General features: G+C 47.8%; 2 long non-coding RNA genes across 7 annotated transcripts; one reads left to right on the top strand and one right to left on the bottom strand.

The window, feature by feature from the left end:
* Nucleotides 1-30,940: 30,940 nt before the first annotated feature.
* Nucleotides 30,941-35,603, bottom strand: LOC125523851 (uncharacterized). 5 transcript variants are annotated; one of them, XR_015601325.1, is made up of 7 exons: nt 35,354-35,603; nt 34,758-35,261; nt 34,155-34,300; nt 33,685-33,836; nt 32,703-32,916; nt 31,531-31,819; nt 30,941-31,421 (listed from the first exon to the last, which is right to left on the bottom strand). It is a non-coding gene; the product is annotated as an uncharacterized LOC125523851 (long non-coding RNA). The 5 variants fall into 5 exon arrangements; XR_015601326.1 differs by lacking the exon at nt 35,354-35,603 and having other exon boundaries at nt 32,703-33,108; nt 34,758-35,309; XR_015601327.1 differs by lacking the exon at nt 35,354-35,603 and having other exon boundaries at nt 34,816-35,307.
* A 700-nt stretch (nt 35,604-36,303) lies between these two features.
* Nucleotides 36,304-41,585, top strand: LOC125555294 (uncharacterized). 2 transcript variants are annotated; one of them, XR_015601321.1, is made up of 7 exons: nt 36,304-36,454; nt 37,264-37,516; nt 37,623-37,843; nt 37,923-38,043; nt 38,381-38,568; nt 39,047-39,726; nt 41,571-41,585. It is a non-coding gene; the product is annotated as an uncharacterized LOC125555294 (long non-coding RNA). The 2 variants fall into 2 exon arrangements; XR_007304674.2 differs by having other exon boundaries at nt 37,968-38,043.
* Nucleotides 41,586-72,089: the final 30,504 nt, after the last annotated feature.

Raw genomic sequence — 72,089 nt, forward strand, 5'->3', positions numbered from 1 at the left:
AAAATTCCGAAATAAGTTTTCACGGGCTTCTAAAATCAAGCCGCACAAGGTGAACATTTATTTGGGGCCTAAATGCAATTTTGAAAAACGCACATTTTTCCTAAATTCAAATAAAATAACGAAAAACTCCGAAATAAAATCTTATTTGATTTTATTATTAAATCCTTAATATTTCTTTATTTTGGGAAAGTCATTTTATTCCCTCTCTCATATTTTGTAATAGAAATAATTGATGATAAAATAAATAAAATCAAATGATCCTATTCTCAAAATTTGAGAAAACTCAAATATGAAAATAATGAATTCCCCAACTCTCTCTGTGGGTCCTTGAGTTGCGTAGAAATTCTAGGATCAAAACCAAACGCAAATAAAATATGATATGCAATGATGATCTAATGTATAACATTCCAAATTGAAAATTTGGGATGTTACAAACCTACCCCCCTTAAGATGAATCTCGCACTCGAGATTCGGGTTGGCTAGAAAATAGGTGAGGGTGGTCCTTGAGCAAATCTTCCTCTCGCTCCCAGGTGGCTTCATCCTCCGTGTGGTTGCTCCACTGAACTTTGCAAAACTTGATAACCTTGCTGCGAGTGACTCGGCTGGCCAACTCAAGAATCTTAATTGGTTTCTCCTCATAGGTCAAATCATTATCCAACTGAATAGTTTCCAATGGCACTGTATCTCTCAAGGGTATGTTAGCCATCTCCGCGTGACACTTCTTCAACTGGGAAACGTGGAAGACATCATGAACTCCTGACAATCCTTCAGGCAATCCCAACCTGTAGGCCACTTCTCCCATACGCTCCAAAACTCGATATGGTCCTACAAATCGTGGTGCTAATTTTCCCTTAACTCCAAAACGCTTTGTTCCCCGAAGTGGAGATACTCGAAGATAAGCTCTATCTCCAACTTCGTAAACTGTCTCCTTCCGTTTAGAATCTGCATAACTCTTCTGTCTGGACTGGGCTATCTTGAGCCTATCGCGAATCAATTTCACCTTCTATTCAGACTCCTTAATCAAGTCAGGTCCAAAAAACTGGCGGTCTCCAACTTCGTCCCATGACAACGGTTTCCTGCACCTCCTTCCGTACAAAGCTTCGAAAGGGGCCATCTTCAAACTGGTTTGGTAACTGTTGTTGTAAGAGAACTCTACATATGGCAAATTATCGTCCCAACTAGATCTGTAATCTAGCGCACAAGCTCTCAGCATATCTTCCAAAATCTGATTGACTCTCTCGGTCTGTCCATCTGTCTGTGGATGAAAAGTTGTACTGAATTCTAGCCTGGTACCCAAAGTTTCATGCAATTGCTTCCAAAACTTTGAGGTAAACTGGGTTCCTCTATCTGATACGATACTCCTCGGAACTCCATGCAAACATACGATCCTGGTCATGTATATCTTTGCCAACTTAGTACTGGTGTAAGTGGTCTTTACCGGGATGAAATGAGCTACCTTCATCAACCGATCAACTATAACCCAAATCGAGTCATAGCCTGAACGAGTCCTGGGTAATCCCGTGATAAAATCCATGCCTAACTTATCCCACTTCCATTCGGGTATCGGCAATGGTTGTAACAATCCTGCTGGCTTCTGATGCTCTGCCTTTACTCTCTGACACACATCACAGACTGCTACATACTCCGCAATATCCTTCTTCATTCCGGTCCACCAGAAAATATCTTTCAAATCCAAATACATCTTGGTATTTCCTGGGTGAATCGAATATGGTGAATCGTGTGCCTCTTGCAGAATCAACTTCCTAATCTCCGGGTCATTGGGCACATAAACACGGTCTTCAAACCATAGGGTGTCGTGCTCATCCTCACGAACTCCTTTAGCCTTTCCTTTGCTCAATCTCTCCTTAATAGAGGCAATCTCCTTGTCAGTCTTCTGAGCTTCTCTGATTCTATCCATCAAGGTTGACTAAATCTCCAATGCTGCTACATAGCCTCTAGGAACTATTTCCACACATAGTTCACGAAGATTTTTTGCTAACTCCCTTGGTATTTCTCCCGTCATTATTGTATTGACATGGCTCTTACGGCTTAATGCGTCAGCTACTACATTAGCCTTTCCGGGATGATAATGCAATCTCATATCATAATCCTTGATGAGCTCCAACCATCTCCTTTGTCTGAGGTTTAACTCCTTCTGCGTGAAAATGTATTTCAAACTCTTATGATCCGTGTACACCTCACAATGATTTCCAATGAGGAAATGTCTCCATGTTTTCAATGCATGCACTACGGCTGCTAACTCTAAATCATGCATAGCATAATTCAACTCATGAGGTTTCAGTTGTCTTGAGGCATATGAAACAACTCTCCCTTCCTACATAAGCACTTCTCCAAGTCCTCGACGTGAAGCGTCGCAATACACCTCATAGTCCTTGGTTTGGTCTGGCAAAATCAACACTGGTGAGGTAACTAAACGTTTCTTCAACTCTTGGAAACTAGCCTCACATTCCTCCGTCCATATGAACTTGGTATCTTTCTTCAACAACTCCGTCATAGGCTTCGCAATCTTTGAGAAATTCTCAATAAATCTTCGGTAGTATCCTGCGAGTCCCAGAAAACTCCGTATCTCTCCAATCGTGGTCGGTGCTTCCCATTTGGTCACGGTATCAACTTTAGTGGGATCTACTGCTATTCCTTCTCCAGATATAACATGTCCGAGAAATCCTACTTCCTTCAACCAAAATTCACATTTGCTGAACTTGGCATATCATTTATGTTCTCTGAGCTTTCCAAGTACCAAACGCAAATGCTCCTTATGCTCCTCTTCATTCTTCGAGTAAACCAGGATATCATCAATGAACACTATGACAAACTTATCCAAGAACTCCATAAACACTTTGTTCATCATGTTCATAAAATAGGCAGGTGCGTTAGTCAGACCAAATGACATAACGGTATACTCGTACAGCCCATACCTGGTGGTAAAAGTTGTCTTAGGTATATCCTGTTCTCAAACCTTCAATTGATGGTACCCTGATCGCAGATCGATCTTGGAAAATACCTTAGCTCCTTGCAATCGATCAAACAGATCATTGATCATTGGTAGTGGGTACTTGTTCTTGATCGTAACTTCATTCAATCCTCGATAATCAACAACCATCCTTAACGATCCATCCTTCTTCTCCACTAGAAGTACTGGCGATCCCCAAGGCGAAGAACTTGGGCAAATATATCCTTTATCCAGTAACTCCTTAATCTACTTCTTAATTACCACCAAATCCTTTGTTGGCATCCTATATGGTCTCTTTGATATTGGCCCTATGCCTGGCAATAGCTCAATCAAAAACTCCATATCTCTATCCGGTGGCATGCCTGGCAACTCTTCTGGAAATACTTCAGGGAAATCCCTTACCACTGGTACTTCCTCCTGCACAACTCCTGTTAAGCAATTTACTTGTGTCCTCTTTGGCACATGTCGGGATACATACTTGATCCTTCTCCCTTCTGGGGTGGTAAGCAAAATTGACTTACTAGCACATTCAATATTCCCTTCATACTTTGATAACCAATCCATGCCTAATATCACATCCAATCCTTGGGATTCCAATACTATTAGGTCTGAGGGGAAAACATAGTTACCAATCCTTAATGGTAACCGATCACACCATCGACTAGCCATATACTCTGCTCCAGGCGAGGTTACTAACATGGGTGACCTAAGGGCTTGGGTTGACAGGTTATACTTATCCACAAATCCCCTTGAGATGTATGAATGCGACGCGCCAGTATCAAAAAGAACGAGTGCAGTAAATGACTTAACCAAAAACTTACCCATTACTGCATCAGGCTGAGCTTCAACCTCCTCCACGCTAACATGGTTCACCTGTCCCCTGTTGAAAGGGTTCGGCTTCTTCCCAGAGCTTCCATTGCTATTTCCATTTTGTAATTCAGGACATTCATTGGCATAATGTCCGGTCTTCGAACACTTAAAGCAAGTGACTTGGCTCAGGTCTTTCTTGGCTGGGGTTGATGGGGTGGTGTGATTCTGGCTGTTGCTTCCTCCATTACCATTACCATTCCTGGTGCCATTGTGATTGTGCGAGCTACCTCCTCCATGGGTATGCTAAAAATGTCCTCCCGGTCTAGGGGTAAAATGTGGCTTCTGCTGAGCTCCTGAATTGTACTTTCCTTGTGCATACTTCCTCTTGCAACTTTCAATTTGCTGCTGCTTCCCTTCAATCATAAGAGCACGATCTACCAACTCCTAGTAGTTGTTGAAGGTTTCTACCATCAACTCCATGCTCAACTCATCATTCAGTCCTTCCAGAAACTTCTCCTGCTTAGCTGCATCTGTAGTAACATCATCTGGGGCATAACATGCTAATTTACTAAAGTCCTCCACGTACTGGCCAACTGTCCGTCCTCCTTGGCGCAAGTTGCGAAACTCACGCTTCTTCATGGCCATAGCTCCTGCTGAAACATGGGCAGTATGAAAAGCCTGCTGAAACTGGTCCCATGTGACAGTGTCGACAGGGAAAGTGGCTGTGAAATTCTCCCACCATGATGCTGCGGGTCCTTCAAGCTGATGTGCGGCAAACTTCACCTTCTCCGCATCCGTGCATCCTGCTATGGTCAACTCTCTAGCTGTCTTGCGGAGCCAATCATCTGCTACTATCGGCTCGGTGCTACTGGAAAACACCGGCGGATTCAGCCTAAGAAAACGCACTAAGTGATCAACAGGTGGTGGTGGTGGTGGGTTGTTGTTGCTCCCCTAATTCTGATTCTGGACTAGCAACTGCATCAATGTATTCTGCTGCTGGATCAACTGGGTGAGCTCCGGTGGAAAGGCAAATCCAGGGTCACGTCTCGGAGGCATCTGAGGGTTTAGAAAAGATGAGATGTAAGAATAGAGGGGGTCTAAAGAGAAAACACTACCCATATGCACATGAGGAAAAGCAAACAATTCACTTCATTCAACCAAACAAGGGCATACAATCGATCTAACTATCGCAAAAGTGCTCGGACTACTATATTTACATGGTGGACTACTACTACTTATGAGGTGGTCTACTAGAAATATTCTTCGGTTGTAGACTCCATGATATCTGCTCCAGCTTCATCAACATAATCATCATCGCTATTGTCTGGATCCGAATCGGTGTCGTCGATGATGATGTAGTCTTCCGGGCGAATCTCCTTGGGTTCTTCGTCTTCATCTACTGGTGTAGGGCCTCCCATAAATATCCCGATCTTCTTTGTTAGGTCGCCGGTCTTATCCACCAGTACTTCAATTTCTTCTTCATAATCCTCACGTGTAGCCTTGAGTTCTTCCTCCAGTTCCTTGATTCTTGTCTTAGCCTTCTTCAGATCTATCATGTCGGCGCACATCTGGTTTTCCTGTCGTCGAATGTGCTGGTTTAATTCCTGGATAAAAGCTGCAATCGATCTATCCTTCCTGGTGCTGATCATTTCCCAATGCTCATCTCGGCGCCCACAAATCTGGTAGATAGTATCCTTGAGATCATTGCGGTAGACTTCTCCAATACGTCCCATGGCGATGTGAGCTGCCATGCTCTTTCCTAGACTCCAAGTTGGTGCATCAAAAGAAAACTCTATGGGCTTAGTGACTGGCATGAACGTTCTTCCTGGAACTTGAACTTGAATCATCCAGCGCTCTTCTTCAGGTAAAGTGGCGTTGTAGGTTCCGGTGAAGCTTGGTACTCCTATGTTCAGGTATCTAGTAACTTCCTTCAAGTGTCGTCCAAAGGGTGTATCTTCATCCGGTTGCGTGAACTTGTTCCTTGCATCTGCCATCCTAAAAGAGTCGAAAAGGTGAGGAGTCAGAAGAGAAGAGGGTGAATAGTGTTCTAGGTCTTTAGCTTAGTGGTCGTGTTCTATAGTCAGCGTGTGCTCTGATACCATCTCTGTAGCGACCAGACCTCAAACAGTCTGATCTCTGTGCTCCGGTTTCATCCCTGGATCAGTAATGCTGACACCACACAGTACTCGGAGGATTTATAACAGAGTAGCAATCACACACTTATTACATTGAGTGTCTCCATAGAGAACTTATTACAATAAATATGGCTTAAGGCCATCTAATAACGATAACAGCGGAAGGCTTGGAAGATAAGTGAGTCCATCAACTCCAACGGCATCACTTAGTATAGAACCACGACCTAAAAACTCCTTAATCATCGTCTGAAAAGTCTGCAACATTAACGTTGCAGCACGAAACGGGTCAGCACATGGAATATGCTGGCAAGGTAACACATAGAGAGTAATGGAATGAAACAGCTATACTATATGCATATTTGGCTGGTGGAAAGCTCTATGGTTACTGTTTTGCGAAAAGCCAATTTTTCCCTACTACAAAGGAATAAATTTAATTACTATCATGGTGGTTGTTAAACATTGAGAATGGTTGACAGCATTCTCAATCCCAATTAAGCATCATCATTAAACAAAGCCCAACCAAAATTAATTTAGAGTAACATGTTGAGATTCACATGATAATCCAGGTACTAGATACTCAAGATGTCCATAACCGGGGACACGGCTAACCATGATTAGTTTATTACACTCTGCAGAGGTTTGCGCACTTTTCCCCACAATACTCGATCGCCTCCGTTTGGTTTCTCGCACTACATGGTGTTTGAGAAGACGGATGACCAAGACATAGTCTTTCAGAAGCACTAGCACCTTACGATCGGGTAGACCGTACCGCCTACATCCCCTACATCTGCTAGTCTACCACTGTAAGAGTTCGCACGACTTAGTCAACTATGCTAGAGCCCATAATAGCTTGTGGCTAAACACAGAAGTTTCTAGTATGAATAGTCTCATGATCCCTTTGAGCCTGGGTGGCAGTCCAAAAGAAAACAGGCAAGTCCTGGAATACCCAGGTGCCTCAATCCACCCAGATGTGTGTTTAAGTTGCCACCTTAGATAAACCATTAATTAACAATCTCACATCTGTCATGGATATCACTCACCCAATCCACGTCTACTAGCATAGCATGGCACACTAAGCAAACGTAGAAGTAACTCCCAAAGGTTTGAAAATAAACAGGTAATAGGTACTACCTCAACTACTTCCCATCCCACAATTTAATTAGATCTTAATCATGCAATGTGTGAGGATTAATCTAATGCAATAAAAACTGGGTAGTAAAAAAGGTATGATCAAAGTGTTACTTGCCTTGCTGATGATCCGGGAAACCTAGCGATTCAAAGTAACAAGCGGCGCACTCCGGGTATTCTATCATATACAAACAAACAAGCACACAATAAGTACTCATCTAATGCACAGGTAAAACTCAAAAAAGAGATCTAACCAGAAGGTTTAACTTAAGAACTCCGGTTTGCAAAAAGAATCAAATCGAACGAAGCAATGAAAGTCAAACGGCGAAAGAAAACAACTTCGTTCTACTAATCTGGATCTAGGGCAAATTTTACAGTAGCAAAAACTTGTTTAAGTTGATTAAAAGGATAGAGGGTTTCGAGACGAAACTCTAGGCGCTTGAATCGCCTGATTCTGACAAACGAGCGAAAAGTTATACTAAAAAGAAAATCGGATCAGGAATCGCGATCAGAAAAATCACGGATTAAATCCGAGAAAAAGAAAAACGACGAACGCTCGTTAGAACGAACGAACGGACGAACGCTCGCTATTTAAATAAACCGGAAAAACCGATATATTTAAAAAAACCGACGAAAAACCAACGGAAAAACCGAACGGTTTTTCGAAAAAAAACAGCGCGGAAAACGAGGCAGCGGCGGACCTCGGGCGGCGTGCGGCGGCGTCCGGCGGCGGCGGCGTGGCGCGGCGAGGCGGCGCGGTGGCGGCGCTGGGGGCGGCTTGGGGCGGGGCTAGGGTTTGGCTGGGCCTCTACCCCGGCTTATATAGCCTAACGGGCCGGGAGTCCTAGTCGGACACGGCCCTAGGTCGGTTCGTTGTTTTTTTTTAAATAATTACGCGCAGAAGAAAAATAAAAAGAAATACTAAACGGACTCCAAAAATTCCAAAATAAATTTTCACAGGCTTCTAAAATCAAGCCGCACAATGTGAACATTTATTTGGGGCCTAAATGCAATTTTGAAAAACGCACATTTTTCCTAAATTCAAAAAAAACGAAAAACTCTGAAATAAAATCTTATTTGATTTTATTATTAAATCCTCAATATTTCTTTATTTTGGGAAAGTCATTTTATTCCCTCTCTCATATTTTTGTAATAGAAATAATTGATGATAAAATAAATAAAATCAAATGATCCTATTCTCAAAATTTAAGAAAACTCAAATATGAAAATAATGAATTCCCCAACTCTCTCTGTGGGTCCTTGAGTTGCGTAGAAATTCTAGGATCAAAACCAAACGCAAATAAAATATGATATGCAATGATGATCTAATGTATAACATTCCAAATTGAAAATTTGGGATGTTACAACTCCCCGGCAACGGCGCCAGAAATCCTTCTTGCTGCCTCTTGAGCTTGCGTTGGATTTCCCCGAAGAGGAAGGGATGATGCAGCAGAGTAGCGTAAGTATTTCCCTCAGTTTTTGAGAATCAAGGTATCAATCCAGTAGGAGGCCACGCTCAAGTCCCTCATACCTGCACAAAATGATAGCTACTCGCAACCAACGCGATTAGGGGTTGTCAATACCTTCACGGTCACTTACGAGAGTGAGATCTCATAGATATAATATTTTGGATATTTTTGTAAAGATGCAAAGTAAAAAAGTAAAAGTCAAAGTAAAAACAAAGCAAGATTAAAGTGATGGAGATTGATATGATGAGAATAGACCCGGGGGCCATAGGTTTCACTAGTGGCTTCTCTCAAGAGCATAAGTATTCTACGGTGGGTGAACAAATTACTGTTGAGCAATTGACAGAATTGAGCATAGTTATGAGAATATCTAGGCATGATCATGTATATAGGCACCACGTCCGTGACAAGTAGACCGAAACAATTCTACATCTACTACTATTACTCCACTCATCGACCGCTATCCAGCATGCATCTAGAGTATTAAGTTAAAAACAGAGTAACACCTTAAGCAAGATGACATGATGTAGAGAGATAAATTCATGCAATATGAAATAAACCCCATCTTGTTATCCTCGATGGCAATGATGCAATACGTGCCTTGCTGCCCCTTCTGTCACTGGGAAAGGACACCGCAAGATTGAACCCAAAGCTAAGCACTTCTCCCATGGCAAGAACTACCAATCTAGTTGGCCAAACCAAACGGATAATTCGAAGAGACTTGCAAAGATAACCAATCATACATAAAAGAATTCAGAGAAGATTCAAATATTATTCATAGATAGACTTGATCATAAACCCACAATTCATCGGTCTCAACAAACACACCGCAAAAATAAGATTACATTGAATAGATCTCCACAAGAGAGGGGGAGAACTTTGTATTGAGATCCAAAAAGAGAGAAGAAGTCATCTAGCTACTAACTATGGACCCGAAGGTCTGAGGTAAACTACTCACACTTCATCGGAGAGGCTATGATGATGTAGAAGCCCTCCGTGATGACAGCCCTCTCCGGCGGAGCTCCGGAACAGGCCCCAAGATGGGATCTCGTGGATACAGAAAGTTGCGGCGGTGGAATTAGGTTTTTGGCTCCTGTTCCGATCGTTTGGGGGTACGTAGGTATATATACGAGGAAGGAGTACGTCGGTGGAGCTCCAAGGGGCCCACGAGGCAGGGGGCGCGCCCCCCACCCTCGTGACCGCCTCTTTGATGCCTTGGTGTAGGGTCCAAGTCTCCCGGATCACGTTCGGTGAGAAAATCACGTTCCCGAAGGTTTCATTCCGTTTGGACTCCATTTGATATTCCGTTTCTTCGAAACACTGAAATAGGCAAAAAAACAGCAATTCTGGGTTGGGCCTCCGGTTAATAGGTTAGTCCCAAAAATAATATAAAAGTGGAAAATAAAGCCCAATATAGTCTAAAACATTAGATAATATAGCATGGAGCAATCAAAAATTATAGATACGTTGGAGACGTATCAGGCAACGACCGAGGCGCCTATCGTGGATGGCCCTGAGCTCCTGGCAGTCGTTGGTGTTGTGGTTGTGCATGTTGTGGAAGATGCAGAATGGGCGGGTGCCCTTGGATGACTCCGGCTGGTCACAGTCGCGCTTCATTTCTGGTTAGACCGCAAGCACGACCGACCCCTTGCGCTTCACGTCCTTGGCCTTGGTCTTCTAGTCTTCTGGGTCAGCTTCCAGGAGCTCGAGTAGGGAGAGGCGTCCCTCCTCAGCTCTCATGCACTTGGTTGCCATATTGAACATCTCCAGAGCCGTGCACAGGTCCTCGTGGATGGAGATCTCCTCCTTCATCTTGACGTCACGGACGCCATCAGTGAACGCCGAGATGATGGCTTCATCTGACACCTTGGGGATCTTTGAGGCGAACACTGTTAAAGTGATGGATGTACTTCTGCAAGGTCTCTCCCGGCTGATGCTTGATGCGCCGCAGGTCACCCGCAGCCGGCGGGGGGTCGCGAGTGCCCTGGAAGTTGGCGACGAAACGCTCTCGCATCTCGTCCCAGGAGGAGATCGATCCCGTGGGGGAGGTTGAGTAGACATGAGCGTGTACCATCTTTGAGGGCCATGGGAAACCAGTTCGCCATAACCTTCTCGTCGTTGTGGGCCGCCTCGATCAGCTCGTAGAGCTGCAGGAACTCAGCAGGACTAGGGATGTCGTCGTAGCATGGAGGCAGGTCGGGCTTGAACTTCCCTGGCCAGACGACGCTGTGCAACTCCGGAGTGAACGCGCGGCATCCTGTCATGGTCACGGGAGCCCGCCGTAGAGGTGGAGCCTGATCTTGGTGCTCGCGCACCATCACCACAGGTGGCGCGCGATCTTGACGTGGCGGTGTTGGGGGCGCACGCGCATCTCCTTGCGCCCGCGGCACCACCTGGCATCTTGCTTCATCGCGAGCGGGCACCCTATGCCGCAGATCGCGCCGAGGGGCCTCCCGCCTTGGCTCGATGATGACGTCCTGCATGGGAGGTGGAGGAGGTGCTCCGTGATCTACGTCCCCCGCGGCAGGCGACGGGTGAGGCAGTGAGCAAGATGGTGCAGGAGACTCCCCGGCGGCGCTGACAAGCTCGGCGATGCGGTCCAGCCAGTCCTCGTAGAGGTCGTCGACCGGGCGGTAGCGTAGAAGCTCGTGTACCATGAGCAGCGCAACATCCACGTTCGCTGGGCCATGACGAGCATGGGAAGACGAGGCAGCCGGAGTCAGCGATGGGGTGGCGGTGCGGCCATCTCGCTGCACAGAAGGATGTAGCAATGAAGCCTGCTGCTCGTGGCCCACGGGGCCGGTGGCGGTGTTCACCACCGGGGACGGGGGATGGCGAGGGCAGCCATCGCCCGCTGATGCCTTCTGAGCAATGCAGGCGGCGAGGGCAACCCGGCGCTCAGCACGAGCTCGACGAGCATCAGCCATGGGAGCGGTGGAGTGGTGGCGAATCGTCCGGTGGAAGAGTGGCTCCGACGCCCCCCTATGTGGCACGCCAAATGATGGATTTAGGTGTTCCGCAGACCCTTGAGAGGTTCGAACTCTGGGGTGCGTGCGAAGAACTCAACCTCGTCTGCCTACTCGCTAATCTCACGTCCTAACTTGACGAACTGGAAGGAAACGGGACACAGCAGTTTACCTAGGTTCGGGCCACCTTGCGGTGTAAAACCCTACTCCTGCTTTGTGGTGGATTGGCCTCGACGGGCTAAGGATGAACTAGTATAGTGGAAGAACAACCTCAGGAGGAGGTGTGTTCTTGTGTTCGAGTGAGCTGGTGAGCTGGTGAGGATGGAATGGATCCGATCTCCTCTCTTCGTCCCTCGGTCCCCTCTTCCTCCCTCTTCTATGGTGGTGGCTAAGTCCTATTTATAGTGGCCTTGGTCCTCTTCCAAAAATGAAGGCGGGAAGGGTTCCCACAATGGCCAAATTTGAAGGGAGACAACTAGTACATGTTATCCTGACAAAAGTAGTCTTCGGCTGCAAAAGCCTCTGGTCGTGACGTTATGGTGGGCTCGGCGATGACCTCTGTCCTGCTGTCCTGGCGGTCTTGGTCTTGTTGCACCGGAATGGAAACCTTTAGCTGATTCCTCGGGACTCCGCGCCTGTGCTTGCCTTATTAGCACCAAAGAGGAAACTGCTGTCCTACGCCCGCTGGCGCCCGCCTGGCCTTGGTCGTCATGGCTCACATCATCCGAACCTCGTGAGGTGAGGCTTGCATAGATATCTCCGCTCCTCAAGAGCCAGCCTGAGGAGGCCGCTCCTTCTGGAGGTCTTGGTGTTATCCGCCTCCGCTGTGCTTGAACCTTAACATGTGAATTGGTTGCCACTATAATATGAGAAGTTGGGTTTCAAGATAATTCATTGTTTGAACCTTAACATGTGAATTGGTTGCCACTATAATATGAGAAGTTTCATAAGAAAGAATTGTTGTTATGATGATAGGAAAAAGTGATTGAAATTATCATTGCTCAAACTTGTGCACTTTGCTAGCATTCACACTTCATAAATTATTTCTTTTGTCATTTATCTACTCGACGACGAGTAGGAATTAAGCTTGGGGATGTTGATACGTCTCCAACGTTTCTATAATTTATGAAGCATTCATGCCAATATATTATCATTCTTGGATGTTTTACAATCATTTTATAGCAACTTTATATAATTTTTGGGACTAACCTATTGACCCAGTGCCCAGTGCCAGTTCCTGTTTTTTGCTTGTTTTTTACATCGTAGAAAATCAATATTAAACAGAGTCCAAACACTACGAAACTTTTTGTGGATTTTTTATGGACCAGAAGGAACCCAATGGGCCAGAGTTGCACCTGGGGGTGCCCCGAGGGGGCACAACCCACCAGGGCACGCCAGGGCCCCCTGGAGCGCCCAGGTGGGTTGTGCCCACCTCGGTGGCCTCCCGCACCCCCTCTTTGCACTATAAATTCCCAAATATTCCGAAACCCTTCGGGGTTAACCTAGATCAGAGGTTCCACCGCCGCAAGGCTCCATAGCCACCAAAAACCAATCTAGACCCGTTCCGGCACCCTGCCGAAGGGGGGAATCATCTCCGGTGGCTATCTTCATCATCCCGGCGGCCACCACGACGAGGAGGGAGTAGTCCACCCTTGGGGCTGAGGGTTTGTACCAGTAGCTATGTGTTTAATCTCTCTCTCTCGTGATCTGTATCATGGGCTTTGTTAGCATAGATGGATCATATGATGTTTCTCCCCTCTATACTCTTCTTGTGATGAATTGAATCTTTACCCTTTGAAGCTTTGTCATGTCAGATTGAATGTTCAGATTTGAGAACACATGATGTATGTCTTGCGGTATGAATACTTGAGGTGACATTGGGGTATCTTATTGATTCACTTGATATATGGTATGGTACTCAACTTGCGGATTCCCACGGTGATATTGGGGTAATCTTTGTATAGGGGTTGATGCACATTTTTATTATCTTTTCTCCGATAGAAACTTTGGGGTCTCCTTGTAGTTCTTTGTGTGGATTGAGTATTATGAATATGAATTTTCTTTGGTGTTATTCAAGTACGAACTCTAGGATAGATCGAACAGAAACAATAGCTTTGTGTTATTTTAGTACGAACTCTTGAATAGATCGAACGGAAAGAATAGCTTTGAGGTGGTTTCGTACCCTACAAACAATTTCTATCTTTTGTTCTCCTCTATTAGGAACTCGGGAGTGATTCTTTGTTGCACTTTGAGGGATAATCATATGATCCAACTATGTTAGCACTGTTGGGAGATTGCACTAGTGAAAGTATGGACCCTAGGCCTTGTTTTTAAGCATCGCAACACCGTTTTTGTGCCCTTTTACTATTTGCTACCTTGTTGTTTTTATTTATTCAGATTATAAAAATATATTTCTACCATCTGTATTACACTTTTATTACCATCTCTTTGCCGAACTAGTGCACATATACAATTTGCCATTGTATTGGGTGTGTTGGGGACACAAGAGTTTCATGTATTTGATTGCAGGGTCGTTTGAGAGAGACCATCTTCATCCTACACCTCTCACGGATTGATGAACCTTAGGTCATCCAGTTGAGGGGAAATTGCTACTGTCCTACAAAACTCTGCGCTTGGAGGCCCAACACGTGTCTACAAGAATAAAGTTGCGTAGTAGACATCATCCATCCACTAAAAAAATCACGTCTGATGTGCTTCTTCAATCGCGTCGCCGGCCCCCTCTTTAATCCAGTTCGCTCCATTCCCCAACCGGCAGCATGGTACAGAAGTTTAATTCCCCCTCGCACTACCGGTGGGTGAAGAAGCGCGGCATCGAATCCAACACTGGTGATGGCTGCTTGTCCAAGTGATTTTCAGATAAGAAACTGCATGTTTCAGAGGCAGAGCATTTAAATCAACAGGCACTTTTCAAACATGGATAACAGAATGTTGGAAATTTTATTCATGGTAAAAAGTGGAACTAACAACAAGTTAACATCATGCTGATCAACATTCATGTATAGCACATCATCATATGATGCAAAGTCAAAAAGATATGCTATTTTCAAATGGCAAAACAATGTTGAGTGTGCGAAAAACTGGGTAAACTAGGGACGAAATTTTGGAAAGTGTTAGATATTTTTCAACTGCACCAGTTGGAATCGAACCTGGGCAGTACATCTTTTGGGTGAGAGGGCTGCAGCTACCGGGCTAGTGCGGTATGTTCAAAAGAATGAAGGCGTCTTCCCCGGATCTGGTTCTTTCCCGTTCGTGTGTGCTCGCCGTGGCGCCGCCGTATGTCGTTGTCAACATGCTCAACAAACGAGAGGAATCCGAAGAGGATTGTACACCGAGAGACTGACAGTGGGGACCCACCAGGTCTAAGCCGTACTCAAGCTAGTGCCTCATTGGAAAAAAAATCTTCCTCCTAATTGTATACTCACGTTGGGGCCCACGGGTTTGTCAACCTAGTCAATAAACAAAATAAATTTCCAACGATGAATGTCATCGGGGAGCTTTTTTCCAGGGGTCTCAGGGATCTTCTTTTGTTGTTGTTGCAGGGAAGGGGTATCGGGGATCTAGCTGGTATCATTTTTTTTCTAGAGGGCGAACAAGTATCAGCTAGCCCTAGGTTTTGTTTTTTAACATGCATAGCCCATGATATACCGAGACAGTGGTTTCAACTTATTTTTTGAGGTCCATCATGTACCTACCGGCCTATGGGCCTCCCAGCGTAGATTATACTTTTTCTTAAAGATCGGCAGCCCAACGTATTTTTTAATAAAACGCATATATCTGTTCTATTTATCTATATATAAGAATAATAATGTTGTGTCCAATTTATGTTTTCCCTTCTAACTACATTATATATATTTATATTATTACTATTTCGTATATTTAATAGAGACTTATATATACATTATAAAAACATCCCACGTCTTATTAACTTACAAAAGTAAATGTTTAACAAAAGTTGTCAAGGAAAATCCTGGTTGTTTTTGACTCACACGCAAGGGAAATCCTGGTGATTGCATACAAAAGCTTGCAAAGATTTTAAGGACCAATGTAATAATAACGTGCTCATTTTTCTTTTGAGCAATGACTCGCTAATTTGTTAATTATATATATAAAAATATGTGTCGCTCTTGTTTATTTTTATATTAATTGCTCCTTCTAACCTAACACTATATATAGAACAAGCCTAGCTAATTCGTGTATTTCAAGAAAGTGCAAATGGGCCGGGATTTCCTAGAAAATATTAAATGGCCTGCATTGACACGAAATTATTTGTTCACCCAGCCTAGCAAATGGACTGTAAATTCTAGAAAACATGGGTTAAATATATGCCACATTTTTGTAGGCTGGCATGTGGGCCAATAGGTCAAAGGCTACGCAAGGCATTGTCAACTTAGTCAACAAATGATTCTGACATCCACAACCATTGGATTTATATCCAATGACCGGCATGCACCTTAAATATCTCGTCTTCTTCCCCCAGCATCACCGGGACCGCCTGCTCCGGCCTCTGGTAGCTAGCGGCTCTTCTTAGCACACATCGCTGCGAAGCACTACCCCACCTCCGGCCAGGCTATCCCTCCATCCCTACACACCTCCTGTTATTCTCCACCGACTGCAGTCCCACGCTGCACTAGAACCAGTTATAACCCTTGTACTCCTCTCAATCTGCGACTCCACTACCGCGGCTTCCCATCTCCGGGTCATTCCCGTCCGCGGCCTCGCCGTCATCCACCACCTTGCTGCACTCAGCGCGGCATGGTCAACAAACGAGAGTCGTCGGAAGAGGACTGTACGTGGAGAGCCTAACGGCTGGGACCCACGAGGTCCATGGTCGCATGCAAGGTACCTCCTTATTAAGCTAAAAAAATGTTTCCTCCCCCTGACAACTAGGACCCACCGGCTGTATCTTCGCACGGAAGGAAGTGCCACCTTGTTATGCGAAAAAACTATTCCTCCCGGCAGATTTGGTGGCTGACTTGTGGGCCTACTAAGCTGACGTGTACACAGGGCTTTGTCAACTTAATCAACAAATGTTTCTAGCAGCTCGACCATTGGATGTTAATGCAACAGCCGTGCTGCTTCTTCAACCTCTGTTCTTGCTCTTGTTTCCCGTAGGCGGTAGTGTTGCCGCGCACCCGAACCAGTCAAGTTTCCCACTCCTCTCCATATACAACTCCATTGCCGTGTCTTCCCCATCTCCGGGTCGTTCCAGTCTAGGGCCTCGCCGTCGTCCACCGGCCTTGGTGCACTCGGCACGGTGTGGTCAACGTGATCAACAAACAAGAGTCATCGAAAGATGACTATACGTGAGAGGCTGACAGTGGGGACACACCACGCCCATGGACGCATGCATGCAACTGCATCCTTCTTACCCCGAAAAATAATGTTTTCTCCCCCTGGCAGCTAGGACCCACCAACTACATCTTCCCACGCAAGGAAGTGCGTCCTTATTATGGGTAAAAAAATGATTCCCCCTTGACAGCTGGGACCCAGCAGCTATATCTTCGCACACAAGGAAGTGCGTCCATATCCTCCCTGACAGCTGGGACCCACCCGGTCGAAGCATACGTAGCGTTGTCTGTCTTGTCGCAAACGTGTACGTACATACTGGTCGATCGGTGACTCTGCAACGATGAACCGTGGCCGAGTAAGTAGCGGCTCATGTCATAGTAGAGCCCCCCACGTAGTAGTTTAGGTTGTCCCGTCTAAACCATGTACACGCACATACAGCCACACGCCAAAAAATACGACCACGTACGTACATACGAGCAGGGTCTCGAAACATGTACTCGTGCATATGGACGGCCAAGGCTCGTGTACATGAAGAGGCAATGGATGGCAGTGACATTGCCATGTTCATCTTCAGCTAAGCGGCTGGGTTTGAGCGGAGGAAACAACATCGTGTTCACCGGGAGCCAAGTGATTGGGTCGGAACGTGTCCTATTCATCGGGAGGCAACAGACTGGGTCAGAATGGGTCGTGTTCAATGGGAGCAAACTGGCTTGGACGGAATAGCCGGAACGGGGTCTGGCATACCACAAAACGAAGGAAAACGGCATTGTGTTCGACTGCATACGGTCAAAACAGGGTCCTGTTCATCGGGAAGGGTCTGGCATACCACAAAACGGAGGAAACGGACTTGTGTTCGAGCTCCTATGGTCGAAACAGGGTGCTGTTGATCGGGAGGGGTGTGGCGTACCGCAAAACGGAGGAAACAGACTTGTGTTGGAGCGCCTATGGTTCGAGAGAAGACCTGACAAGCCACGAGGGAGAGATAAGCTCGGGAGGTGCGCCCCAAGCTTGTGGGGCCCTCGTGGCACCTCTTGACCTAATTTTGCCTCTATAAATTCTCAAATATCCCCCTGACATCAGAGAGCCACCCGAAATACTTTTTCCGCCGCCGCAAGTTTCTGTTCTCGCGAGATCCCATCTGGAAGCCTTCTCCGGTACTCTACCGGAGGGGGAATCAACCACGGAGGGGCTCTACATCAACTTTACCGCTCTTCTGATGATGTGTGAGTAGTTTACCACAGACCTACGGGTCCATGGCTAGTGGCTAGATGGCTTCTTCTCTCTCTTTGATCTTCAATACAATGTTCTCCTCGATGTTCTTGAAGATCTATTCGATGTAATGACTTTTTGTGGTGTGTTTGTTGGGATCCGATGAATTGTGAGTTTATGATCAGATTATCCATGAATATTATTTGAGTCTTCTCTGAACTCTTTTATGCATGATTGTTATAGCTTTGTATTTCTCTCAAGTCTGTTGATTTTGTTTGGCCAACTAGATTGATTTTTCTTGCAATGGGAGAGGTGCTTTGTGATGGGTTTGATCTTGTGGTGCTCAATCGCAGTGACAGAAAGGGACATGTCACGTATCTATATCATTTCCATGAAGGATAATAAGATGGGGTTTATTCATGCTTGGGTTTACTTTTTCTACATCATGTCATCTTGCTTAAGGCGTTACACCGTTCTTTATGAACTTAATACTCTAGATGCATGCTGGATAGCGGTCGATGTGTGGAGTAATAGTAGTAGATGCAGGCAGGAGTCGTTCTACTTGTCTTGGAAGTGATGCCTATGTACATGTTCATTGCCTTGGATATCGTCATGATTATTTGCTTTTCTATCAATTGCCCAATAGTAATTTGTTTACCCACTGTATGCTATTTTCAAGATAGAAGCCTCTGGTGAAAACTATGGCCTCGGGTCTACTTTTTATCATATATTAAAATCCAAAATATCTTACTGCGATTTTTCCTTGTTTGTTTTATTTTGTGTTTGAATTATCTATCTATCACTACGAGATTTGATACTTCCAATAAACCGTCGAGGGATTGACAACCCCTTATTCGCGTTGGGTGCAAGTATTTGTTATTTTGTGTGTAGGTACTACTAACGAGGTGTTGCGTGGTTCCCCTACTGGATTGATAACCTTGGTTCATAACTAAGGGAAATAATTATCTCTACTGTACTACATCATCCTCTTCTTTTCGACGAAATTCCAACGCAGCTCACAAGTAGCAATCTGTTGCTCACATTTGCAATAGGTTGCAAGGTCTTCAGAAGGTTCGTAGTCTGGCAAGAAATGAATTCATGATGCGCGTCGCGAACGTGTTGGGGAATGTAGTAATTTCAAAAAAAATCTTATGCACACGCAGGATCATGGTGATGCATAGCAACGAGAGGGGAGAGTGTCGTCCACGTACCCTCGTAGACCGTTAAGCGGAAGCGTTATGACAACGCAGTTGATGTAGTCGTACGTCTTCACGATCGACCGATCCTCAGTGCCGAACGTACAGCACCTCCGCGTTCAGCACACGTTCAGCTCGGTGACGTCCCGCGAACTCACGATCCAGTAGAGCTCGGGGAAGAGTTTCTTCAGCACAACGGCATGGTGACGATGTTGATGAAGCTACCGCAGCAGGGCTTCGCCTAAACACCGCTACAGTATGACCGAGGTGGATTATGGTGGAGGGGGGCACCGCACACGGCTGGGAGAGATCTTTGTGATCAACTTGTGTGTCTAGAGGTGCCCCCCTACCCCTGTATATAAAGGAGCAAGGGGGAGGCCGGCCGGCCCTTGTTGGTGCGCCAGGAGGAGGAATCCTCCTCCTAGTAGGAGTAGGATTCCTCCCTTTCCTACTCCTACTAGGATGGGGAAAGGAAGGGGAAGAAAGAGAAGGAAAGGGGGCGCCGCCCCCCTTCTCCTAGTCCAATTTGGACCAGAGGGAGGGGGCGCGCTGCCTGCCCTAGGTCGGCCCCTCTCTCTTTCCCTTATGGCCCAACAAGGCCCATTAGCCCCCGGGGGGTTCCGGTAACCCCTCCGGTACTCCGGTAAAATCCCGATTTCACCCGGAACTCTTCCGATGTCCAAATGTAGGCTTCCAATATATCAATCTTTATGTCTCGACCATTTTGAGACTCCTCTTCATGTCCATGATCATATCTGGGACTCCGAACTACCTTCGGTACATTGAAACATATAAACTCATAAAACCGATCGTCACAGAACTTTAAGCGTGCGGACCCTACGGGTTCGAGAACTATGTAGAAATGACCGAGACATATCTCCGGTCAATAACAAATAGCGGAACCTAGATGCTCATATTGGTTCCTACATATTCTACGAAGATCTTTATCGGTCAAACCGCATAACACTATATGTTATTCTCTTTGTCATCGGTATGTTACTTGCCCGAGATTCGATCGTCGGTATCCCAATACCTAGTTCAATATCGTTACCGGCAAGTCTCTTTACTCGTTCCGTAATACACTATCCCACAACTAACTCATTAGTTGTATTGCTTGCAAGGCTTATAGTGATGTGTATTACCGAGAGGGCCCAGAGATACCTCTCCGATAATCGGAGTGACAAATCATAATCTTGATCTATGCCAACTCAACAAGTACCATTGGAGACACTTGTAGAGCACCTTTATAATCACCCAGTTACGTTGTGACGTTTGGTAGCACACATAGTGTTCCTCTTGTATTCGGGAGTTGCATAATCTCATAGTCATAAGAACATGTATAAGTCATGAAGAAAGCAATAGCAGTAAACAAAAACGATCAAGTGCTAAGCTAACGGAATGGGTCAAGTCAATCACATCATTCTCCTAATGATGTGATCCCATTGATCAAATGACAACTCATGTTTATGGTTAGGAAACTTAACCATCTTTGATCAATGAGCTAGTCAAGTAGAGGCACACTAGTGACACTATGTTTGTCTATGTATTCACGCATGTATTATGTTTCCGGTTAATACAATTCTAGCATGAATAATAAACATTTATCATGAAATAAGGAAATAAATAATAACTTTATTATTGCCTCTAGGGCATATTTCCTTCAGTCTCCCACTTGCACTAGAGTCAATAATCTAGATTACACAGTAATGATTCTAACACCCATGGAGCCTTGGTGTTGATCATGTTTTGCTCGTGGAAGAGGCTTAGTCAGTGGGTCTGCAACAGTTAGATCCGTATGTATCTTGCAAATCTCTATGTCTCCCACCTGGACTTGATCCTGAATAGAGTTGAAGCGTCTCTTGATGTGCTTGGTTCTCTTGTGAAATCTGGATTCCTTTGCCAAGGCAATTAAACCAGTATTGTCACAAAAGATTTTCATTGGACAGGATGCGCTAGGTATGAAACCTAGATCGGATATGAACTCCTTCATCCAGACTCCTTCATTCGCTGCTTCCAAAGCAAGAATGTACTCCGCTTCACATGTAGATCCCACCACTATGCTCTGTTTAGAACTGCTCCAACTGACAGCTCCACCATTTAATATAAACACATATCCGGTTTGTGATTTAGAATCGTCCGGATCAGTGTCAAAGCTTGCATCAACGTAACCATTTACAATGAGCTCTTTGTCACCTCCATAAACGAGAAACATATCCTTGGTCCTTTTTAGGTACTTCAGGATGTTCTTGACCGCTGTCCAGTGATCCACTCCTGGATTACTTTGGTACCTCCCTGCTAGACTAATGGCAAGGCATACATCAGGTCTGGTACACAGCATTGCATACATGATAGAGCCTATGGCTGAAGCATAGGGAACACTTTTCATTTTCTCTCTATCTTCTGAAGTGGTCGGGCATTGAATCTTACTCAACTTCACACCTTGTAATACAGGAAAGAACCCTTTCTTAGCTTGATCCATTTTGAACTTCTTCAAAACTTTATCAAGGTATGTGCTTTGTGAAAGTCCAATTAAGTGTCTTGATCTATCTCTATAGATCTTGATGCCCAATATATAAGCAGCTTTACCGAGGTCTTTCACTGAAAAACTCTTATTCAAGTATCCTTTTATGCCATCCAGAAATTCTATATCATTTCCAATCAACAATATGTCATCTACATATAATATTAGAAATGCTACAGAGCTCCCACTCACTTTCTTGTAAATACAGGCTTCTCCAAAAGTCTGTATAAAACCATATGCTTTGATCACACTATCAAAACATTTATTCCAACTCCGAGAGGCTTGCACCAGTCCATAAATGGATCGTTGGAGCTTGCACACTTTGTTAGCTCCCTTTGGATCGATAAAATCTTCAGGTTGCATCATATACAACTCTTCTTCCAGAAATCCATTCAGGAATGCAGTCTTTACATCCATTTGCCAAATTTCATAATCATAAAACGCAGCAATTGCTAACATGATTTGGACGGACTTAAGCATCGCTACGGGTGAGAAGGTCTCATCGTAGTCAACTCCTTGAACTTGTCGAAAACCTTTCGCAACAAGTCGAGCTTTGTAGACAGTAACATTACCGTCAGCGTCTGTCTTCTTCTTGAAGATCCATTTATTCTCGATGGCTTGCCGATCATCGGGCAAGTCAACCAAAGTCCACACTTTGTTCTCATACATGGATCCCATCTCAGATTTCATGGCCTCAAGCCATTTTGCGGAATCTGGGCTCATCATCGCTTCCTCATAGTTCGTAGGTTTGTCATCGCCAAGTAACATGACCTCCAGAACAGGATTACTGTACCACTCTGGTGCGGATCTTACTCTGGTTGACCTACGGGGTTCGGTAGTAACTTGATCTGAAGTTTCATGATCATCATCATTAGCTTCCTCACTAATTGGTGTAGATGTTCCAGGAACCGGTTTCTGTGATGAACTACTTTCCAATAAGGGAGCAGGTACAGTTACCTCATCAAGTTCTACTTTCCTCCCACTCACTTCTTTCAAGAGAAACTCCTTCTCTAGAAAGGATCCATTCTTAGCAAGAATGTCTTGCTTTCGGATCTATGATAGAATGTGTACCCAATAGTTTCCTTTGGGTATCCTATGAAGACACATTTCTCCAATTTGGGTTCGAGCTTATCAGGTTGAAGCTTTTTCACATAAGCATCGCAGCCCCAAACTTCAAGAAACGACAACTTTGGTTTCTTGCCAAACCATAGTTCATAAGGCGTTGTCTCAACGGATTTTGATGGTGCCCTATTTAACGTGAATGCAGTCGTCTCTAAAGCATAACCCCAAAACGATAGCGGTAAATCAGTAAGAGACATCATAGATCACACCATATCTAGTAAAGTACGATTACGACGTTCGTGCACACCATTACGCTATGGTGTTTCGGGTGGCGTGAGTTGCGAAACTATTCCACATTGTTTCAAATGTAGGCCAAACTCGTAACTCAAATATTCTCCTCCACGATCAGATCGTAGAAACTTTATTTTCTTGTTACGATGATTTTCCACTTCACTCTGAAATTCTTTGAATTTTTCAAATGTTTCAGACTTATGTTTCATTAAGTAGATATACCCATATCTGCTCAAATCATCTGTGAAGGTGAGACAATAACGATACCCGCCGCGAGCCTCAGTATTCATCAGACCAGATACATCAGCATGTATGATTTCCAACAAATCTGTTGCTCGCTCCATAGTTCCGGAGAACGGCGTTTTAGTCATCTTGCCCATAAGGCACGGTTCGCAAGTACCAAGTGATTCCAAAAGTCCATCAATATGGAATTTCTTCATGCGCTTTATACCAATATGACCCAAACGGCAGTGCCACAAATAAGTTGCACTATCATTATGAACTCTACATCTTTTGGCTTCAACATTATGAATATGTGTATCACTACTATCGAAATTTAACAAAAATAGACCACTCTTCAAGGGTGCATGACCATAAAAGATATTACTCATATAAATAGAACAACCATTATTCTCAGATTTAAATGAATAACCGGCTCGCATCAAACAAGATCCAGATATAATGTTCATGCTTAACGTTGGCACCAAATAACAATTATTTAGGTCTAAAACTAATCCCGAAGGTAGATGTAGAGGTAGCGTGCCGACGGCGATCACATCGACTTTGGAACCATTTCCCATGCGCATCGTCACCTCGTCCTTAGCCAGTCTTCGCTTAATATGTAGTCCTTGTTTCGAGTTGAAAATATTAGCAACAGAACCAGTATCAAATACCCAAGTGCTACTGCGAGCTCTGGTAAGGTACACATCAATAACATGTATATCACATATACCTTTGTTCACCTTGCCATCCTTTTTATCCGCCAAATACTTGGGGCAGTTCCGCTTCCAGTGACCAGTCTGTTTGCAGTAGAAGCGCTCAGTCTCAGGCTTAGGTCCAGACTTGGGTTTCTTCTCTTGAGCAGCAACTTGTTTGCCGTTCTTCTTGAAGTTCCCCTTCTTCTTCCCTTTACCCTTTTTCTTAAAACTGGTGGTTTTGTTAACCATCAACACTTGATGCTCCTTTTTGATTTCTACCTTCGCAGCCTTTAGCATCGCGAAGAGCTCAGGAATTGTCTTATTCATCCCTTGCATATTATAGTTCATCACGAAGCTTTTGTAGCTTGGTGGCAGTGATTGAAGAACTCTGTCAATGACACTATCAACAGGAAGATTAACTCCCAGTTGAGTTAAGTGATTATGATACCCAGACATTTTGAGTATATTCTCACTGACAGAACTATTCTCCTCCATCTTGCAGCTATAGAACTTATTGGAGACTTCATATCTCTCAATCCGGGCATTTGCTTGAAATATTAACTTCAACTCCTGGAACATCTCATATGCTCCATGACGTTCAAAATGTCGTTGAAGTCCCGGTTCTAAGCCGTAAAGCATGGCACACTGAACTATCGAGTAGTCTTCAGCTTTGCTCTGCCAGACGTTCATAACATCTGGTGTTGCTCCTGCAGCAGGTTTGGCACTTAGCGGTGCTTCCAGGACGTAATTCTTATGTGCAGCAATGAGGATAATCCTCAAGTGACGGACCCAGTCCGTGTAATTGCTACCATCATCTTTCAACTTTGCTTTCTCAAGGAACGCATTAAAATTCAACGGAACAACAGCACGGGCCATCTATCTACAACAAGATAGATAAGCAAAATACTATTAGGTACTAAGTTCATGATAAATTTAAGTTTAATTAATCATATTACTTAAGAACTCCCACTTAGATAGACATCCCTCTAATCATCTAAGTGATCACGTGATCCATATCAACTAAACCATAATCGATCATCACGTGAAATGGAGTAGTTTGCAATGGTGAACATCACTATGTTGATCATATCTACTATATGATTCACGTTCGACCTTTCGGTCTCAGTGCATATCTGCAAGGCTCGTCAAGTTTAACCCGAGTATTCTGCGTGTGCAAAACTGGCTTGCACCTATTGTAGATGGACATAGAGCTTATCACACCCGATCATCACGTGGTGTCTCGGCACGACGAACTTTGGCAACGGTGCATACTCAGGGAGAACACTTTTATCTTGAAATTTAGTGAAAGATCATCTTATAATGCTACCGTCAAACAAAGCAGAATAAGATGCATAAAGGATAAACATCACATGCAATCAATATAAGTGATATGATATGGCCATCATCATCTTGTGCTTGTGATCTCCATCTCCGAAGCACCGTTATGATCACCATCGTCACCGGCGTGACACCTTGATCTCCATCGTAGCATCGTTGTCGTCTCGCCAACTATTGCTTCTACGACTATCGCTACCGCTTAGTAATAAAGTAAAGCAATTACAGGGTGATTGCATTCAGTACAATAAAGCGACAACCATATGGCTCCTGCCAGTTGCTGATAACTCTGTTACAAAACATGATCATCTCATACAATAAATATAGCATCATGTCTTGACCATATCACATCACAACATGCCCTGCAAAAACAAGTTAGACGTCCTCTACTTTGTTGTTGCAAGTTTTACGTTGCTGCTACGGGCTGAGCAAGAACCGTTCTTACCTACGCATCAAAACCACAACGATAGTTCGTGAAGTTAGTGTTGTTTTAACCTTCTCAAGGACCGGGCGTAGCCACACTCGGTTCAACTAAAGTAGGAGAAACTGACACCAGCCAGCCACCTATGTGCAAAGCACGTCGGTAGAACTAGTCTCGCGTAAGCGTACGCGTAATGTCGGTCCGGGATGCTTCATCCAACAATACCGCCGAACCAAAGTATGACATGCTGGTAAGCATTATGACTTGTATCGCCCACAACTCACTTGTGTTCTACTCGTGCATATAACATCTACGCATAAAACCAGTCTCTGATACCACTATTGGGGAACGTAGTAATTTCAAAAAAAAATCGTACGCACACGCAGGATCATGGTGATGCATAGCAATGAGAGGGGAGGGTGTCGTCCACGTACCCTCGTAGACCATTAATAGGAAGCGTTATGACAACGCGGTTGATGTAGTCGTACGTCTTCACGATCGACCGATCCTCGGTACTGAACGTACGGCACCTCCGCGTTCAGCACACATTCAGCTCGGTGACGTCCCGCGAACTCACGATCCAGTAGAGCTTGGGGAAGAGTTTCGTCAGCAGGACGATGTGGTGACGATGTTGATGAAGCTACCGCAGTAGGGCTTCGCCTAAACACCGCTATAGTATGACCGAGGTGGATTATGGTGGAGAGGGGCACCACACACGGCTGGGAGAGATTTTTGTGATCAACTTGTGTGTCTAGAGGTGCCCCCTGCCCCTGTATATAAAGGAGCAAGGGGGAGGCTGGCCGGCCCTTGTTGGTGCGCCAAGAGGAGGAATCCTGCTCCTAGTAGGAGTAGGATTCCTCCCTTTCCTACTCCTACTAGGAGGGGGAAAGGAAGGGGAAGAAAGAGAAGGAAAGGGGGCGCCGCCCCCCTTCTCCTAGTCCAATTCGGACCAGAGGGAGGGGGCGCGCTGCCTGCCATAGGCCTGCCCCTCTCTCTTTCCTTTATGGCCCAACAAGGCCCATTAGCCCCCGGGGGGTTCCGGTAACCCCTACGGTACTCCGGTAAAATCCCGATTTCACCCGGAACTCTTCCGATGTCCAAATGTAGGCTTCCAATATATCAATCTTTATGTCTCGACCATTTTGAGACTCCTCTTCATGTCCGTGATCATATCTGGGACTCCGAACTACCTTCAGTACATCGAAACATATAAACTCATAAAACCGATCGTCACAGAACTTTAAGCGTGCGGACCCTACGGGTTCGAGAACTATGTAGACATGACCGAGACATATCTCCGGTCAATAACCAATAGCGGAACTTGGATGCTCATATTGGTTCCTACATATTCTACGAAGATCTTTATCGGTCAAACCGCATAACACTATATGTTATTCTCTTTGTCATCAGTATGTTAGTTGCCCGAGATTCGATCGTCGGTATCCCAATACCTAGTTCAATATCATTACCCGCAAGTCTCTTTAATCGTTCCGTAATACACTATCCCACAACTAACTCATTAGTTGTATTGCTTGTAAGGCTTATAGTGATGTGTATTACCGAGAGGGCCCAGAGATACCTCTCCGGCAATCGGAGTGACAAATCCTAATCTTGATCTATGCCAACTCAACAAGTACCATCGGAGACACTTGTAGAGCACCTTTATAATCACCCAGTTACGTTGTGACGTTTGGTAGCACACACAGTGTTCCTCTTGTATTCGGGAGTTGCATAATCTCATAGTCATAAGAACATGTATAAGTCATGAAGAAAGCAATAGCAGTAAACAAAAACGATCAAGTGCTAAGCTAACGGAATGGGTCAAGTCAATCACATCATTCTCCTAATGATGTGATCCCATTGATCAAATGACAACTCATGTCTATGGTTACGAAACTTAACCATCTTTGATCAATGAGCTAGTCAAGTAGAGGCACACCAGTGACACTATGTTTGTCTATGTATTCACACATGTATTATGTTTCCGGTTAATACAATTCTAGCATGAATAATAAACATTTATCATGAAATAAGGAAATAAATAATAACTTTATTATTGCCTCTAGGGCATATTTCCTTCAGAACGGTGTTGGGATCTTCGCTCAAGCCGTCGACATCATGCCTCTACGTCTTCGTTTAGGATTTATCTTAGAATTGAATGAGTGTTATTTCGTTTTGACGTTGTGTGGAAACATTATATCTAGATCATGTCTGATAAGCGATGATATTCATTGCGTATCAGACATGATTCAGAGATAATATTTCTACACGGAGAAATGGAGTGTCCGAGAGACATAATCGAACCTTGTCCGACATACGAACGAGCATATTCGTCAGTTCATGGATCTTCAGTCGCATCTTCAACACATCATACTTATCCCCTGGATGCCGGACTCCATCGTGTGGAATGCCTCATCTTCGCCCCCCTACTCGGCGTCGTCGGCCTGCCTTCTACAATCTGCTAGCGCCATGGTCCCATTCTTGGTAAAAAAAATTGGCACGCCAAGGTTGAGCCCAAATACAAGATCTTATGTGGCTTCTCCTTCATCCGAAAGCACTCACAGCTGACCACTTGGCCATCTGCGGGTAGCAGCATGACGAAGTTTGCAAAGTTCGTCTATGTAGACATGGAACTAATGAACACCTGGTGCACGGGTGCTTCTTCTTAGTAGGGAAGCCACGTTAGGGCTGACCCCACAGGTTTTTGGTCATCCTTTGATCCCCGGCTATTAGTAGCTCCTGTGACCCCACATATTCCAAAGCCTGACCCCACGGGCCTGGAGTCCTGGTGTTGCCGCTGCTTCTTCTCTCGAGGAGTATGGTTGTTTCGATCTGGCTCTCTATTCCCAACAAACGCCACACGTTTTCTACCTCCTCAAAGATTGGTGGAATGATAATATCGCCTACTGCGACGCTGCTATCATCTACTCCCTCTGTTCTGAATTATTTGTCATAGGTATAAATGTATCTAGATGTATTTTAGTTCTAGATACATCCATTTCCGTAACGAGTAATTTGAAACGGAGGGAGTATGTGTTATTAAATGTTTGGAAAAAGCGAAATAGGCATGCCTTCAGTGGCACACTGGCACTTTCCTAAGGGCAACTCCAATGGACTGACGCATTTTGTTCGCACGCGTCCGTCTGGGTTGAAACGGAAGAAAAAGTGAACCAACCCGCCGACACTAACGGACGGGTGTCCGTTTTTCGTCCGCCTGCGACCCATTTCCGGGTCAATTTTTTTGTGTCGGCGAGGACATGGTGCGAACCCGTGCCCTTGTCCTCCGCCTCTCTCCCAAAAACTCTCCCGCCCGCTCACCATGGCCGACACACCAAACCCCGGCGTTGTCGCTGTCCCGGACGCCACGGTCGATGGCGTGGCCGTTCGGCCCTGCTTCATGCGCAAAAGGAAGCCCAAGAAGGATATCACGCGGGGCAGAGGGTCAAAGAGTCAGCGAAGAGGGCTGGTCGGAGGAAGGTCGAGGCCGACAAAAAAGAAGCTGCCATCGTGCAACACGAGGCCACCATTGCGGAGCACCAAGGCCACGCAGCAAGCCCTCCTCATGCTAGGGTTCCTCGAGGTGAGCCGACCATTCCTGTCGCTCGTCGGCTACCCGTCCGCCACGGCCGGAGTCGCCACGCACCTCCACCACGCCGCGAACGCACAACTTCCCTCCCAAACACGACCCAACCACATCCCGCTTCACCACCTTGCCTAGGGACTGCTGGCCAGAGGGGACTGTGATTGCACTGGCCACCCCCGCGCATGTCGCCATGGACCTCAACGCCATACTTGTGGCCGGTGGATCGTCCACCGGAACGAAAAGGAAGCGGCATGAACCACGATTGAGATGCATGCACTATTGCCCTTTTTATTTGTGCTAGCAAGTGTGCCGGTCGTTGGCAAGTGTGTCGGCATGAACTATGACGTGTTTTTCCTAATAGGTCGGCAATTTAGATTAAATTTGCTTGCCAAAAATTCGGCCACGCGGACGGAATGCGTTGACCCGTTAGGCGCACCGGTCAGATTTGGGTAGACGCAGCCGCAGAACGCGCCTCCGCTCAAAACAAAATGGATGAAAAACAAACAAAGAATGTGTTTGGTTGGTGACTACGCATGCCACAGCTTGCCACAGCTCCTTACGCCTAAACTTAGCCGATGTTTGCTTTATGCCGGTGTTGTGGCGTGCGGCACCGCCCGCCACAGCTTACTAGTTCATTTTTCACGCCACAACTCGCCAAAAGTGTGACGCTCGTTTCGTTCACCGCACCTGCGGCGCGGCCGCATCTTTGGCGTGGCGTGTTCTGGTGATAAATCAAACACGCCCAGAATCCACATCCATTTGCGTCCCCGGTTGGAGTTGCCTTCATTGCTTACGTTGTCACGGAGGATTACACAAGCTCTGTTGGCCTTTGCTCAGAGGATGTAATTGTGTCATCTTTTTTTTGTTTTATTTTGTACCTATGAAAAATACTAGCAAAAGAGCCCGTGCGTTGCAACGGGAGAAAAAAAATATCACACGCCCCTAATACAATAACAATGACTCAAGACCCCAATAGGTCCACCTCCTTTATTTCAACATGGCATCTTATTAGTCTTGCCATTTGTCCTTCCCGCTCTCGCTGATAGACCTGCATGGTTATAGATGGTTTTTTTCGTCTCCAATTTATTTTTGTTAAGGTGTTCATTTTCACTTTGAAACGGCACCGGTAGACAAAGAGATGGATCGTGCACTACTGATTAACATTGCTTCCTAAATAGCATTTAAAAAAATATTAACATGTGAAACAACATCATATTCAGATTCTACATATTTTCCTAATCAATTTTCATATATAACATGTTAAAATAGGAGTTAGGGTTTAGAAGATATGAATATTTTTTAAAGCATTTGAATTTGTCCCTAAACGACAATTAAAAATGGTTAACGGGTAAAAATAACATCATATTTGTATTTTATATATTGTTCTAATCAATTTTCATATATAACATGTTAAAATCTCGGAGTTACGGTTTAAAAGATATGGATATTTTTTTAAAAAATTGAATCTATAAAAAAGGTTATTTTCTTGACGGACAGCAGGTTAATTAACCGAAATCTGAGTTTTTTTTTCTTCTGAAAGCAGCGAAACATTTTCCATTCTCACTTAATATAGGACCGCGGGTTGATTAATTCACAGAAAATAACTTACTCAACTACCAGGACAAACAAGATATGCTACAGAAAACCAGTTTGATGATACAGGATTGTACAACCCTGTAACTGTAAGTTACAGCAATGTACAACAAGACAGCAAGCTACATAAAGCTTCAGACAATGTACAGCAAGGCAGCAAGCTACATAAAGTTTCTCTACATAAAGTTGTATTGATCCAGCTTCTTCAAATCCCTGGAAAGTATGACTTCTTGACAATCTAAGCTTGGACAAGGTAATTAAGAAACATCAAGTAGAGAAACTGATATGTAAACACATATTCAGATTGCATCAGCAAAAAAAATTCCTGAAGAAAATAAATAAATAAAAAGCATACACTTGCTGCATTGCTGCAAGTTAGCTGAAGATGAAGGATCCATCATGTTATGGGGAAATTCATACACTTCAGGCAATGTGCCACATGTGTGGAACATAAGGAGAGTAATAATGAAGCTGAGAAAAGCACGGATAACCATCAGTTACGGCAGCCTGAAAAGGAAAATGAGTATTTAAATGAAGAGGGTAATGCTTGGAACATGTAAATACTATAGCACACGAAGGAAATGTCATGAACATTGAGAGCATTATAATGCCGCACCTGGAAATGGAGTTCAACACAAGAGAAGGACAAGAATTCTTCGACTTCTATTTGATTGTCGCCGGATTCTCAGTTACCAATGTTGCAGCATCGAGAACGGCAAACAAGAAGAGGTACAATGAATATAAAAGAATCATAATGAACTGTAACAAAAATGGCAAAACAAAAGAAGTAGAAAGAGAAAGTATAGTACCTATTAGGAGGACAACAGTTATAGCAAAATCAGAGTGCTAGGTAGTGATGGCGATCTCAGAAAGCGGTGGCCACTGGAAAATTCACTATCATCTCACTGTAAAATAAAACAGTCTCAAAAGAACTACTCCCTCCGTCCGAAAATACTTGTCGGAGGAATGGATGTATCTAGACGTATTTTAGTTTTTAGATGCATCCATTTTTATCCATTTCTTCGACAAGTATTTTCGGACGAAGGGAGTACTAAAATTTACAGAAGCCATAGGACCATAAATCCATCATCAATGTATTATAAATTAAACACCAGGAAACTAATAATATACATTGAGACAAATCCATGTGATCAAGTATTCTATATGAACTCACTGTACGAACAACAATGACACACTATATGGAGCTACACAGCTTCTAGAATAAATTACAAAATCTATAGGGCAGTGTAAATCCACCATCACCATACTGTAAATTCAACATCTAATAGGACAGTGTCAATCCACCATCACCATATTGTAAATATGCAGTCAGATTAGTTTGTGTGATGAAGCATTCTATATCAGCTCACTGTACAAACAACAGTCACCAACTTTGTGGAGTAACTGTAAATTACAAAATCTATAAGACAATAAATCCAACATCAGGACCTTGTAAATTCAACATCAAGGTACTGTATATGCATTCAAACTAATTCCAGTAATTATATATGCATTCAAACAACATTAGCATTCTTGTAAACTGAAAACAACATTGTTGGTTACCTATTACACGTTCTAGAAACAAAATTATATGATGATACTCATATCTATCAGACAAACTTTGGGCTATTGTGTAATAGCATAGTTCAGATTAGCTGCTTCAAATCACAGGGGTCAGAGAAACAAACTGACTCTCCTTTTGGCTATTGTGCAGTAGCATGGTTCAGTTCAACCGCTTGATCAAAACAAGTCCGAATTAGTATTACTCGAGTAGTTTGAATGATGTACCTTGGCTACACGGGTAGATGTAATTCCGATGAAGTCGGCAGTACGGAGAAATTCCGGCCAGGTTGGCAGAACAGTGAGATTTCCATGACTTTGGCAGAACGGCAAGACACCAATGTCGAGCACGGATGAAACGACGCAATTGGGTTGGGGCTTCGGTCGAGGGAGTGGATGTGTATTTATATGTGTTCGGCCTCTTGAACAGCCAAATCAGTCCCTGCCGGACATCCCATGGGCACACGAAGGATTGGATCAAGACAAACACATTGCAATCCAGTATGTGGAAGGCAAAGCATAGAGATAAAAACTACCAATACATATGTTTCGAAAGTGAGTCACTAATAAGATGAGAAAGCTAGGATGCTTGTGGTAGAATATATGTGCCTTTCATTGCTACACCTGCCATTATCTAAAATGAGAAAGTAAGTCATATCAGTAAGTGTGGTCTGCCACAGAGCATAAAGAAACTCAGTTGATTAAGTAGCTATATATGCACATGTTAAAAATTATAGGCTACAAAGCCAAAGAAAACAGGAAACACCAAGACACACAATCGGTCCATTACATGAGAAGTAATCTGATATTATCGCTCCATTTTATACATGAAGCCCCATTTTTCAGTTTAGATGGCAGTTTAAAAGCAAGAGCACCAACTCATACTATGGAAACCTAAAGAGCAGACAACAAAATTACCCATCTACATAATCTAACAAACTTTAAGCTAGCAGTCCTGTGACCACAAGTTTATTACTATGGACATCTGCACTTTTCTACTTCTAATATAATCATATAATGGGTAAGCACAAGTTTCCAGTATAGGATATGCATGTGGACCAAATTTCATCAGCTAGAAGCAATATATCATGTAAACATAGCACACACTGTAATTTTCTCAAAAGGTGCAGTCCCTAGCCCATTAAGCATATTTTGAAGCACAAACAGAACTAATAAAAAAGGGTAAGATTATTGAAAGAGTGTAGCTTACCAAGATCATTCCTTTTTCTTGACTACAATGTGGTCCTAAACTTCAGATCATCATGGCTGCAGTACAGACAACAGAGAAGCTTTGACTTGATTAGATTTAGAAATGATCTTCAGTAGTCTTCCTGCGTCGTAGGGTACCATATTCCCATGAAGCTAATATCAACAAAAAAAACGTCTTAGGCCAAAGTCATGAGGAACATAATAAAGATATGCGTAGGAAATTAATATAGAGTAATCCAAAAGGATAACTAATCAATTGAAACGTATCTACAAAATAAATGTCTTACTCCAAAGTCTTGAGGAACATAATAAAGATATACATAGGGAATTAATATAGAGTAATCCAAAGAGAGAACTAATCAATTGAAAGGTATCCAGATCGTATGAGGAATGAAACAACACCTTCATTAACATGTCAGACCAGGAAGAACCAATCTAACAATAGTCAAATAAATAGAGGAGCAGGCATACCCGAATTCCACTGCAGAAAGAGCGGTTGATTACTTTTCACGCTTATTCCTTAAAATAGGTATTTTTATCAGATGGATCAAATGAACTCTAGCCATAACTCATCATTCTTGGTATGGTTTGTGGCACAGGATGGTGGTGTCGCACTCCTGCAATTGAGATGTGTTTAAAGTATGAACAGCAGCTGCATTCACCTCAACTTAACTCAGAAAGCAAATCCGCGCAAAGAGAAATTCAAAAGAAAGATAATAGTTGATAGAAACCTAGATCAAACTGAGTAAGAAATAGCTCAGATTAAGCATAACTTGGCCAGAAAATAAAATACCTAAGACTCTGATGTATGGGTTTGCTCTAACTCCACAAGAATTTTTTATCTGGGGCAGTGTTTTCTATTGCAGAAAGTCTAACACAAGACTGTGCATCAATTTTATGCCAACAATGTATGGATAAAGTAATCTTTACTAAATACAATTTAGGAAAAATGCCGCCAACTACAGGTAGTACCCAGAAAGCTAGTAAAGCTACATAGGTTCACGGCATAGCAAGGAAATTCCAATATGTACGTGTCAACCAAAATCTTTAATTTGCAAGATTGAGAATCTACACCTGAATGCATCTGTAAGAGGGAAAGAAAGAGGCTGCGGGTCAGCAATCGCAATATGACCTGGGCCTTGGCATGACCATGTGATGCGCGGGGCTGCAACTCCGGCTAGCCACCGGCGAGCAGCAGCAGGACCACTACGCCCTTCTCTCTCCCTCTAGCCTCCCATCTTCTTCCCGTCCTCTCTTTTCTCTGCCGCTCATCTCTCTCTTCTCTCATCAGCGTCGGCCATGCCGCGCCCGCCAGCCGTCGTGCTCCAAGCTCCGGCCGCCTCCAGATCTGCCGCCTGCGCTCCATTTCCCACCGGATCCTGCGAGATCCGACAGCTCCTCGCCGACTGTGCCGCCGCAAGGCCGCCGTCAAGCTCGATGTCGTGGGCGACGCCCCAGCCCTTCCCGCTCGCCCACCTCTCCTCCATGCCTCTTAATTTTCTCCTCATTCGTCTCCGCGCGCGGCTCCGGCCTCCCTGCCGCAGCTTGACGCGGCGCCGGAGCTCCCATGTCCGCCCCCTGGAAAAAAAAGAAAAATAAGGATCACGGGTTGAATAATCTCAAATGCAGGGGTGTTTTTGTAAAATCAAAACGTTTTCTCCGATACCCACTTAAAATAAGACTGCGGGTTGAATTCTCAGAAACGCGAGGACTTTTTTGCAAAACTGCCACGTCGTGCCAGTTTTGCAAAAAGGTCCTCCTGTTTTTCGAAAATTGTACCCGCAGTCCAAGTTAGAAAACATCTGGGCCCAAGCCTGTCGAGCGCCGCCCGTACGCTGCACCCGCAGCCACGCACTCGAGGCCGAGCTCCCGAGCGTGCCGCCGCCTCGACCTCGCGACCCGCCGGCGACCGGATCCTCGCCGGAGATGAGTGCCGCCGTGCCCTGCTCCCTCCTCTCTTCCTCTGTCTCCTCTCACCTCGCTCATCCCCCAATCTCTCTGTCCCCAGGACGAACAGGAGCATGCCATGGCCTCGGATCCGCGCCGCCGTCGCCGGAGAACGTCGCCCGCCACCGGTTCTTCGACCACAACTACCGGATCAAGTTGCCCCGCCTCCGATCTACCCGTTCCCGGCCACCCCAACCTCGCCTCGTCATTGGGCGCGCAGAGAGACGGTGGCCAAGGTGGCTGCCCGATTGCCGAGCGCCGCCGGCCAAGGACCCGCCGGCGTCCAGACCCCCTCCACGCCATCCCCATCTCGCCGGAGACCTGCTCCAAGTCTGGCCGCCCTCCAAACAGGTGCCACTCCTCTCCCTGCTTCGCTTCCTCCATTGTCGCCTCGCACTGTTGCTTCCCCGTCAGATGCAGCACAGGTCATTGGTGTACATCTGTACATCCAAAATTTTCTGCAGAAAATCAGTTTATATAGGTATATGACAAAAAATACTGCCTGTCGTCAGTACGCGGAGACACAGGCCAAGGATGACCGGCAACTCATGGAGGAGGACACCTCAAATCAGTCTGGGAAGTTGTCGTCGTTTTCCTCGGGCAGCAATGCAAAATATTGTAATGATACTTATCAATGTTTTTATTTGGTTGTGCAGTACTCGCTAGGTGCTTGACGAAATTCTCATATGATGCATGTGGCAAGGTTCCTAGAGGATAATGTAGATTAATGATTCCATGGAGAGCTGCCAGAATCTTCAATTGGAGGCAATTAAAGACGGACCTCACCGGATTGGATTTGTCTAGCATTCCAGCTAAGTTTCAAGGTAAGCAAGACGTTGGTCCCTTTAGCTTCCTCCAATGAGTTGATCTTCTGAAACTGAACAAAAACGTAAATGCATTGACAGAGCTATCCGTTTAAATGTGTACAAGTTTTTTTTTCTATTTGATTCGTTTATATATTTAGAAATTATGTTGTAAATAACCTATTGTTGATGGTGTCTGTTCTCCTTTCTGAAAAATTCCAAGAATAAGCTCTCATGTTCAGTAAATGCAATTCGGTTGATTAGGTTAATAGGATTTCATTTTACATAAATTTCATTGTTCGTTCTGCACAAGGACACAAACTACAGTGTAGTGATTCATTGAATAATCTGCATCTTAATACTGCTATTTTCTGGGATCTTAATAAGCTCATGCTATCATCCACGAAGCGTTTGCTCAGTCATAAGTTGTCATTTCTTTCTAACCATTTGCCGACTCGGTTACGCTGCCACACCATGTTCATGCAGAAAGAAACCTGTAACATGTGTTATAATAGATAGCCCTTTGTGAAATTGTTAACTTCACTGTAACTTGTGGGATCATATAGAAGCAAGACGCATGTTGGTCCTGATTGAAGTTCCTTTGATAGAAAAGATTTTGTAGCTCTGAATGTTGCTTACTTGGCTATATACCATGAGAACTTAATCAAGTGTTCTGATTTTTCCGCAAAACTAGGTCACAAAACTAATATTAATCTCCTTTGAATACTAAATCCTTTTTCTTTGCTCTGAATTTTTTTCTTGCCTTTTGTTGATTGTACAAGAGATCTCCTGGTCGAAGTTTACTTATAAAGCGTGTTTCACTTATGCAGGTAGCTTTAAGACTCCATGCAAACAATCACTGATTAGTAGGTAGTAGGCATGCAGTTTCAGTTAAACCGAAGCTTAATCCACATACATTGTTCACTGGAGGTATCCGTGCCATTACACTCATCCCTCTGTGTGAGTGACACAACTATGTACTGCTATAAAAACACTGGAGTGCCCAACAATATCTTATAATGGCTTTGGTACGTGGCAGTATGAGGCCTGGGATAATGTTTACTTGTGATTCACAAAATGGAAGTATGTGCTATATCTTTGTATGATGTCTTCTTTTCTCTTATCCTCAAAGGCTTTTTGTTTCTATTTTTTCCATACAAGACCAAACGCTTCTCTTCTTTGTTTGAAGGAAATTAAGGAAACATGTCACGTTCATTGTCGCCTGGTTTACGGTAACTGGTGTTGCCCCCTCCCTTGGAATCTCTCAGATCTATGGCATAGCCAGTTCTCCATCCCGCAGTTTTCGCATGTTGCAACGCACTGGCTCTTTTGTAGGACCATCGTCGACATAGACAAGTTCTGCTTCAAGGACGAGACATAGAAGAAGGCTCGACAAGAGGAAGGAAGCAGGTATTACATACAATTTTTTGCAGAAGTAAATTCAGCGATATGAATTGAACTAGCTGATTTGGCTATTTTATAAATGCAGCATCCATGTAAAGGAATTTCTGCAATGTAATTCTGTGAATTGCAGGTGTGGTTTAGCAACGTACCTCATACATGGTCAGTTGCTGACAAAGGAGGGCAGAATTGGATTACAAAGGCTAAAGGTAAATTTACATTTCCTGGAGGAGGAAGCCAGTTTATACATAGAGCAAGTCAATACCTGGATCAAATATTTAAGGTTTGTTTTGATTATATTATAAATTACTCAAATCTTTCTAGAAACAGTAAAGGTAACTTTAAATTACTTAAAAGAGGAAAGCAAATGAGTACTTTTTGTGTAGTGTTCGACTAAAACCATAACTTAAAAAATATGGGTTTTACGCGCATCACTGCTTAATAGGGACATGAAAAAGACAAATAGCGGACTACATCACCTTCCACTGCTAACACCTCTACCACTGTTGAATCTCATTTGAAGCACATGTTTCTCTATTTTCCCAGATGGTACCATCTGGCTCTCGCACTAGAGTTTTTCTGGATGTTGGCTTTGGAGTAACAAGTTTTGGGCCATACTTAATTTCACGTGAATTTGAGCATGGTGTTCCTGCAATGGTGGCAACTAATTTAACACCGGCTATTATCCAATGTTCCCGCTGTAGAATAAATTCGACATGTGATGGTGAGCTGAGGTATAGTCATGCTTCGTCTAATACACCTGAATCCTTTTCTTGATGATCCACTTAATTACTTTTATCATAATTTACCCAAAGATGGACTTAGCTGGATAAATTATGATGAAAGTAATTAAAGTGGAATTCTGCTCTGGAGGTTAATAGAGTGTCAGAACTGGCGAGTACTTTCCTTGCCCAGCACAGCCTGTTTATAAGCATGAAGAGGCCCAACATGAGGCATGGAAAGATATGCTCCTTAATACTATCATGTAAATTTGTTACCTTAGGGCTATATAATATACTCAATGTGTTAAATTTACTTATTTTCCGCATGATGAATCTATAGTTGTTGGATTTAGCCGGAGTAATCTCTTCATTTCTAATAATAGTTTTCTATAACATTACTTATATCAGGCCGAGAAGCCTCATAATGAAACACTGCATTGTTTTGTTGCTCTGTTCCGAAATGATTGTTCACAGATTAAATTATTTGTAGAGATGGAGGACCTAGCTCTCAAACGGACCATGTTGGGAGATTGTGAGGAAAATATGTTTCTATGTGGAGGAAGCCTTTTATAATTAACTCATGGTACATGAGTCGTGATCCTAGGGTCAAACATCCACTTTGTGATACTGATGATAATTCCAGATAATGTCTGGTATTTTCAACCCCACCTGGCATGCTTTTAATTGTTAAGCCTCAATTCAAGGACTAAATTCAGAATATGTATTAAGAAAGTAGTCCATACTTTTTTTAGATTTGTTTTGAACATTTGCATAATTATGCAATTATCTCTTGCAAAGTGTAGTCTCATGATTTCGACTTATTTTTTTGTTGATGAGTGAATGTGTGATACGTAATTGGCTTCTGCTTTGCCAGGCTGCGAAATCCATAGCTCAGATGCAAGAAACTTTATTATCAAGCCGTTTTCTACACACGACTAATTTTGTTACTACTTTCCATTATTGCGTGCCGATCATGCTATGTTTATGAGCCTCTAGCTAACAAGGCTTGCTCCCAGCTGCAACCTTGAACTGTAGAGGTTTCAGCTTCCTGATGGCTGATTTTTTGTGTCTTTTGTTTATGTTCACAAGGTGTACCTGCGAGTTTTATGGAATGGAGATGAAATCTTTTGCACGGCTGGAAATAGGTAATTAGGTATTTGAAGGTTGAAGGTGAACCCCCCCCCCCCCCCCCCCCCCACCCCCCCCACCCCACCCATTCTTCCATGAAACATGATCAGGTGGCCACCGTCTGTTAGGGCTTTTATTATTAGGAGGATAGGCGACAACGCGGGTGGGACGCCCTGTTGAAATAGTGGATGTAGACCTGTCGTGGTTCTTGAGCCTTGCTTATTAGACAAGGGGCTATTATTTTTCTTCCGTTGCAATGCACGGGCATGTTTCCTAGTAGTAGGTAAAGATAAAGATTATACGTCTTTTGACGTACTCTGAAAAAGAGCAGAAAGGGAACTTTACGTACGTGCTAGCTCTGCAACATCAACCACCGCTGTAGGAGTGATGAGATGAGCCACAATACTGCCATTGATAGTCTTGCGACGGGACTGGACGCACGGCACGCGGGGACGGGGAGTAGACCTGGCTCGCGTGCGCGCGCGGCTGCCACCGCTCTGGCGCTCTGTTCCGCGCCGCAGCCTGATCCGCCGTGTTCTGTGTGACGGAGCGTCCACAGGACAGCCGGATAGGCCAGGACGGCGCCACTCCCAGGTCCCAACGCCGCAGCAGCATCGGCGCCGCCCCGCCCGGGTCGGCCTCCCCCCATGTGGCCTTTATTACCCAGCTAGGAGGCGCTTAGCTGCTTAGCTGGGCAACACCAACGAGTGAGGACGACACAAAAAGATCCGGGTTCCACTCTGAAACGAAATGCGACGCATCCGTGTACGTCGGCCGGCGGCCCATCCATGGTTGATGGGCGAGTTCACTATCGGGCTCTGGGTGAGTTGGCGTTGCCTGTACATGCAATGCAATGCATGGTCCCGTATTAAACGGCAAGGGGCATGATCTAGCAATGTCGTGCGCGCATAGTTGCGTGACAAAGACGGGGGAATATGTTTGGATTACGCAACGAACGGAATCAATGAAGGGAATGATCATGCATATGCATGGGGGTCATGGTACAGCGGCGTGCCGAGAGGGAAATCAATGGTGTCACTGTGTCTCGTGGCTACGCCACACCGTCGCAAGGGCGCGCAGGCCCGGACACACGAGGGCATCTCCTCCCTTCTTCTCCTCGTTTAGAGATATTTAGCAAAAACATCACCTTTTTTTTGGAAAAAGACCATCATATTCGGGGCTAGGAAAACAACTTAATACCACATTTAAGCTAGAGCACAAAGAACCACTAACTTTTTGCCTTACAACTAACATGGAGCACTCATTGTTTGATTTGCTCATGAAAACAGAAACACAGGCACGTAGGGCTCACCTGTCAAGCTGATGTGGCGCCCATTGAGGGACACCGTTAGACGGCGACAAACACCTACGTAGCATGAATGCTAAGTAGTGATCTTTTCATGCACTCAAGTGAATCTCTGAATGAAAATGCTAATTACACAGTTGCATATATATGCATCGCAAACTAGAATGTAATAGGTAGAAGCATATGTATATATGAAGCTCCTAGGAAGCATGGCAAATAATTGGCACGCCATCTGTACATAACACAACACCTACAACAAATTGAATTGTAGTACTATGTGGGAGAATAAACTGTTTGATGGTTACAACTAGGAGAAACAAAAATAAAACAAGAAATATGTAGCAGAAATCAAGGAAGCTTCAAACTCCTATGTAGTGCTACCTGCAGACTCAGACACATTTTCTGGCTTCTACTGCATGATAGAGTGAGCACAAGGAACTTATTACAATGCAGAAGCATGTATTTAGAAGACTATAATTGTGCATTATGTGCAGAGGCCACAGAAGAAACATTGATCCATCTTTTTTGGAACTGCCCTTTTTCTTTTAACTGTTGGTATAACATCCTTCCAACTAAACAGAGGGGCATTTCTGTATATGATGAGATTCACCTCACAATAAATATGCTTCCAAAAACCAATGCAATGGAGATTATTATCATGGGATGTTGGAGTCTTGGATGGTCAGAAATGACAAAATCTTCGGAATGGCAGCTCTACATCTAAACTCCTGGAAACACTACTTGAAAGAAGGTCTTCAGATTACCAAACTTCGAGCGAAGCAAGCAAAGGCACAGCAGATTGAAGCATGGTAGAACGGAACTTGTAATTTAATTGCTATTATGTTTCCTAGAGCCGGCATTGGGCTACATTAGTTTTTTTAACTGTTTGTACATAATTTATTGATAATGAAAATATCGTAGAGCGATTATTATACGGTTTCGGCTCAAAAAAAGAAAGCTTGGATCAGGAACCATACCGACACATAAAGTGTGATGTTGGAAGCTCCATTTGTAATATGACAGTAGGACACATGACACAGAACATGAGCTATATATATACAGGAGCTCAATTGGATTCATAGAACGATGAAAATTGAAGGAAACTAGTATTATGGCCAACAGGGGATGGATGTTTTGTGCCGCCAGAATTAAAATTTATCAATTTTTTATTACCTATAGAAGCAAATTGTATAGAATTTAGAAGCATCTATATTTCAATTTAGGTGATGCATAACAAAGAAGCATGAACATGGTACTTCATGAGCGAACTAGTCTTGGAAGCATGGAAATTGATATTGTAATGGAAGCTAATATTACTGCCAATATTTTGATGAATATTATTGTTATGTGCCTACCAAATTAATAGAAATTCAGTGGCCAATTACATGTGAGATAGAATCATGATATGAACATATGAATCAAAATTAGAGGACTAGATACCTAGGTCTAGGTCTAGTGATTGCATGATGCATGTGAGGGAAGTGGGCGAATCATGCAATGTTCCTCGCATGCTGTCTTTGTTCCTCAACTGAGGCAACGCTCCGCTACGGTGGCCCAAACCTAGTGGAGATGCCAGGGATGTCGAGGGAGTCGAGAGCTTGCTGATGCGCATCATGGATAAGGCCAGCCGCAACCAACGGATGGGACAACATACTGATGCAGTGAATCTCACGACCACTGTTGGGATGGTTGGTTATGATGAAGATCTGAGCGACGAGGTGACTGTCGAGCTCGTGGATGTAGCTGGATCGACAGTAGCTGCGATGGGGACGAGGGATGGGTGGGTTCGGGCAGGTGATATCAATTCGGTGGGTGGGGGTTATAGGAAGGACGTGCGAAGAAAATCAGTCGGCTTTGGAAACACATTGACTAATATTTGGTAGCTGTCGGCGTTCTGGGACCGGGGGTTCCCAGACTTGCCTGCCTGCGGCTCGCGGACGTGGCTTCGTCAGTGGCCTGGTACGGCCCAGCTGCAGCAGCAGCAACACAAGACCCTCGCGAGGGTCCAAGCCTCGCAAGGCGGACAACACCAAGACCCCCTGGGGGCAGCCTCACTAGGCAAGCTCCCGAGAAGCGGAGATATCTATCCAAAGGGGCACCTTGCGAGGTTCGCGTGACGTGAGCCATGACGACCAAGGCCAGGTGGGCGCCAGCGGGCGCAGTGTACAGGTTTCCTCTTTGGTGCTAAGGAGGCAAGTGCAGGCGCGGGTCCCGAGGCATCAGACAAAGGTTTCCATATCGGTGCAACAAGACCAAGACCAGCAGGACAGCAGGACGGAGGTCATCGCAGAGCCCGCAGCAGCATCACCACCAGAGCCTTTGGCAGACGAAGACTACTTTTGTCAGGATAGCTTGTACTAGTTGTCCCCCTTCAAACTTGGCCGTTGTGGGATCCCTTCCTGCCTAAACATTTTGGAAGAGGACCAAGGCCGCTATAAATAGAACATAGCCACCACCATAGAGGGGGATCGGATCCATTCCACCCGGACGAGCTCACCAGCTCATCTAGCTCCAGAACACCTCTCCTCCCGAGGTTGTTCATCCATTGTACTAGTTCATCCTCAGCCCCTCGAGGCAATCCACCCAAAACTGGAGTAGGGTATTACACCGCAAGGTGGCCCGAACCAGTATGAACCCTCGTGTCTCTTGTTCTCTGTGTCCGTCGAGCTAGACCATGAGATCGTTGAGTGAGCGAGCTAGGAAGAGAGTGTTCTCCGTGCGCACCCCAGAGTTTGAACCTCACAAGGTTTTGCCGGAACCCGTAATCCGACATTTGGCGCGCCAGGTAGGGGTGCGCCGAAGCCCCTCTTCCGTCAATCGACCCGTCGACACCCTGAGGTTCCGATGTTGGACGACCCGAGGACCCACGCCGACCATTGGGCTGCTTGGCCCGTCCGGGCGGCGCCGTCCGCACAAGAAGGCCTCAACTCAGCACTCCAAGCGGCCCACACACCGCCGAACACCGCCGGACGCGGGCGGCGCGGACTGACGCCCTCGGCCCTCGCGCCGCGGCGCATAGGCGCCACCACACGATCTTCAGGCTACGCTGCGGCAACGGCACCGCACACCCACGGGAGCAGGCGAACATGCGAGCCGCAATCATCGTGGCGCGGGAGCTGCTGCGATGCAGGCTGGCGGAGAGCGGCCGCGATGCGCTGCTGGAGCGCGTCGCCGAACTGCTGGACGCTGCCTGCAGAGGTACGCCGCCCTTCTGCTCCTTGCCCACGCCCCAGGTTGTGGCAGAGGCATGCACGAGGCCCCGGTGAGCTCGCGCGCCTCCTGGAGCGCCAGGGGGACCCGACAACACCAACATGGACCCCGGCGCGACCCGTCCTACCGCGACGGCGCCGTTGTCGGTGTCAAAACCGGCGGATCTCGGGTAGGGGGTCCCGAACTGTGCGTCTAAAGTCGATGGTAACAGGAGACAGGGGGCACGATGTCTACCCAGGTTCGGGCCCTCCCTATGAAAGTAATACCCTACGCCCTGCTTGATTGATATTGATGAATACGAGTATTACAAGAGTGGATCTACCTCGAGATCATAATGGCTAAACCCTAGAGGTCTAGCTTGTATGGCCATGGTAATGAGTCTCTCCCCTCCGGACTAAGTTCTCCGGTTTATATAGACACCGGGAGGATCTAGGGTTACACAAGGTCGGTTACAAAGAAAGGAATCAACATATTTGGTCGCCAAGCTTGCCTTCCACGCCAAGGAGAGTCCCATCTAGATACGGGTGCAGTCTTCGGTCTTCCTGTCTTCACAGCCCATCAGTCCGGCCCATGGCTAATAGGCCGGACGCCCGAGGACCCCTTAGTCCAGGACTCCCTCAGTAGCCCCCGAACCAGTCTTCAATGACGAGGTGTTCGGCACATAGATTATCTTCGGCATTGCAAGGCGGGTTCCTCCACCGATGACTTCCGAGTAGTGTGTTCGGCCTTCCATTTAACGTTGTACTCCTCGGCTTCTGTGCATCAACAGCTTTTTTTCCACGTGTCGAGCGAATGCGAGAGGTCAGGGTATTTTTGCATATACCACCCCGACCGTACCACAAAGGTGCCTATTTAAATAGAATAGATCTCAGATCCATTCCACACCCGGCGAAAAATCCTCAGAGCTTGCCAAGAAAAACCACCCCAACATGGCTAGCGCTCCCGGCTCTTCCTCTCGTCCCCATGGCTCCAAGAAGGGTGATTGGGAGAGATGTTCCGTATCCCACAGTCAGCTGGCGAAGCTGCAAACAAATGGATTTCTTCCCCCCGCGGACCTGGTTCCCGTACGAGCAGGGATGACGTCCTTCAAGGGCGGGGCTCAAACGGAGAACTTCCCCAATCTGTCTAGGGGAGAGGGAGTATGCTTCGTCCCCTTCTTGTTAAGAGGTGTCGGATTTCCGATCCATCCCTTCCTCCGAGGTCTGTTGGAGTATTACGGCCTCCAACTGCACAGTCTCACTCCCGCCTCTATCCTTCATATTGCGGGTTACGTCGCTTTATGTGAGCTATTCCTGGGCTGCGAGGCCCATTTCAATTTATGGAGAACACTGTTCTGCCTCGTCCCTTGTAATCAAGGTGGGTCAATTTTTGAAGTGGGAGGCGCCGAAGTGTGGCGCATCGCCGGGACCGGATACCTGTCCGGCATGCCGAAGAAAGCTTCCGAAGAGTGGCCTTCCGAATGGTTCTACATCGACGACGTCTCTCTACCCGACCCCGTCCGTATGGGCCTCCCCGAGTTTTCAAGTGCTCCGCTGAAGAAACGCCATAGCTGGCATCCTCGGAGCCTCGAGGAAGAGGATAGTGCAGAGATCATCCTGCTGCTGGGCAAGATTAAGACGCTTGCCTAGTCCGGATTGTCAATAGTTGAATTAATGGTGACCTCTATAGCCGGGGTGAGGGAGTCCTGGATTAGGGGGTGTCCGGACAGCCGGACTATATCCTTTGGCCGGACTGTTGGACTGTGAAGATACAAGATTGAAGACACCGTCCCGTGTACGGAAGAGACTTTCCTTGGCGTGGAAGGCAAGCTTGGCGATACGGATATGGAGATCTCCTACCATTGTAACCGACTTTGTGTAACCCAAACCCTCTCCGGTGTCTATATAAACTGGAGGGTTTTAGTCCGTAGGACAACGTACACATCAACAATCATACCATAGGCTAGCTTCTAGGGTTTAGCCTCTTCGATCTCGTGGTAGATCTACTCTTGTACTACCCATATCATCAATATTAATCAAGCAGGACGTAGGGTTTTACCTCCATCGAGAGGGCCCGAACCTGGGTAAAACTTCGTGTCCCTTGCCTCCTGTTACCATCCGGCCTAGACGCACAGTTCGGGACCCCCTACCTGAGATCCGCCGGTTTTGACACCGACATTGGTGCTTTCATTGAGAGTTCCTCTGTGTCATCGCCATCAGGAAGGATGCCTCGCCCCGTCTTTAAAGACGACACCGTTGCCAAGGGAGCTTTGGCTGTCGGCCAAACCCTCCGGCTAGGTGGTTTTCTTATGACCGCATGTTCGGCTTCTGCGCCGACGATGACCTCTCGAGCCATCGAAAACAATCTTCATGTCAGCCCGGAACTCGCCGAGCAGTTAGATCCAATGGAGCTCTCCTCCATAAACGAGCTCTTGGATCGCTTCGCCGCCCTGGGAGTCGCCATGGATTACGACCAGATTGGGCCTAAACCCGATCTGAGAGAGATTAACTCGCCCCAAGTCACCATCACGTTGCTGTGGTAGAGGGACAGTGCGGCGACCCTTCATCTATCTTAAGGACTCGCTACGTCCGGATTCCCGATCCCTCCAAGCCGGATACCCGCGGAGGGGAGGATATCACTCAAGACCTGAATTTAGAGTCAGGCGATGGGCTGGATTCATTGGACAACATCCAGGAATCCAAATTTTCGAGTTCAGAAATTCCTCGGCCTCTGAGCCTTAGATGGGGTGAGGCTTTGGATTTAATTCCACCCACCCACCCCAACATAAGCGATCTATCCAAAATCAGGCAAGAACCCGATGAAACAGTACATCATTACTGGGCCAGATTCCTCCTGGTTAAGAACAGGCTAAGGGACTGCCGCGAGGAAGACGCAATCTCAATCTTCTGCAATAATTGCACGGACAAGGGAATACTAAACGCCATAAGTCGCCGTGATATTACACGCTTTGCTGACTTGGCGTCCATTGTACGAAAGTACTGTGCGATGGAAAGCGCCTGGAAAACCGAAATAAAATTTTGGGACAATCCGGCCCTGAATACAAACCCAGTCCAAAATAAAAGGGTGCATCATCACCAGTCACCCGGGTCAAGCACTAAAAAGCAAAAACCCTCTAGAGTGCATGGAACCGTACTGGAAGGATGGCTTAATGGACCCTGTAAAATTCACAGTACAGAGGACGCCACACCAACTCACAGCCTCAGAGCATGTTGGATACTCCAGCAAGTGGCCAAAATTGGTGAAAATCTCCTAATTCCGGAGGCCACAGAAAGCCACCCCAGAGACACCAATACGGTATTAACAGTCTTCGAGACTTTCGCATCAAACAATATGCAAAAAAGGACACTCCGCAGCCTTGCCGAAGTCTACCAAGTAGCAACAATAAACCCATGGAGTGACACGGCTATTACCTTTAACGCCAGTGATGAACCTAAATCCTGAACAGCCCGAGCACCAGCCGCATTGGTCCTCAGTCCAATAGTGGACGGCTTTCGTCTTACCAAGGTACTCATGGACGACGGCAGCGGATTGAACCTCATTTATGAGGAGACCCTTCAAAAAATGGAAATAGACTGGAACCGCATTGAGCGAAGCAGCACAACCTTTAGAGGAATAATCCCCAGTCGGGAAGCGCGCTGTACAGGAAAAATCACACTAGATGTGGTGTTCGGCACGCCGAATAATTACAGGTCCGAAGAGGTCACGTTCCAGGTGGCTCTGTTCAGCAGCGGTTATCACGCTCTGCTAGGGCGGGAAGCGTTTACAATCTTCCAAGCAATACCCCATTACGGGTACATGAAGCTCAAGATGCTCGGGCCTAACGGGATCATCACTCTCGCTAGTGATCCGGACATAGCACTCCGCGCCGAAAACAAGACAGCCGCACTGGCCCTCGAGGCACTATCCAAAGCCCTAGCGGCTAAGGAGCTAACTTCGCTGAGCTCTACGGTGAATAGGGACGATGTGGTACTCGACAAAAGATCCAAGTCCACCTCCTTTAAACCGGCAGATGAAATAGTCAAATTCCAAGTCCATCCAACGGACCCCAATAAAACAGCTTCCATCGGGGCACAGTTAAACCCTGATGTCGATGCCACATTGCGAGAGTTCCTACGAGAGAACTAGGACATTTTCGCCTGGCACCCTTCGGACATGCCAGGAATCCCACGCAGGCTGGCCGAGCACAACTTAAATATCCAAGCAGGATTCAAACTTGTCAAACAGGCTCTTCGGCGTTTTTCCGAACCTAAGAGACAGGCCATGGGAGAGGAGCTAGCAAAGCTATTGGAGGCCGGATTCATCAGAGATATAAAACATCCGGACTGGCTAGCAAACCTTGTGATGGTACCAAAGAAGGACAAATCCTGGCGCCTGTGTGTTGATTTTAAAGACCTTAACAAGGCTTGCCGAAAGGATCCCTTCCCCCTCCCCCGCATCGATCAAATTATCGACGCTACCGCAGGACACGATTCGTTGTGTTTCCTCGACGCATATTCTGGCTACCATCAAATCAAGATGGCAGAACCAGACCAAGCCGCAACGGCATTTATCACACCATACGGGCCATTCTGCTTCAACACAATGCCCTTCGGGCTCAAAAACGCCGGCGCAACATATCAGCGCATGATTCAGACATGTCTGGCAAGCCAGATCGGCAAAACAGTGGAGGCATATGTAGATGATGTGGTCGTCAAAACAAGACATGTTGAATCTCTAGTAGACGACTTGAGGCTCACATTTGATAACCTCCGAACATACAACATCAAGCTCAACCCGGAAAAATTCGTTTTCGGCGTTCCAGCCGGAAAGCTCTTGGGCTTCATAGTATCCGGTAGAGGAATTGAAGCAAATCCAGCCAAGATCTGAGCTCTATCGCAACTGGATATCCCAAAGGACCTCAAACAAATACAAAAGTTAACCAGATGCGTGGCGGCTTTAAGCCGCTTTATCTCCCGCTTGGGAGAAAAGGCCCTACCCCTTTACCGCCTCCTTCGGCGCGCCGAACACTTCAAATGGACGGATGCAGCCACGGCCGGACTCAACGAAATAAAAGCCATACTGGCAACAAACCCAGTCCTGGCCGCGCCAAATATTGGCAAACCAATGCTATTATACATTGCAGCAACACATCAGGTTGTAAGCGTAGTGCTCGTCGTCGAACGAGAAGCGGACGGACACAAATTCCCCCTTCAAAAGCCGGTCTATTACGTGTCCACTGTCCTCACTCCCTGCAAATCACGGTACCCGCATTATCAAAAGATTTCGTACGCGGTATTCATGGCATCCCGGAAGCTACGACACTACTTTCAAGAGTGTTCAATAACAGTAGCCTCGGAAGTACCACTTAACGATATTATAAACAACCGTGACGCAACGGGCCGGATTGCAAAATGGGCCATTGAGCTCCTCCCATTCGACATAACTTATAAGCCACGACGAGCCATCAAGTCGCAAGTCTTGGCCGACTTCGTCGCAGAATGGACGGAGGCCGAACTCCCTAAAGAATACGACACATATTCAAATTGGATCATGCATTTCGACGACTCCAAGATGTTGGCCGGACTGGGGGCTGGCGTCGTTTTGACGTCCCCCACATGAGACACAGTTCAATACGTACTACAGATTATGTACACGGACTCCAACAATGCAGCCGAATATGAGGCCCTTTTACATGGTCTCCGGATGGCTATATCCATGGGCATCCAACGCCTAGAGGTGCGTGGGGAATCAAACCTCGCAATATCCTAAATAAATGGAGACTTCGATGCCAAGGATCAAAAAATGGCAGCTTACCGCAACGCCGTCCTAAAAATGTCAGCTCGGTTCGAGGGGCTTGAATTTCACCATATAGCCCGGGAAAATAATCAGGCGGCAGATGTCCTGGCACGCATCGGCACAAAACGCGATGTAGTCCCCCCAACATCTTCTTGGAAAGGCTGTTCAAGCCATCCGTAGTATGGGAAGGGGAGCCGAACAATAACAGCCCGGACCCAACCGCACTGCCCGACACCGAACATTCTGACACAATCGGAGGCTCTGCCAATGAAATAACACCTTCAACCCACGTAATAATGGCCGTCATCGCCCCGTGGACAGAACCATTCCTCGCCTACCTTACTAGGCAGGAACTCCCCGAGGACCAAAATGAGGCACGCTGCATAGTGCGGCGATCCAAAGCCTACAGAGTCCACGAGGGAGAGCTTTATAAGAAAAGCACTACCGGAGTCCTTCAAAGGCGCATCTCCGAAGAAGAGGGGCGGAACCTCCTGGCTGAAATTCATGCCGGACTCGGCGGTCATCACGCTGCAGCCCAGTCCCTTGTAAGCAAGGCCTTCCGTACAGGCTTTTATTGGCCGACGGCCCGGGCAGACGCTCAGGACTTAGTCCAACGATGCACCGGTTGCCAGCTCTTCGCAAACCAAAGCCATATGCTGCCCACCGCCCTCCAAACTATCCCCATTACTTGGCCCTTCGCGGTCTGGGGGCTTGACATGGTTGGACCCCTTAAAGGCGGAACCAACAAGCAAAAATACTTACTGGTCATGGTGGATAAGTTCACCAAATGGATAGAAGCCAAGCCTGTTAAGACGGCCGAATCCGGACCGGTGATAGACTTTATATCCGGGGTTGTACACCGTTACGGCGTCCCCCATAGCATCATCACTGATAAGGGCACGAACTTCACGGCCGACGAGGTAAAACTCTGGTGCAAAAACATGGGCATCAAGCTCGATTATGCTTCCGTCTATCACCCACAAACTAACGGCCAGGTCGAACGTGCAAATGGTCTTATCATGAGCGGCATCAAACCCAGATTAGTGCGGTCCCTCAAGGAATCTAACACGCACTGGGTAGAGGAGCTCGACTCCGTACTCTGGGGGCTACGGACCACGCCGAATCGCACCACCGGATACACACCATTCTTTATGGTGTACGGCGCAGAGGCAGTTTTGCCTTGCGACATAATTCATGACTCACCTCGAGTGCACATGTACAAAGAAAGAGAAGCCGAGCTCGATCGGCAGGACAACTTGGACGCATTGGAGGAGGAGCGTGACGTGGCAAAAGCCCGTTCCGCATTCTATCAACAACAGGCTCGAAGATACCAAAGCAGAGAAGTACGAGCCAAAAATTACAACGTTGGCGAATTAGTTCTATGACTACCGGACAAGAAAAAGGACAAACTCAAGCCCAAGTGGGAAGGTCCCTTCATAATTGACCAAGTCCTGACTGGTGGAGCGTACCGCCTGCGGGATGCATCGGATAACCGAATCGAGCCAAACCCATGGAACACAGCCCGTCTCCGAAGATTCTATGCCTAGCGCCGGACTCTGTGTTCGTCTCCTTCCTCTGTCCATTTTTTATATATTTTCTGTCTTACATTTCTCTTCTTCTCTCTCTCTCTCTCTCTTATAGCCTCTAAAGGCTCATACAGTGACGCGCTATCCGCGCTCATTAAACCCGGGGGATTCTTTAAATAGAAGCTTATTCATACGGGCTTCATGCCCAACACATGTGTCACACTTCCGTATGTACCTTTTATTCACCATTATATGCATCGATATGACTTAAGTTTTGGCCAAGCTGGGTTGCCTGGCTCCTGTGCTTACCCCTACGTTCCCGATTGTTCGGCTAGGTGGTAAAGGGAGCACCTTTGCGATTGTTACTGCCTGGTCAGCCGGACGTGTACCTCAGACTGGGTGAAGCCGAAAGCTAGCGTTCTTAAGGGAATATTCGGTCGGTGAACTAAAGATGATCTTTTTTTATTTTTATCTATACGCCCCAGATGTTTTTCCTGCGTTTCTTTTCCCAGCATGGACATGCACCTTAGGGCATGCCTCCCAGGGAAAGGAACCCCTAACGGAACTATTCTCCCTGGAAGATGTTTCTTACTAACCATGTAATATAACATAACTAGTCGGGCACTTGTCTGTTCAAGCCCTAATGACCCCTACGCCTGGTCTCCATGCATTCCCCGGTTCCTATATAACCGCATGGGAATTCGGACACACTCCGGACCATCAGGTCCCGATGCTGAAGCGAAAAGGTCGGCCATGACAAATGATCTACAATCCGGCTAGAAGGCATTATAAATGTCAATTAAATTACATAGTCATTTTGACTGATTGTATTCCTCTTCAATACCATCTAATAGGCTGTCTAATTTACAGTCCTGCTTGGAATACTTTGCGGCCAACTCTACTTGGCCGTATACTAAGCTTACAGGGATCTCCTTCCCATCGGGCCCTACAGGACCGACCTCGGCCATGTGGTTGGGGTCAGCCTTTGCGTACCACGTCTTCACCATGGCCCAGGCCTCCCTAGCGCCTTGACGGCAGGCTGATATCTTCCACAATCGGAAGCGCCGCCATGCTCCCTTTAGTTTCTCCGCAAGCTCTCCAAGACCTTCGGGCATGGAGACGGATGGCCACAGGGCCTGGGCGACGCCTTGCATTGCCTGCCGAACTCGATCGAGCAGTTGCGAGAGCTCGGGAAGAAGGTCACCCGTAGAACCGGGCATCTCCTCTGCAGCACGACCTATTAGCACACCTACAGACATTGCTCTGTTAGTCGACTTCCCCGCCGAACTTTCTTTCAAAGGTTCGTTTAAGCACTTACTAAATATGCCGCGCCGAAGCCGCTGATTCTCCTTAACGGAGTCTGACAGCTGGGCACGAACATCTTTCAGCTCGACGCCCAGCTTGGTGTTGGCATCTTGGAGATCGTTCTTCTCCCGCCTCACCTTTGTCAGCACCTTCTCACGAGCCTTTAGCTGGCGTAGGAGGTGTTGCCTTTCCGGATTCAATCCGGCGCCATCTGCAATTTCATTTGTCAGATTTGCACCAATGTCGTGCTTCGCAAAATACTTATCTTTCGAAAAGTATATTACCAGAGGGGGTCTCCTTGGGCTCCCCTGCCGCGGCTAGTGCGGCCTCAAGTTGGGCTTTGCACTCTTCCAGCTCCTTGGACAGTAGGGAATTCTTTTCTGTAAGAACCTGCATAACAAATGATCCTTAAATCAGTTATTCTAACTGTTTCAAGTCTCGGGGGCTACTGGTATATACATATAATTACCAAAAATTTCTTACCCGTATGTCTTTTACATACTGCTCCGTGGCTCTGGCTAGACCATTTTGAGCGGCACGGAGGTACACATCTCCCGAGTTGAAGGCATCTAACGCCCCTTGGGAGAAACAAGCGTCGTGAAGAATTGTCCGGCGACGCCTGTGGTTCATGGCACTCTCCACCTCAGAGTTGGTGGCAGACAACCCGTCCACATCCTCCGTCGGAGGAGCGTCTAGCGCGCGCCTTGCGTTCGCCTCCGCCTCCGGACCAGGCTTTGGAGCCTGGCTGGTGGAGGCGCGATTGGCAGCCTCTCCGGATATAGTCCGACGAGGTCTCTTTGTCCTGACAAGAGCGCGAGTGTCAATATGCCTCGAAGGTATAACACCTGGGATAAGGGGGCACGCCATACCTTTGCGCTGACGCCTCGGTCCGGGCTGCACTTCTTTTCTGCTCGCGGGGCCCTACGACCCCTCGTTGGCTTGTCGCCGCAGGTTCGGCCTTCCGCCTTAAAAACCTCCCCTGCAAAGTTCGGTTGCAATCAAGAAACTGATAACACGAGTGGGCGGACACCTATTCGGGGTACTGGGACTTTGATCTTAGGTACCTGGGGGGGTCAGGATTAGCCCTGGGTAATCGGCCGTAATGGCCACCAAGGCGTTGTCCTTGCTCAATTGATGGAACACTCCATCAATTAGCTCCACAGATATGTCCGGATCCTCTTGAGAGGCCGGGTCGAGGGACCGTCCTGGGTCCTCGGGTTGTGGAGGAGGGCTACTTATTTCCTTAACAGCCCGGCGCAGTTCCTGCGTTGAAGTCGTCAGACTGAATATTTAACAATGGGAATACAAAACGGATGGACAAGTAAATACGACCGCTTACCCAGCTTGGGGGATTGTGCATGGAGAATCCACCCTGAGGGTTAACGCGGAGAAATTCCTCCTCTTATCCCTTATACAAAGTGGACAAGATCTTTAGTAGAGCGGCAACTGAATGCGGCCCCTTACGGCCGTAGCGGGTGGCGTCGTCCTCCCCGTTGAAGTCCCACATGGGGTGGCTTCTATACTGAAGCGGCTGCACCCCCCACATAATGCATTCGGCCATAACCCCGATCATGGTTAGTCCGGAATGGGCTAACAATCTTATTCGGCCCATCAGGTAAATGATGTCCCTGTCACCTCCCCTCTGAGGGCTCCGTGGGCGCCAGCTTAGGCGCTTCTTTAAGGGAGCACTGTTGAATTCAGGGAGGCCGACCCGGACAGGATCCGGAAGTGGGACGTCTTCTATATAAAACCATTCTGAGGGCCAGTCTTCGGACGCCTTCTTTGGGGTTCCGGACAGATATCCGGTCCCGGCGATGCGCCACACTTCGGCTCCGCCCACTTGATACATTGACCCTTCTTGGAACGAGGCACGAGGAAAAATAGCTCCTTCCACAGTCCGAAATGAGCTTCAACACCCAAGAACAGCTCGCAGAGGGCTACAAAGCCCGCGATATGCAATACTGAGGCAGGCGTGAGATTATGTAGCTGGAGGCCGTAGAACTCCAGCAACCCCCGGAGAAATGGATGGATTGGAAATCCGAGCCCCCTTATTAAGTAAGGGATGAGGCACACCCGCTCTCCTTTGGAGGGATTAGGGGCATTCTCTGCTTGCTCTCCGCTGTTGTAGACAGCAAGACCGGCTCGAACCGGGACCATATAGGCCGGGGGAAGAAATCCCTTGGTCTGGAGTGTCACTAGCTCGCTATGCGGGATGGAACATCTCTCCCAATATCCAGGCTTAGGGCTGGAAGGGCGAGGGGAGGAGTTGCGATGGATGGCCATGGTGGAATGGACCTTTGTCGGATGCGCTCTGATGAACACTCGCAGAGGGGAGAAGGTGTGGATTGGATCTAAATCCTCATCCCCTTAAATAGGGCAGCTCATTTACGCGGCTAGGGGTGTGAATGTAAAAACACTCAGACTTTTCATATTCGTTTGACACGTGGGAAGCGGCCATTATTGGGTGTAGAAGCCAAGGAGCGCAACATCTACAAGAAACCGGACTTTATTCAATAGGTACACGGAATTTGGAGGAGAACCCGCCTTGCAATGCCAAAGACAATCTGCGCGCCGGACTCATCGTCATTGAAGCCTGGTTCGGGGGCTACTGAGGGAGTCCTGGATTAGGGGGTGTCCGGACAGCCGGACTATATCCTTTGGCCGGACTGTTGTACTGTGAAGATACAAGATTGAAGACTCCGTCCCATGTACGGAAGGGACTTTCCTTGGTGTGGAAGGCAAGCTTGGCGATACGGATATGAAGATCTCCTACCATTGTAACCGACTTTGTGTAACCCTAACCCTCTCCGGTGTCTATATAAACCGGAGGGTTTTAGTCCGTAGGACAACGTACACATCAACAATCATACCATAGGCTAGCTTCTAGGGTTTAGCCTCTTCGATCTCGTGGTAGATCTACTCTTGTACTACCCATATCATCAATATTAATCAAGCAGGACGTAGGGTTTTACCTCCATCGAGAGGGCCCGAACCTGGGTAAAACTTCGTGTCCCTTGCCTCATGTTACCATCCGGCCTAGACGCACAGTTCGGGACCCCCTACCCGAGATCCGTCGGTTTTGACACCGACATGGGGGTCCAGCCACTCCAATACAGAGGGCTGCCCATGTGGCATTATAACGGGGAGGATGACGCCTCATGCTATGGTCGGAAGGGCCCGAAGACCCCCGCCGCCCTGGCCAAGATACTAGCCGAGTTGTATAAAGGGGAGAAAGAGGAGTTCACCCGTCTCCAACATCGAGACAGATTTTCCATGTATAATCCTCCCAGCTGGGTAAGCTTCAGCTCCACTATTTTACTCCTGTCCCTGAATCATTCTTGACAGGCAGTATCTTATCCGCTTATAACAGGAATGGCGAAAGGCTGTCGAGGGGATCCATGACCCTGCCCCTCAGCCAAAGAATCACAACCGAGATCTTGACCCCGGATATGAGGAAGATCCGGACATTTTTGTGGAGCTCGAGGACGGAATATTCTATTAGATGAGCTATGAAGGTACATATGTACCCATCATCGCCGATTACCCCGGCCTCCTTCCTGCTTCACATGTAAGTAATCCGGAGATACCTTGTCCAAGAGAGTTTTCTCATTCCTCCTTACCCACCGCACTGTCCTGTGCTCAAAAGGGGAGGCGCTCGGCGCGCCATGCTGCCCCGGGGGTATCTCCGAAGAGAGCGTCCCCCACACCAGGCAAGCCTTAGAAGAGGAAGGCAAACGAAGATACGACCGAGCCTTCATCAAAGAGGTATGAATTTGCAAATATGCACCTTGGCAGTCACATCCAACTGTGACCTTTCCGTTTATCCTGTATCAGGAAAAAGGTGTGCCGGACTATATCCGGGGGTCCGGCCGGCCATACTTCCCGCAGCCAGGATCCAGATCCTACCGTGAAAACGGGGGCTGATGCAGGGCGACGCTGAACTGTCCTCCAGCCGAGGATTCGGATGACGTATCCGTCACCAACTCGGTAGTGGAGAGCGCCATGAATCATCGGCGCCGCAGGGCCGTTTTACAAGACCCTGGATTTTCAGAAGAGGCATTTAACACCTTCAGCTAGGCTGATGCATATATCCGAGCTGCTCGAGATGGGCTTAACAGAGCCACAAAGCAGCATTTAAAAGGTGTGCACGTAAGTTTACTTTGTCTGACTATGATAACCATATGCCAGTACCCCCCGAGACTTAAAGTAGTTGGGACAACTGATTTGAGGATCACTACAAGACCAGGTTCTGTCGAAGAAGAATGGCGTGTTAGCCCAAGAGCTAGAAAAGTGTCGGACGCAGTTGAACGCAGTGACTGCCGAACTGGAAAAATCCAAAGCGGCGTCTTCAGGTGATTTTTCCCTCCATCGAGAAAAAGTTATTGCATAGCGACCGTGTTAACACTGCGGCTTTATCTCATAACAGGATCATCTGATCAATTGGAGGAAAAAGAGTCGAAAAGACTGCATGCCGCAGGCGAGCGGGTTTTGACCCGTGTCAGACAGGAGAAAAACAAACTCCAAGATGCAAACACCCAGCTGGGCGAAGAGCTGAAGGATGTGCGGGCCCAGCTAGCCGACTCCATGAAGGAGAACAAAAAACTGCGAGGCGGCATATTCAGTATGTGGCCATATTTACCTTATAACAGTTTGGAACTAAAAGTAGCTGATATAGCTGTGACTGCAGGTATATTGACGGGCCGTCCCAAAGAGGAGGTGTCCGGATCATCAAGTGATCTTCTGCAAGGGCTGTCGCAGTTGCATGAGCAAGCTCGGCTGGCAATGCGGAGTGTAGCCAAGGCCTTATGGCCATCCGAATCCCCTCCAGGTAGTATGGAGAATCTTGTAGAGCTATTCAAGGGAGCGCGGCCGCGTATCCGACTATGGAAGATATCGACCTGCCGAGAGGGTGCGCGAGAGGCCTGGGCCATGGTAAAAACACGATATACCAAGCTGGAGCCGAATCACATGGCCCGGGTCGGACCACTAGGGTCAAATGGGGAAGAAATTCCCATTAGTTTAGTATATGGCCAAGTAGAGGTGGCTGCTAGATACTCCCAACGGGATTGTAAATTAGACCGCCTGTTGGACGGTATAGAGGAGGAAGTTTTTGAGTCCTAAGTGACTATGTACTTTCCTTCTAGCTGTATAATAAAAACAATTGTCATGGCCGACCTTTTCGCTTCGACATCTGGACCCGAAGGTGCGGAGTGCTTCCGAATACCCTAACGGCAGAATATACCGGGGTATGCATGGGAACCAGGCGTAGGGGTCATAGTTGCTTGAACAGACAATGTGTATCCGGGTAGTTATGTTATATTACATTATGTAAGAAACATCTTCCAGAGAGAATAGTTCCGTTAAGGGTTACTTTCCCTGGGTGTGCATGCGTTTAATGTGCATGTCCAAACTGTGATTGAAAAAATCGCAGAGTAAGTAACTTCTGGGGTTTCACAATGGAGTGAATGCGGAAACATCTTTAATTCGCCGAATGAATATTCCCTTAAGAACGCTAGCTTTCGGCTTCACCCAGTCTGAGGTACATATCCGGATGACCCGGCAGTAACAATCGCAGAGGTGCTCCCTTTATGCCCTAGCCGAACTAACGGGAACGTAGGGCATAAGCATAGGAGCCAGGCAACCCAGCTTGGCCAAAACTTAAGTCATATCGATGCATATAGTGGCGAAGAAAAGGTACATATGGAAAAACACATATGTGCTGAGCTTGATGCTCAAAGGATAATAGCAAGCTTCTGTACGAGAAGCCCCCATGTATAATGAACATACATATGTGGAGATGTACGCATCAGGGGAGGACGGTCTAGCCATACTAAAGCCGTAGGGCTAAAGAGCAGAACGAAAAAAAGATAAAAACGAAAAGAGAGAGAAAAAATAACGTTAATAACAGGAGGAAGGAGATGAACACAGAGTTCGGCACTAGGCATGAAATCGTTGGAGTCTGGCCGTGTTCTAGGGGTTCGGCTCCAGGTGATTGTCCAATGCATCACGCAGGCGGTACGCTCCTCCGGTGAGAACTTCGTCAATGATGAAGGGACCCTCCCACTTGGGCTTGAGTTTGTCCTTTTTCTTCTCCGGCAGGCGTAGAACGAGTTCACCAACGTTATAAGTCATGGCCCGCACTTCTCTGCTTTGATACATGCGAGCCTTCTATTGATAAAATGCGGAACGGGCTTTTGCGATGTTGCGCTCCTCCTCCAGGGCATCTAAGCCGTCCTGCCGATCAAGCTCGGCTTCTCTCTCTTCGTACATGCACACTCGAGGTGAGTCATGAATAATATTGGAGGGTAACACTGCTTCTGCACCATACACCATGAAGAAAGGTGTATATCTAGTAGTGCGGTTGGGCGTGGTCCGCAGTCCCCCAGAGTACGGAGTCAAGTTCCTCCACCCAGTGCTTGTCTGATTTTTTCAAAGACTGCACTAGTCTAGGTTTGATGCCGCTCATAATAAGACCATTAGCCCGTTCGACTTGACCGTTTGTCTGCGAGTGATAGACAGAGGCGTAATCGAGCTTAATGCCCAGATTAGCACACCAGGTTTTCACTTCATCGGCTGTGAAATTAGAGCCATTATTGGTGATTATGCTGTGTGGGACACCATAACGGTGTACCACGCCGGATATGAAATCTATTACCGGCCCCGCTTCGGACATTTTGACTGGTTTGGCCTCTATCCACTTGGTGAATTTATCCACCATGACCAGCAGATACTTTCTCTTATGGCTTCCTCCTTTAAGGGGTCCGACCATATCGAGTCCCCAGACCGCAAAAGGCCAAGTCATGGGGATTGTTTGTAAGGCAGTGGGGGGCATATGGCTTTGGTTGGCGAAGAGTTGGAATCCAACGCAACGTCGGACAAGGTCCTGTGCGTTCGCTCGGGCCATCAGCCGATAGAACCATGTACGGAAGGCCTTGCTAACAAAGGCCCGCGCTGCGGCGTGGTGCCCTCCGAGACCGGCATGAATCTCAGCCAGGAGCTGCCGCCTCTCCTCCTCGGAGATACATCTTTGAAGGACTCTGGTAGCGCTTTTCTTATAGATTTCTCCGTTATGAACCTTGTAGGCCTTCGAACGCCGGACAATGCGGCGGGCCTCATTCTAGTCCTCAGGAAGCTCCTTCCTGTTAAGGTAGGCCAGGAAGGGTTCGGTCCATGGGGCAATGACTGCCATGATGAGATGTGCCGACGGTGTTATTTTGGTGGCTGAGCCTCCGATGATATCGGTGGGTTCAGAATCTGGGGTTGTGTTCGGATCCGGACTAATATTGCCGCTTTCCCCCTGCCACACCACGGATGGCTTAAAAAGCCTTTCTAGAAAGATATTAGGTGGGACGGGGTTGCGCTTGGCGCTGATACGAGCAAGGACGTCTGCCGCTTGATTACTTTCTCGAGCCACGTGATGGAACTCGAGCCCCTCGAACCGAGCCGACATTTTTAGGACGGCATTATGATAAGCTGCCATCTTGGGATCTATAGCATTGAAGTCTCCATTTATTTGAGATATTGCGAGATTTGAGTCCCCGCGCACTTCCAGGCGCTGTATGCCCATGGAGATAGCCATCCGGAGACCGTGCAATAAGGCCTCGTATTCGGCTGCGTTGTTGGAGTCTGTGTATAGTATTTGGAGTATGTACTGAACGACGTCTCCAGTGAGGGACGTTAAAACAACGCCCGCTCCTAGCCCTGCCAGCATTTTGGAGCCATCAAAATACATAACCCAATTGGAATATGTGTCGTACTCTTTAGGGAGTTTGACCTCTGTCCATTCGGCGACGAAGTCAGCCAGTACTTGGGATTTAATAGCTCGACGTGGTTTGTATGTAATATCGAATGGAAGGAGCTCAATGGCCCATTTGGCAATCCGGCCCGTGGCATCGCGGTTGTTTATACTGTCATTGAGTGGTACTTCAGAAGCCACCGTGATCGAACACTCCTGAAAGTAGTGACGGAGCTTCCGGGATGCCATGAAGACCGCGTATGCTATCTTTTGATAATGGGGGTACCGGGATTTGCATGGTGTAAGGACAGTGGATACATAGTATACTGGCTTCTGAAGCGGGAATTTGTGTCCGTCATGTTCTCGTTCAACGACGAGCACGGCGCTCACCACCTGATGTGTTACCGATATGTATAATAACATCGGTTCATCGACGTTTGGCGCGACCAGGATTGGGTTGCTCGCAAGAAGGGTTTTTATTTCCTCCAGTCCGACTGTTACCGCGTCCGTCCACTCGAAGTGATCGGTTCTCCGTAGAAGGCGATAGAGTGGCAGTGCCTTTTCTCCCAATCTGGAGATAAAGCAGCTTAGAGCTGCCACGCAACCCGCGAGCTTTTGGACTTGTTTAAGGTCTGTTGGTGTAGCCAATTGTGACAGAGCTTGGATTTTGGCTTGATTTGCTTCAATTCCTCTGTTGGAAACGATGAAGCCCAGCAGTTTTCCAGCGGGGACACCGAAAACGCACTTTTCCGGATTGAGCTTAATGTCATACGCGCGGAGGTTATCAAATGTGAGACGTAAATCATCTATTAGTGTTTCGGCGCGCCTAGTTTTGATGCCGACGTCGTCCACATAAGCTTCAACTATCTTGTCGATCTGTTTCTCCAGGCATGTTTGAATCATGTGTTGGTATGTGGCGCCGGCGTTCTTGAGCCCAAAGGGCATGGTGTTGAAGCAGAATGGCCCATATGGGGTAATGAATGTTGTTGCATCTTGATCGGACTCCTTCATTTTGATTTGATGGTATCCGGAATATGCATCAAGGAAGCACAGTGAGTCGTGTCCTGCGGTAGCATCGATGATTTGGTCAATGCGGGGGAGGGGAAGGGATCCTTAGGGCAAGCCTTATTGAGATCTTTAAAATCGACGCACAACCGCCATGATTTGTCCTTCTTTGGTACCATCACCAGGTTTGCTAGCCAATCCGGATGTTTTATTTCTCTAATGAATCCAGCCTCAATTAGCTTGGCCAGCTCCTCCCCCATAGCTTGGCGTTTGGGCTCGGAAAAGCGCTGCAATGCTTGTTTGATTGGTTTGTATCCCGTTAAGATATTAAGGCTATGTTCGGCCAGCTCACGTGGGATTCCAGGCATGTCAGAAGGGTGCCAGGCGAATATATCCCAGTTTTCGCGAAGGAAATCCCTTAGTGCGGCGTTGACTGTTGGGTCTAGTTGTGCTCCAATAGATGTTGTCTTCTTGGGGTCCATTGGGTGGACCTGGAATTTGACTATTTCTTCTGCCGGTTTGAAGGAGGTGGATTTGGGTCATTTGTCTAAGATCACATCGTCCCTATCTACCGTGGAGCGCAACGCGGTTAATTCTTCGGCCGTGAGGGCTTCAGATAATGCCTCGAGGGCTAGGGATGCGGTTTTGTTTTCAGCCCGGAGTGCTATCTCCGGATCACTGACAAGAGTGATTATGCCGTTTGGTCCAGGCATTTTGAGCTTCATATACCCATAATGAGGTATATCTTGGAAGCGTGTAAAAGCATCCCGCCCCAACAGGGCGTGGTATCCGCTACTGAAAGGAGCCGCTTGGAAGGTGATTTCTTCAGACAGATAATTCTTCAGTGTGCCAAATACCACATCAAGTGTGATTTTTCCCACACACCGCGCCTCTCGACCGGGAATGATTCCTCGGAAGGTCGTGCTGCTTTGCTTGATGTGGCTCCTGTCTATTTCCATTTTGTGGAGTGTATCCTCATAGATGAGGTTTAGTCCGCTGCCATCGTCCATGAGGACCTTGGTGAGTCGAAAGCCGTCCACGATGGGACTGAGGACTAAAGCGGCTGGTGCTCGGACTGCCCAGTATTTTGGTTCATCGCTGGCATCAAAGGTTATAGCCGTGTCGTTTCAAGGGTTTACTGCGGTGATTTGACACACTTCGGAGAGGCCGCGAAGTGCCCTTTTGTGCTTATTGTTTGAAGCGAATGTCTCAAAGACCGTCAGTACTCTAGGGTCGTCGTCTTCTGGAGGGTGTTGCTTTGGGGTGTTATTGGTAAGGATGCCCTTGCCGCTTTTGGCTACCTGCCGGAGTATCCAACATGCTCTAAGGCTGTGGGTTGGTATGGTATCCGGTGTTGTGTGTATTTTGCATGGGCCATCGAGCCATCCCTCCAGAACGGTTCCACGCCACGTAATGGGTTTGTATTTCTTGGCTATTGGCCTAGGCGCGTCAATGGGATGCGCCCTTTTCGCCTGGACCAGTGGTTGAGTTAGGACCGATGGCTCCCAACAAGCTGCCTGATCCCTCCAGGTGCTTTCCATTGCATTGTACTTCTGTGCGATAGTTGCCAAGTCAGCGAAGTGTAGTATGCGGTGGCGATTAATGGTGTTGAGGATTCCTTCGTTCGTGCAATTGTTGCGGAACGCTGATATCGCGGCCTCGCCGTGGCAATCTTTAACCTTGTCCTTGAGAAGGAGGAATCTGGCCCAGAAGTGGTGGACCATTTCCTGAGACTGTTGTTGTATGCTCGTGAGAGCGCTTATGTCTGGGTGGGTGGGTGGAATTGGATTTGGACCCAGACCCGGTCGATGATCCGGAGATTGAAGTTTTTCCAGACTTAACAGTCTGGGCTCCGGAGTATATTCTGGTTGCCTTTGCCTGTCATCCGATTCTATGTTCGGAAGGCCGGTTATCTTCTTTTGCGGATGGGTATCTGACTCTGTAGGCCCGGCAATCCGGACGTAGTCCGTCTTCAGTATAGAGTAAGAGTCGCCGTCTTGCTCCTCGACTATCGCTATCTGGTGGGTGATTGGTGGATATTTGATTTCTCTTTGGTCGGGTTTAACCCCGATTCGATCGTAATCTGTGGCGATTCCTAGGGCGGCGATACGATCAAGGAGCTCATTTAAAGACGAAAACTCCGCCGGATCCATCTGCTCGGAGTGTTTGGGATCGATACGAAGAGGATTTTCGATGGCCCGAGAGGTCATCGTCGGCTTAACGGCCGAGCGAGCGGCCATGGTAAAGCTGCCCAACCGGAGGGTTTGGCCTGGGGCCAATTCTCCTCCGATAGTAATATTGTCTTTAAGGACGAGGCGAGTCATCGATCCTGTCGTCGACGGCACAGTGGAACTCTCAATGAAAGCACCAATGTCGGTGTCAAAACCGGCGGATCTCGGGTAGGGGGTCCCGAACTGTGCGTCTAAGGTCGAATGTAACAGGAGATAGGGGGCACGATGTTTACCCAGGTTTGGGCCCTCCCTATGGAGGTAATACCCTACGTCCTGCTTGATTGATATTGATGAATACGAGTATTACAAGAGTGGATCTTCCTCAAGATCGTAATGGCTAAACCCTAGAGGTCTAGCTTTGTATGGCTATGGTAATGAGTCTCTCCCCTCCGGACTAAGTCCTCCGGTATATATAGACACCGGGAGGATCTAGGGTTACACAAGGTCGGTTACAAAGAAAGGAATCTACATATTTGGTCGCCAAACTTGCCTTCCACGCCAAGGAGAGTCCCATCCAGACACGGGTGCAATCTTCGGTCTTCGTGTCTTCACAACCCATCAGTCCGGCCCATGGCTAACAGGCCGGACGCCCGAGGACCCCTTAGTCCAGGACTCCCTCAGCCATCGCCAGGAGGGACAAGCGCTGACGGACCACCCCGAGGACGCGCCGGAGCGCCACCCAGCGGCCACCAGGGCCAGGCGCCCCGGATCGTGGCTCAAGGCGCGAGGCATCCAGGCGATGGCTCCATCGGGGCGACCGAAGACGCCTACGTCCCCCGCATGATGAACCTGGAGTACACGCCAGGAGAAGGCCCCAACTCGTTCCCCGAGCCAGGATGGGAAGGCAGAGCGCTCGAGACCGGGGCCTTCCATGAGTCGCCCGAAGGCTTCGCCGACCTCTTCAGCGATGACGACGGTGGGGTACAGCCAATATCTCGGGAACAAGTTTACGCTAACCATGGGCTGCAGGTGAACCAGACCACAGCAGCAGTCGGAGACCCCAGGGCGGTGGCTTCGCCCCTGACGGGAGCAGTGCACTGGGGGCTGCGCGGGAGGGGCCTGGAGCCAGGGCCTCCCCCACGCCGCACGGAGCAAGGCACTGTACAGAGGTAGGTCCTCTATCGGGGGAGGCGCCGACGAGCCCTTCCCCCGGCAGAGGGCCCGTGGTCTCCGAGGGCGCCGCTAGCGTCCCCTTTGCCCCTTGGCCTCGTCCTAGTTTCCGGACGCCCCAATGATGGCCGGGGGTGGCGCAGGGCGGGGCCCTCGTCTGGCGATATGAAGCAAGGCTCACGCGTGTGAAGGTCTCCGCTCGTGACACTCTCACATAATAATGAGTGGGGCTGTACACGCCCTGGAGTCTCCGGAGTGCCACCCTCGGGCCTCGGGGCTCCCGCCCACATCCTAGTGGAAGCACCATGCTCCGCGCTGGCCGTCGACACTGTCCCCCAATGACTATGCTCACAACCAGTGAAAGCAGTTAGCTCCGCGTTGGTGGGAAGACAAAAATACTAGCTAGGTGCCGGACGCGGCCATTTGCTTTCCTCCCCTTTTCTGTAACTCGATTCGCTGCCCTTTCAGATTGAACTTGAAGTCTTTTTTGTTGCCATGAGTGGGGGAAGTTTTTCTTTGGTCTCTGCTGGTTTTATCGCATTTTGGTTGTGTGCCCTGTTTTTAAGGCTCATACCCCCGCCCCTCCGGCTCGGGGGCTGGTCGTCCGACCGCACCAGGCATGTCTGGACGACCTCGGCAAGACCCCCTCGGGGCAAGGGAGTACGAATCGCAAGATTGCCGCGTACGCATCCTGCCACGGTTTGTAGGACGCTCCTGGCGTGGCACTCTTGGACAAGGCCGCAGGCCCCTCAGGAGGCCCAGAGCCCGCGAGCTCCTAAGGGTTTGCCTCAGGAGAAAGGCATGCCAACAACCCCATGACCCGCTCAAGGCTAGCTAGTATCAAGATAAGTCACAGCGACAACCCTGCTCAAGGGCTCGCAAGGTCGTGAGAGCGCGTTTCAGGTTCGAATTTAAAATAAGAAGAAGAACAGAACATCAATTTACATACACGAGGCCCCCCTCCAAAATGCTCTCATGCCCTGCGGGGCCGTGTCCAAAACTCTGCGTGCAGGTTCAAGCAAGGGAATACGGGCTCAATTGGACATGCTGCTCGCAACATCGTCCTGGTCGCTCTCGTACACACTGCTGGCACTGTCACTAATGTCGTCTTCGCCATCGTCGACCGCACTGTCTTCATCATCCACGACTACCACCGCGTCATCCTCGGTGGTGAACGCCCTGACCAGGGCGTCCACGTGATTGTCCACCCAGTGTGATAGGTTGTCCCAAATGGCCCTAGGCACCGGGGCAATGGCGGCGCCAGAGTCAAAGTGTGGGTCGAGGTTTTGGAGATGGCTGAAGACGCGTGAGAACGCATGCCCAAGGAGGCCTCGGCTCCTCTCCTCAACAAGCTTGCGAGCCCTTGCAACCCGGTCCTCCAGGCGCGTCACAACTTCGGTAAAGAAGCGGAGGTGGCTGGCGTAGTCTTCCATGTGGGGATGAGGGACACTCTCCTCGAAGATGACGCCCAGTGCTCGGTTGGCCCTCACTCTGAGGGTCTGGAGCATGTGGGCATGTTCACGCTGCAGCGTCTGCCGACGGCACACCTCCTCCCTGTTCTACTGCGCGAGGTACGTGGCTTCATCAATCTGCCGCTGAAGCGAGAGCAGATCTGCACGCGCGAAGGTCAAGGCAACCTGGGCAGAGGTCTGGGCCGCCGCAGCGGTCCTCTCGCGCCGCTCCGCTTCGTCCAGCCTCGACCTGAGGATGGTGGTCCCGCCCTCAGCTTCGGCCTCCTGGAACTTCGACTTCATGTTGTACTCGTTGGCAAGATCTGCACGAGCCTTCGCTACCCTCCGGTCGACCTCATCCTCAATTTTGGTTTCGCATGCGGTGGCGGCATCTTCGGCCATGGCCACATGGCGCTCCCTCGTCTCTAGCCGCTCTTGTTCCAGGCTGCGCTCCAAGGCCTCCAGCGCTAGTGCCTCCTCACGCTTCATAATCTCCTTCTCTTTGGAAGGTGCTCCCCTCATCGACGCCAAAACGGTCCTACATGCCTTGATCTACTGCTCCAGGGAAGCATTCAAGGCCAGGAGCTCGTGCTCCCGCTTCTCGGCGCTCTCGCGATGGTGGTCGGCCTCCTTCGCCTCCTCCAAGGCCCGAGTGCGGGCCTCATGGGAGGCTGCGAGGACCACTACGGCCTTTGCCTTGTCACGCTCGTGCTGAAGCTGCCCAAGGTTGATGGCGACCTTCAATTGGTGCCACTCATGAGCCAGGAGGAGGTCCTCCGTCTCAAGGAAAGTGTCAACCGCCACGAGCTCTCCTACAAGGTGGCTCAGTGCACCCATTACCTCCTGCAAGAGCTCATGGCGTATGACACCGCGTCCGCACGCAAGCTCCAGTGCGCGGCCAAGTCCATCCTCCGCGCGAAGGGATGCTGGGGAAGTGCAAGCTGGCCCACTTGCCCCTGGTAGGGAGATCGAGGCCGGTGCCTTCTCTGCCACCTTGCGGGCTTTGGCAAAGGTGCTAGGTGACGCGGCCTCACCACCTGAAGATGAGGCCTACGCTGGGGTCGCCCAGCCGCCGGTAATGACCAATGGAGGAGTCCTTGGCACGCCAGCTACGCCCCAGGCAGGGGCGCGAAGAAGTGACGCCAGGAAAGCCGGATCAAGGCCCAAGGTCGACGTGTCCGCCTCCGGAACGGGCCCTGGGCCCCGCGCAGCAGTCCGGCAAGCAGAGCTCAGGATCAATGGTGAGCCGGTGGCCGGTGAGGGCCGCCCCTCAGGAGATCTCGCCGCTCCAACCGAGGGGATCCTGAAGAGTCTTGGTCAGAAAAGGATGCAACACTCAGAAAATCACGCAGATGAGGTACTTACTCGTCTTTGGCAATGTATTTCCTCTGTTTCAACGGCCGGTAGGTGCCACCATTGCAGCTTGGAAGCACATTCCTCTTGCGGAGTGCTTCGAAATTCAGGCGGAGCTGGCCGAAGCCCTGGGCGCAATCGCCGTCGCCTGGGGCAGTTGGCGGGGCTCCTGAGGGGACGACCTCGGGAGCGTTAGGCTGCGTCGACCCCTCAGTCTCCGCCTCAGGACAGCTCGCCTGACCCTCGGGAGCTTCCAACCCAGGAGCCTCAGACCGCGCTGGCCCCACGGCCACTGCCTCGGGATAGCTCAGCCGAGCCTGAGGAGCCGCCACCTCGGGGGCCACCACCGACATCGCTTCCTCGGCGGCCACTTCGCTGGTGTTCGACGGTGCTCGCCCCCTGCACTAGCTTCCGGGTGTGCGTGGAGGTGACAACACATAGGGGGAACACAAGGACGGAGCTTTCGCGGGGCCCTTCAAGGCCAACCGGGCACAGTCCCCATTCGTCGAAGGGGGGCATCTGCCTCATGAACTCCACCTTATTCGAGCAGCAGTACAAGAGGCAGCCTCCTCCGGCAGATTGGTTGGTGCTGGCTCGCCCGTCAGGAGCTGGAGTACTATACGCCGCGCCTCGGAAGGAAGAGCAGACGCATGAAGCCTCATGGGGTCCCCGCAGCCGGAGAAGGCCCACATCGGCCGAGAATGACGCTGAAGCAGAGCAATGCGGCACCGGACTAATTCCTTCACCACCATGGGCACCGTCACCCCAAGATCCTTCAACCTGGTCAGCTGGCACCAAACATGGGCGAGCCGCTGGTCGACGAGCCTCGCATGCCCCCAGCCAGAGCTTGGGGCGGCCGGTGCCCGTGGGAGCAAGAGAAGGGGGAAGAGCATGCCGGCGTCCACAAACACCCATCGTTTCCGGAACCCGCTTACAACCGGTGAGAGCTCGAAATCAATTCCCGAGCCGGCCGTCGCCGCCATGGCCTGAAAGGTCACGCACCCCGAGCGCTGGCGGTCATCGGTCAGATGAAGAGAGAAGAAATGACGAAGCAAGGCCACGGAAGGGGCGATGCCCACCATGGCCTCGCAGACGAAGGCGAAGACAGCAAGGAGTATGATAGATTGGGGATCTAGATGCAGCGCATGGATTTGGTAATGCGAGAGCACAACGTTGAAGAATGCAGAGAAAGGGGGAATCAGGCCCGCCCTGAGGGCATAACGATGAATGGGGATCTTAGTGGCTGTCATATCAATAGCAGCTTGGGAGCCAGGCCAAGCCACCGTCGCCCGACTCATTGGAATTTGAGGCGAGCGCTGGCCGAACCTTGTCCAGCGCTTCCTGGTTGACCACCACCGACCGCTCGATGGCAGGCTCGAAGGCCGGCGAAGGCTCAGCCGGAGTGCGGCCCATCGTCTTCTTCTTCCATGCAGACTTTGGCACCATGGCGACAAGGAGGAGCAGAGAAGGTGGAGGGGCTGAGGAAGCTCACGGGAGGCAATGAAGATGGAGCTGAGCCGATGATGGCGGCTGTCAAGCCGGGCGAATATCAAGGCTGCATGGGGAATTGGGGGCGCCCACGTCCCATCGATCGCCACGCGTCGACCGAGGTCGCAGGCTGTTGGGCCCCGCGACGCTCAGCACTTGCCCCTTGGCTTCGCCTTGAAGCCAAGTTCAAGCGCGCCTTTGGTCTGGGGGCTACTGTCGGCGTTCTGGGACCGAGGGTGCCCAGACTTGCCCGCGTGCGGCCCGCAAACATGGCTCTGTCAGCGGCCCGGTACGGCCCAGCTGTAGCAGAAGCATCAACACAAGACCCTCGCGAGGGGCCAAGCCTCGCAAGGAAGACGACACCAAGATCCCATGGGGGCATCCACACTAGGCAGGCTCTCGAGGAGCGGAGATATCTATGCAAGGGGCACCTCGCGAGGTTCGCGTGACGTGAGCCATGACGACCAAGGCCAGGCGGGCGCCAGCAGGCGCAGTGTATAGCTTTCCTCTTTGGTGCTAAGGAGGCAAGCGTAGGCATGGGGTCCCGAGGCATCAGGCAAAGGTTTCCATATCGGTGCAACAAGACCAAGACCAGCAGGACGGAAGGATAGAGGTCATCGCGGAGCCCACAACAGCGTCACCACCAGAGCCTTTGGCAGGCGAAGACTACTTTTGTCAGGATAGCTTGTACTAGTTGTCCCCCTTCAAACTTGGCCGTTGCGGGATCCCTTCCCGCCTAAACATTTGGGAAGAGGACCAAGGCCACTATAAATAGGACTTAGCCACCACCATAGAGGGGGATCGGATCCATTCCACCCGGACGAGCTCACCAGCTCATCTAGCTCAAGAACACCTCACCTCCCGAGGCTGTTCATCCACTGTACTAGTTCATCCTCAGCCCCTCGAGGCAATCCACCCACAAACTAGAGTAGGGTATTACACCGCAAGGGTTTGCCGAAACCCGTAATCCGACAGTAGCAATCTCAGCCATGAGATGAAAAACACATCGACGTTTCACGACCGGTCTGACGAATGCCTTTTAGCAGACTTCTGTTAGGAAGTCTTTCCCAATATAAATTGTATTACTATGGTGAACTGTTACTTGATTTAGGGTCATTTAAATGCACTGCTGATATTTTTTGTTTGTGCTACTGGACTGAAATGAACTTCTAGTGTCTGTGCTTGTGTATGTGAATGCAATGTTAGTAAATTTGCTCATATATCTGCTACTGAGTACATATAGTTTATTGTGCTTTAGGTCGAATATTTGTGGCCAATATATATTCAGTTTGAAGGATAAAAAGTGCATAAATACCAAGATGGAGTAGGGAGATATCACTTATGGTACCTTGATGTTAATAATGATGAGAAATGGCTATGGATTATTTGATAGTCTCAGATATATGAAAGAAGAGGGGTAGGGTTACAAGGAGTGGCTGTCTTGAAGAACAATATTTCAGTCGTGAGACGGTTAGGAAGTTTGAATGCACATAATTGTTGTATTTAACAGGTAGGAGGGGCAAGATGGAACGGTTAAATTATTTTCCTCCAACTAATAAAAATTCGGCAATGAAGGGAAAGAAGGCCCAAGTAACATAAATGTTGAAGATGATCCCGAAACAATTGAAAAGTGGACCCACCTATTGTGTTTGTTGTTAGTGACTCAGGTGTTGTGCACAAAACATATGATGAATGTGTTGGATCATCATATGTTCAAGGTATATAGGAAAGTGCTAACTTGATGTTTGATGCCACCAATATTAGTGCCTCCTCCAACATAGGATCATTCCATACTCGGGACACAGGAGAGTGTGCAGATGCACGTGGACACTTTGCTGCCAATTTAGACAAACGAACCAATTCGTCACAGTAACCAGTTCACATAGAGAAACCAGAACAACCAAGTAACACTCAAATAAGTGTTAATTATGTTGATTTCCAGTTTGATTCAGAAGAGTACGAGCATGCAGCTTATGAGACTCCGGTTTCTGAATAGGAGCATGTAGCTGAAGAGAAAGAGGAAGATGATGATTCAGTATCTGATGAGGAGTATGTAGCTGATGAGAACCTCTTAGAGCCAGAAGATTCATATTCTGAGGAGTATGTTGTTGATGTCTATGAAGAAGAGCACTATGTATCCAGAGCTCAAGTAGACAGGAGGAAACAGAAAATTGGGCACAAGCAAAAGAAAACAATATCTAGGATTAAGAGGAAGAGGGAGGAAACCATGAATAGTGCACATTATGAGGGTGACATGGAGCCTGAAGATATTTGGGACAATTAAGTGGAAGAAAATGGTGAATAGGAGGGATAAGAGATGCCAGTTCGTAAGCCTGCTCCAAAGAAGAGAAAGAGGCCAGGGATAACAATCAGGTCCCACTCACATGCTGGTTTTACTGTTAATGAGGGATGGTTTCCATCTTCAGAAGAAGAAGGGGATGCTTTTTTTGAATGAAGAAAATTATTATATCAATGAACCTATGTCATTCATTATCCCTCTTGAAGAAGGAGCAGAGCAAAGACACCACAACCTAGAGTTTGGTATGGTAGGGACATGATGCATCTAGAGCGGCAATTTATGCTTAGGTTGAGTCTTGGAGGTGTTTACCAGTTCAAAGAGGCACTTGTGAACTTACATGTGAAACAAATGAGATCATATAGGTATCATAGAAACTGCAGTGATATGATAATTTTCTGTTGCGATGGGGAGGGTGATGTAGGGTAGAACCCTAGACGCCCGATCTTTCACAAAAGGATTGGATCTCGCAAATAACACGAGGAACACAAGGGGAAAACACAAGAGAAATCACAAGGGGAAACGAGAGGAAACACTCAAACCAACAAGATCCGGTCACACATGCGCTAGATTATCGAAGCACAAAGAGATACAAGATGCACGATCAACAAGGG

Source organism: Triticum urartu, chromosome 1A, assembly GCF_056163025.1.
Source record: "Triticum urartu cultivar PI428250 chromosome 1A, HENAU_Tu73, whole genome shotgun sequence".
Taxonomy (NCBI): Eukaryota; Viridiplantae; Streptophyta; class Magnoliopsida; order Poales; family Poaceae; genus Triticum; species Triticum urartu.